Genomic DNA, 72,089 nt, shown 5'->3' with positions numbered 1-72,089 from the left:
TCTTTGCAGATAACGAAAAATCGTGTAAAAAAAAAGAAAAGGAATCGAGCAAAATCAGTAGGCCACTAATGGGATCTCTTTTTGACCTCGCTAAAATAGAAACATTAGGAACAACCCCTCATGACAAATACAAAACTAGTGAGATGAACTGAACTCCACACAATGATGGCTGCAAAACAGCTCGGCTCTGCCACCCACCCCGCCCAAAATAACGATAAAGAACGGCTGCCATGATTGGTTGCGGAATGACCACGACGGAGCTACGAAATGGTGCTGCTCTCATGCTAACCCCAGCTTCAGTCTGAAACATCCAGAAACACTGTAGACTACCAATTCGATCAGTTCCGGTAGCGCCCCAATGTAACCCGGTAGAGAAGAACTAGCCCTCCCCTCTTTGACTGATGGTTCTTGTTGCCTGTCCCTTCTGTTGTCATTTAACAGAACTATTTAGCCTGCTGAAAGGGGTTGTGTTCCGACCGCTGGTTGGTGGAGACATTTTGACTATATTCTGTACCTGCGTTGTCGCGTAATGCGTCATATGACGCGCCGCGTTAGCGCATCCGGAAGTCATGTGACTTGTTAATAAAACTTTTCATTGGTTCATTTTACTTTTCTTATTGTAATGATGAAAGGCTTGGTCATATGACCTAAAAATTACGCTTTTCATTACTTCCGAACATTATTTTTTCTTAAATATATGTTATAATGTTCCAGGCTAATGTACTTTCCCGGAAATTTTACAACTGTCCTGCAAGTAAAATATATTCTTTTTTCGAGAAAAAGAGCGTTTCTTCGTCCCATGACGGAGCCGTTGAGCAAAAGAGGGTCGACCTGCTGTCTTAGTCGCCGATACGCCTGAATATGAGATTCTTATCGATCACTTTATGTTGCAGGAATAGAAAACACAACAGCCCTTGACCATTTATCTTTACTGCGTTCCTTCGTATTATACCTTTTACCCTTCATGTAATTGGTCTGCTTTATTTCACTTGCCTTTTAATGATTCTAAAACAGTCACTATTATTAAAAACTTTACCAATGTATATACTACTACCATGTTTTCTTTTAAAAACCTTTATTGTGAAAATTTCATTATACAAATACGAGCCTATAACCACGTGGGCCTGCCACAGAGCAAACTGTAATCGTATATGATGAATAGACATTTACACTGTAGAGGAACGTAACGGGCGGGCCATTAGGTTGCAAGAACTAAGGTGTCTAACAGTTACGGAATCGGTGGACGTACATTTTATAATTAAAATACGACAGGGCCAGTTACAATAAAATTATCTAGATATACATTTGCGGGCAAGTACCATGGGTGACGTTAATTCGAACTTTCAACAGTACAGTAATCAATAACACATCAGAACTTAATATCAATAGGGATGTCGAAATATTCAATCAATTCTCGTCCCCGCCCGCCATGTGCTTCAAAACTGCATACGTATCTCGTGATTTCAAGGTTCTGCAACCAGTACACAACAAGGAGTTACGAGTCCCATTTATTCCAGCGCCATTTTGGGCGAGGACGGGCAGGTCCAGGATATAGTCAAAATGTCTCTACCAACCATCGACTATGATGATGTTCATATGCTGTATTTATTAGAGTAACACTCATCTGTCCACATGAAATTAATTTGCCACAATCTAAACATGTCATTTTAATCTTTCCAAAGTTCTTCTAAATATTTGGGACCGTTTCCCTTGCCTCTGAAGCTCTCAGTGCCACTTCTTTGATGAATGTACTAGCAGGTCAGGGGTTCTCCTCCAAATCTCTCTTTTATGCAGCACTATAATTAATTGGTGCCACCTCTCCATATGACGATGCATGGTATAGTTACCACAACTATATTTTTTTTCGGTTCCTCTGGAGAGTTCATCGTGGCAGATGAAGCGTGTAACGTACCGGGCATTTACCTTTTTTTGCATGTACAGGAAAGGAAAAAAAAATCGAGCGTCCGAGTTCTAAGGTGTCCCAGGGCCATTTTAGTGGACCAGGCCCAAATCCAAAGAACAGGCCGCCATTTTGAGAGTCCTCTTGCAGCCGCCTGTCGCTGTAGCATCAAGAGCAGCCGAAACTCAGCTGAATGGCAACTGAAACGGTAAAGGGGCGCCCCACTACAGCAGACGAGCCTCCACCTAGGAAGGCCCATTCACGCCGGCTCCCCCCCCCTTCGGGCACCCCACGCCGTTATTCGGAGCAGTATTGTAGGATGGCCACACCAGTGCGGCAACTTGCTAGACATCACCTCGGTGGTAACCGAATCTCAACGCCTTGTGGTGTCTCCTATTCAGAAAACATTGTTATGCTGCCTTCGACCTATTCGCCGCAAGTGCGCACACAACTCAACTGCATAGCTTGCTAGACACCACCTCGGTGCCATCCGGATCTTGGAATGTCAGCACCTTTTGGTGTCTTCTCTTCAGAAAATATTGTTGCGCTGCCTTTGGCCCCATTCGCACATCGGTCCGCTACTGACGCCATCTCACAGGCTAATGGGGCGCCCCACGCTGAGTTTCAGCATTGTAGAATAACCACACCAGTACAGCAACTTGCTAGACATCACCTCGGTGCCATCCGGATCTCGGCGCCCCACTGCAGATGAAGTGCCTCTCAACTATGAAACCACCACGGTGACATCCGGATCTTGGCGCGTTGTGCTGCCTTCGGCCTATTCGCACATCGGTCCGCTACTGACGCCATCTCACAGGCTAATGGGGCGACCCACGCCGAGTTTCAGCATTGTAGGATGACCACACCAGTACAGCAACTTGCTAGACATCACCTCAGTGCCATCCGGATCTCGGCGCCCCACTGCAGATGAAGTGCCTCTCAACTATGAAACCACCACGGTGACATCCGGATCTTGGCGCGTTGTGCTGCCTTCGGCCTATTCGCACATCGGTCCGCTACTGACGCCATCTCACAGGCTAATGGGGCGACCCACGTTGAGTTTCAGCATTGTAGGATGACCACACCAACTTGCTAGACATCACCTCAGTGCCATCCGAATCTTGGCATCTCAACGCCTAGTGATATCTTCCATACAAAAAATATTGTTACGCTGCCTTTGGCCCCATTCGCACATCAGTCCGCAACTTAGACATCACCTCGGTGCCATCCGGATCTTGGCATCTCAGCGCCTTGTGGTGTCAGTCAGAAAATATTGTTGCGCTGCCTTTGGCCCCATTCGCACATCGGTCCGCTACTGACGCCATCTCACAGGCCAACGGGGCGCCCCACGCCGACTTTCAACATTGTAGGATGGCCACAGAAGTGCGACAACTTACTAGACACCACCTCGGTGCCATCCGGATCTTGGCGCGTTGTGCTGCCTTCGGCCTATTCGCACATCGGTCCGCTACTGACGCAAACTCACAGGCCAACGGGGCGCCCCACGCCGACTTTCAGCATTGTAGGATGGCCACACCAGTGCTGCAACTTGCTGGACACCACCTCGGTGCCATCCGGATCTTGGCGCGTTGTATTGCCTTCGGCCTATTCGCACATCGGTCCGCTACTGACGCCGCCTCACGTGCCAACGTATTTTCTCCGCATTTTATACCCTATGCCGCATAACAGGTCATGTGACTTGTTTATAAAACTTTTCATTGGTTCATTTTACTTTTGGTTTCCTAATGATGGAAGGCTTGATCATATGACCTAAAAACAACACTTTTCATTGGATGAAAACTTTTTTTCCCCCCAAACGATGAAAGCCCCACCTTGTTTCTGGATGTTTCAGACTAAACTGGCGTCAGCATGAGAGCACCACCATCTCGTAGCTCCGTCGTGGTCATTCCGCGAGCAATCATGGCAGCCGCTCCCCACCAGAAGCCTGCAGGAGTCGGGGCCCCCAAAACTTTTGATGAATTCTCAAGGCGGAGGGGACGCTTTCGAGAATGGGGTCCAAGACCTAGCAGACAAGCGTCCGATTTCCAAGGTGTCCCAGGGCCATTTCAGTGGACCACGCCCAAAAAGGAAAGAGCCTGCCGCCATTTTGAGAGTCCTGTGGCAGCCGCCTATCGCTGCACCGCAAGAGTGGGCGCAACTCAGCTGAATGGCGGATTTTGACACAGTGGACCAAAAGCGGACGGAATGGCAACTGAAACGGTAAAGGGGCGCCCCACTAAAACAGATGAGACTCCACCTGGAGAGGCCCGTTCACGCCGCCTCCCCCGGGGCGCCCCACGCCGTTATTCGGAGCAGCATTGTAGGATACCAAAACCAGTGCGGCAACTTACTGGACATCACCTTGGTGCCATCGTTCTGCTGCCTTGGAACTATTCGCACAACAGTTTGCTACTGATGACCCACCCCCCGCGACGCCCCACGCCGTTATTTGCTGGGTGGCAACTTACTAGACATCACTTTCGTGTCATCTAGATTTCGGCGCGTTCTGCTGCCTTGGAACTATTCGCACAACAGTTTGCTACTGATGACCCATCCCCGCGACGCCCCACGCCGGAAATCTGGACGTTGTGCTGCGTTGGGACTATTCGCACAGCCGACCGCTACTTCGTTGTTTTTCCCTAAAAATGTTTATATGTTATTACTATTTTTGTTTTCTTGTATATATTTATACATTATTAAAGTTTTATAATCTTACTACTTTGTCGGAGTGCTATATATTTTTAATGTGACACATAATTGTAAAAACTTTGATGTACAAAGAGTCATCCCTGGAATCTTCCGCTTCACGCTCGGTCCCCTCCCCAATCACAATACAGGATGGTTTTCAGATAATAGCAACGCTTCTGCTGTGACGGATCTCATCGAGTGTGGGCCTTGATCTACTATAACTCCTTTGAAGAGGGGTGATTCTTTACAGCTGTGGCCATAAACTACATCTGCAGGGCTAGCTGATAGCCTAGGACCGGCCTGGACAATCGGACACAGAGGAAAAGGAGTGTCAGAGGGTGCGGTAGTGAATAGGGCGAAAGGGAGGTGTCGGGCGGGCACAGGGTGTGATTCTCAGGGAAGAGCAGCGCAGATGGGGGGAGGTTTATTACCCATGCATAAGACAGAGAGCGGGGGTGACCACTGCCTGGGTGAGATGCTTGCGAGGGTGGGGAGCCATGCTAAGGATCGACAGCGTGCACAGAGTGGGTCTGGTCAAGGCATCTAAAATGGCTGCCGTGCACGACAAAAGTGTGGCATTTGAAAAAAGACAAGATGGCGCACACAATGTTTTTCAACAATTCCTGATTTCCTTCGAATCGAACGTTAACAGACGTTGGGGCATATTACCAAAGTTAAGCGATATTTATCCCTAACGATGCATTGCAAAGATTTTTTTACCGTCAGAAATTATCGCAGATAAACCTTGCTATTATCAAGGTTTATCGCAAATACGATAAAAAACGACCGCAATGCATTAATATCGCTGAAAACTCAGCGATATTCATGCATTACCGAGCTAATGCTCTTAGCCATGTTATCCACCTCCCATTGGATAACATGGCTAAGAACTGCTCAGGGCAGCTGTTACTTTTTGGAGATATTCGCGCTTATCTCGAATATTTCCAAAAGTTGATAATAGGAGATAGCGATGTTAGCGACTGTTTCCAGTCGCTAACATCTTGGCATGCCCACTTTGCATGTCATTAGTGATAAATATCACTCACATGCAAAGTGGGACCCAAGATGGTCGCTATCTCCTACTAGCCGTCGCTAACTGGTGTTAGCAACAGCTAGGTAATACAGATATAATTTTATCTCCGCGAAGCGGAGCGCTGTTACAGATATATATCTTGTTTTTGAACGTTAATTTCTCAAAATGCACTGAAGCACATATATTGAGACATAGCAAAGGCACATCGGGCTACCAGTCCCTAGGAGATAGCGATGTTAGCGACTGTTTCCAGTCGCTAACATCTTGGCATGCCCACTTTGCATGTCATTAGTGATAAATATCACTCACATGCAAAGTGGGACCCAAGATGGTCGCTATCTCCTACTAGCCGTCGCTAACTGGTGTTAGCAACAGCTAGGTAATACAGATATAATTTTATCTCCGCGAAGCGGAGCGCTGTTACAGATATATATCTTGTTTTTGAACGTTAATTTCTCAAAATGCACTGAAGCACATATATTGAGACATAGCAAAGGCACATCGGGCTACCAGTCCCTAATATTTTACCAAGTTTCGTGCAAATCCATTCAGCCGTTCGATTATTATTATTATTTATTTTTTTTGCCCCGCGGGGCCCTTTTAAAACCTCCACATCAAACCTAGGGGGTCAGCGAGGATCTACTATGCCCCCTTATGGTCATTTGCCCCTTCGCTTTGGCCTCCTCTTGTCTCTCGATCCTACCGAGAGACAAGATGGCGGCCGCTACGTACTGTTTGGAATGTTTACAGACACCGGAGAGCCAATCAGCTTCGCTTCGCAAAGCTCCGTAACGCGAAAAGTACGCGAAGCGGTGCGCTGTTACAGATATATATCTTTTTTTGAACGTTAATTTCTCAAAATCCACTGAAGCACATATATTGAGACCTAGCAAAGGCACATCGGGCTACCAGTCCCTAATATTTTGCCAAGTTTCGTGCAAATCCATTCAGCCGTTCGATTATTATTATTATTTTTTTTTTTGCCCCGCGGGGCCCTTTTAAAACCTCCACATCAAACGTAGGGGGTCACCGAGGATCTACTATTCCCCCTTATGGTCATTTGCCCCTTCGCTTTGGCCTCCTCTTGTCTCTCGATCCTACCGAGAGACAAGATGGCGGCCGCTATGGACTGTTTGGAATGTTGACAGACGCCGGAGAACCAATCAGCTTCGCTTCACAAAGCTCCGTTGCGCGAAAAGTACGCGTCCTGGGCCGCTGCCAGGTCCGCTGTTACAGATATATATCTTTTTTTAAACGTTAATTTCTCAAAATCCACTGGAGCACATATATTGAGACCTACAAAAGGCACATCGGGCTACCAGTCCCTACAATTTTGCCAAGTTTCGTGCAAATCCATTCAGCCGTTCGGGCTAAAAGTGAGGCCAACCGCCCTATGGAAATTAACATGGGAAAAACGCGTTTTGGGACCCCCCTTTTTTCTCGGCCCCCCCTTGACGAACCCCCCCAAAATTTTCAGGGGCTGCTCAGAAACAAAATGTGCCATTTTCCTGAAAATTTCAGCCAATTCCGTCCACAAACGCCAAAGTTATTAGACATAGAATTTTCAAAAAACCCATAGAGAAAAAATCCTAACTATATATACCTACTGGCGACCGCCAGTAGGTAATATATATATATATATATATATATATATATATATATATATATATATATATATATATATGTATGTATATACAATCCGGTGGCACCCGGTCAACCTGCAACTCCACTATTCCACTATTCCAAGGTGAGTTTTTTTCACAAAATTCATGTTTATTTGGCTTTCACATTGCGAAAAATGAACAGTCCCTTATCTCAACAATCTCAGACCGTATATATATATATATATATATATATATATACATATATATATATATATATATATATATATATATATATATATATATACATACATATATATATATGTACAAACACACCAACTCCAAAAGAAAATCCAATGAAGAAGGTCACGGACATCAGGTAGTCGGTATGAGGCTTCCTTTTATTAAAACAGGTCACCCTCGACCTTAAGACACAAGAGAGACGCGTTTTGGCCTCGACGAGGCCTTTGTCAATCTAATTACTGTTGTTACACATGTGCAATAAATAGTCCCTCCCACTCTAGGCATGAATGAACATGGAAGACATACTGTTAAAAACATATGCATTGGAATTAAGCTTCAACAGTTTTAAACTTGAGTAGTTCAAATGAAATGTTTAAAATACAGGGAGTAATTAAAGATGTATAAAACTCATACTACAGTACTCAAAATATAAAATAGCTTATATATGCATGGACTCCATAAACACGCCTGGATGAGGGATTTACAAAAAATAAAAACATACCACACCAACCGTTCATGAATGTGTCACCTGCTTGACTAACAATACATAACTGAACATTTTGGGGTCGATTAGGATCGCGGACGGACTTGAGTCCGTCCGCGACCCCTGAGGAGGAGGGAACGTCCGCATGGGCTGCGGCGTTCCCTCCGATCTGATTAGGATGTGACCGCCAGGGTGGCGGTCACATCCTCTATCTCTAACATTGCGGCGGGTGCAGCTTCAAGCTGCACCCGCCCCAATGTAAAAAATGCATGCACAGCATTTGCGTGCACAAAGCGGCAGGCACCGCGCGGTGCCTGCTGCATTGTGCATGCAAATGCAGGGGGGTACCATGGGTACCCCCCATGTGCACCCCCCACCACCCCTTCACCCAGGGGGCCCGCAACGGGCCCCCGAAGTGAAGGTCTGTATGCTTTTTCACGGCGGAAAAGCCGCCGTGGAAAAGCATAGAATTGCAGACATCCTAATATGCCTGGCGGTGTCTGATAGACACCACCAGACATGTTAGTGCTTTTCTGCCGCGGTCGCATTCCGACCGCGGCGGAAAAGCTGCGGACAGATTATCAGACCCACCAGCCATCCTAATTTGGCGGTGGGTCTGTGGAGGCTCCGCTGCGGTTTTCCCGCATCCTCCGGGCCGGCGGTGGCTTCCGCCGGCCCGGAGGATGCGGGAATTCCGCAATCATAATGACCCCCTTAGTTAAAACACGCTGCTGGTGACAAGGAGAATAGTTAAATGCACCCCCAAAACACCATCAACCCTATTTATCTAAAATGTTGTAGTTGTCAATCATGTATAAATTCACACCCAACTCCTGTTATTAAAAATATCTATGTAAATTCTGCTAGAATTACTACAAACTCAATTGCAGCCCCGGGAAACAGAAGGACAGAGTATTCAGACAAGAATATATATATATATATACACACATACATACATATTTTGTAAAAATTTGTAATTTCCCATTTAACAGAGGGGGAGATGTAGAGTCTTGCAGGTTAGCAATGATGGAACTCTTTTGGCTCTCGATGGACTCCATAGAACTGTGACGTAAGTGTTAGAGCAGAATGCAATGAAGGCTGATTTAAATGTTGAGTTTGCAGTTACACGCAGACAAATAAAAATGTGTAGTACTAAACTCTGTGTACGGTGTAGTCATTGGCATGCACCCCTTCTGTGGAGGATATTACAAATGGGAACCTGTTTACCAGTTTACGAGCTACGTCAGTCAATCGAAACAGCACAGATTTCAATCAACTAATAGAAATTCTCAGCACTGCGCTATAGAGCATTATTTCAGAAATCAGTGGGTCCAAATATCTCTCAGGATCTTTCACGAACAGCATTACATCATCTTCATGTAGGGAAAGTATTATGCACTTATGTGGAAATGTAATCCCTCTATGCTAATGTTCACGGTGCAGGCAACTTGTGAGGGACGCACAGTATGCTGATAGTGAGGCCCTGCATCTAAGGTCTTGTGGGTTCAGAGTATATATCATTGCACTCAGTCTAAGAGTGGCTCTCTTCCTCAGTTTGTCAATCATTCAATGAGTTATTTGAAATTCTCTCAGAGTCTGGCCCACCCGCCTTTTTTGGAAATTTGAGGACTGCTTTAGGGTTAGCGTAGTTATGCACTCAGAACCTGATTCACATTTGTGAAATGACATTTTTGTGTACGTTTACATTTGTATGCTAATCACAAAGGGATTTACAAGTAGTATCTTTAAAAGTGCTCAGTCTCCACACGTGAAAAGATAGACTCCACACTCGTAAATATACTACCAGAAAATATCTTTGTGAATAGCATACCAACGTAAACTGACATGAAAGGGTAAGTTTACTTTTGTGAATCAGGCTCCCAGTCACTGTGTTGGACATGTAGCTGAGCCATGTAAAGCATAGCATGTTTGATATTCTTTGATTGCAAAATCTTCTTTGTCTCTGTGAATGCCCTCCTGCCCTCTTGCAGTTAAACGGCCTTTCTTTCTAGCTAGTCTCTTTACCATATCCCGGTTGCAGTAATTTAACAACCAGGCAGAGGTCAGTCGAGTGGGAGCCTTGGTATCAGCACATGGTGCTAGCCCTCACCTTTTGGTCTGTCATTGCTACTGCACAGTGCTCGTGGCTGGGATTTGCAGCTGATGGTCATTCCATCTGCATTTGTGAACTTTTCTGTTCTGGTGTCAGGCCGAATAGTGTAGCTCAGAGGGAGTTCCAGAACTCAAAGCCAAATACATTTTATTCGATAATACATACAATCATAAAAGTTACATTTATAAACATCTTTGAATAACATCATATGATTGTGAGTACGCACGCCAGATTTTAAATATGCTTCAACAGTAAAGCACACATCAAAGCCTCAAGGACTTATCACCGAGTTATCAGCACTTTAGCGCAGCAGAAGTGTCGAAAGAAATATCGCCCCATTCTCAAGCTGGTGCAAACTGCCAATATTACCAGTTTTCCAGCAATAGCTTCTGCAAAAAACATCGCCACGAATGAGAGCAACAACTAACGCTTATGATATGAAGAGTAGGCGTTCCCGTGCAAAACAACACGAAAACACCACTGCGCGATATTCTCAACGACCAGCCAGATCTGCGATGCAATCCAAAGACAGACAAAAAGGCACATTAACAGCAGGGATTTAACACCTGCCTTTTACTGGTGTTAAGCAGGACGACTATCTGCATTGTGAAAAGGAGCCCAGCACAGAGCCGCATCTGAAGACCAACATATTCCATGGAGCCAATGATCATGCAGCACGGAGAGCATAGATGGCCACAACACCCACCGCCACCACTCCCAGGACCACCACCACCACCCCCGGACTACCACCAAGGCACAGAACAAGACAGAGGACCTTCAGAAATTGGACCTGCCTCAGAGACTAAACGCCAGAGGATGTCATTGCCCACTACATGCTCAAAAAGGACAACCATCCTCTGCATCCTGACCCATATTGCCCACAGGCTGACGGTACCAACACAGAGGACAACCAACATCCCTCCGCAGACAAAGCTGCTGGCTGTACCGCACCTCCATTGTGCTTCGTAGTTGTTTTTGGTTTTGCTTATGTTTTTTTTCTACTTTTAAATTGATTTTTCCCACCTGACGTGTGTGAATTGCAGGCCTGGCGAAGGTTATCGCGGATTTTTTTTATCGCAGTTGGGCCCATCGCAACTTTTTTTTACATTGGGGTTTAGATTTTTATCACCGTCCCTGTGTCTTTATCGCGGACATTTGACGCGTTATCGGGAAACTATCACATGTTACCGCCGTGTTGTGAATGGGACGTTAACACAGAGTTCTTTTCCCACCATATAGGGCGATATGAAACACTGCGTTAACCGATTTTGGGGATGATTATCGCACGTTCTTGAGAATATACCCCTATATCTTTTTAAGCACAGGAATTAAAACATTATTTAGTAAAAGAATAGTAATGTTTACACAACAACAATCTATAACTCTGCACTCTGTGCCATAAGAGAAAATTGGGAAATGTTGTAACATCATATAAATCTCCAATAAATGGGCTAAAGGGTTTACTTCCTATATTATTAGAGAGATTACAGACAGCACCAATGGACTTAGAAAGTATGTATTATGCCTAACAGCGATCAAGGGTCCAAGAGTTAACAGAGTCAAATCTGACCCAGAGGTAAGAACATTTCTGTCCTTTCTCCAGAACTTTGCCTTTAACAAAAAAGTGGCCCAGATCTCAAACTATTAGGACCACATGACATTACATGAGATTTCATTAGAGTTGTATCCAGATTGAGTTTCAGTCCATTCTGTGTGCAGGCTAATAATACAACATCATTCACATATAGATGAGCAGGAATTGTACTGGTGCCAACTACGGGCATATCCTGGCTAGACTTAATCAAATAAGAACTAAGGCTGTTAATGTAAAAAATAAATCAAATCTGGGACAGAACACAACCCTGATTTACCCCTCATTCACGTTTAAAGGGTTGCATGAACTCCCCATTATTCCCATGCCTGACCTTAATAGATAGGTCAGAGCGTATGGTAAGGATCTATTAAAGTCAAGGGCAGTAGTTAAGTCCATAAAAGCCAGGTACAAAGGGCAGCCTTTGGCAATGGTATATTATTCCAATAATTGGATGTAAATGTAAGCATTTTTCCGTTGTATCTAAACCTTCATGGTAGCAATATTATGTTTCACAAAAAATGTGAGTATCTGCGGGCCAGTCAAGAATTCTATTATGCGCAGCTCCGTCAATTACTTTGACCATAGAATCTAGCAAAGATACGAGCCGGTTACAGTGAGCATCCTCCCTATTACCTTTTTTAAATACAGGAACAATAATGGACATGGCTCAGGAACTAGGCATCTATGTTTAACAGGTGTTATTGAATACATAGTAATCAGAGGTGTCCAGAGATCAATATTTGTTTAATAAAGATCATTGGCACACTGCCCCCCAAAAAGTCTTTGCCAGTGAGGCTGTTTTGTTATGCAAGAGCAACTTCACGATTATCAAACGTGGTAAGGTCTAAACTTGGTTGGTAACTAGTCTTGTTATCTTTAATCTATGACAAAAGCTGGTTTAAAATTTGTTTGCAGAATATGTGCTGAGCTATTGGTCAATAATATAATGGGTCGGATTTAATGTCCTTCTTAAATATAGGAATTATCTCGGCTCCTTTCCAGGTGACAGGTATTTGGGTTCTGCCCATGATAGCATTGGCAATGCAATTTAGATAAGGAGCCCAAATATCGGGTTCTGATTTTAAAAGATTTGCAGGGATCTTATCCGGTCCAGGAGCCTTAGCCACTTTCTGGTAACAGATACCACCATTTGTTTTAACCAAGGAAAAAAAACCTGCATCATCGTCTGACTCTCTCACAGTTGGGTAGTTTATGGCTAAAGGGTCAGTGTATAACTCTCCAGGATTTAAGTTGGTATGAATATTATTCTCTGGTCTCATTAAAATAATTTTTGTTCCATGACTAATCATGTGCAAAAAGACTGCCTGATTCCTGGACCAAACGGCATTCAAAATATCATCATCCCAAAATATTTTAGCCTCTTTTTGGGCTACTTTATAGTTAGCTCTGGCAGTCTGGATTTTAAATAAAAAAACACTTTTGATATCTTTAGTTAGAAGATACTTGGCTGTCCTCCAAGTCTTGTTGTACCATGTGGAGTGAATGGGCGGAGGCATACTTGGCTTAAGGTGAGGTTTGGTAAAGAATACATTTTGCAATACCTCAAAGTACTCAGGCCCTAATTACAATGTTGAGCGTCCGCTCGACACTGTTGTGGTAAACAAACCGCCCGACCACTGGTTTGGCGGTTCCGCATTCACCATTAGGATGCAACCGCACACAGTGTGGTCGCAAACTTCTATTTTTTAATGGGAGCTTGTGCGGTGGGCTGGAACCGCCCGCAGCACAAGCTCCCATTAAAAAATGGACGTTTATACCCGTTTGTACACACCCCTGCACCATGCGGCAGGCACCTTACAGTACCGGCCACACAGTGCAGGGATGTTGAGGGCAGGCCCAAATGTGGAGGGGCAGAGGGGAAGGGGACCCTGCTAGGGGCTCCTAAAGACACTTTCCGACAGCCCTTTCATGTCAGAAAGCCCAACATGAAAAAGCTGTTGGAAAGTGCCAACATAACCCAGACAGCAGAAACGCTGTCCTTAAGATATTATGGTGCAGTTCTGATTGGCCAACGGGTCCTTAAGCCTGTTGGAACCGAGTTGGATTCCCCAACCGGTTGAAACTCTGACCGCCTCATCCTAATGCATCGGTCAGTTAAACCTACGATGTTGGTCGGAAAGCATCCGACCAGTGGTCGCAGGCTTTCCGACCGACATCCTAATTAGGACCTTAGAGTGCAAAGCCATAACAGTGTGTGGGGAGGAGTAGAGATCAGCAAAATCAGACAAAGTACAGCCCAGACAATGGACCAATATGGCACAGGTGCCCTCATTGGTGGTGACCTAATCCCATCTTGCTTTCCCCTGCTTGTTATTAGTAACAGATAGATCCGCAGTAGGCATTTGTGACTGCTAAACTGAAAGATCAGACCTTCCCCGGAGGGTGAGAAGCAAGGCAGTAAATACAAGAATGTATAATGTATGTTTCTCTGGTAGGTATTCCTTCTAATGGTAGAACGTCTAGCTAGATCAGAGGCAGTTTGGCCATTGCAGCTCGCAGATAGCAACATAGACAAAGGCCTATCATTTATAAAACCACCTTGGCCAGGGGTGGTATGCATGGGCCTAGAGGTTGCATAATGCCCTACATTTGCTTTTTCTCAGCACCAATGTCCTTTAAGAGAGCTCAGGGCTCAAAACGTATATTAATGTCCCCTCCCCCAATAGCAGTGGCCACTTTACCAGCCCGTTCCATGCAATCTCCCAGTACCGTTTAAACTGGATATTCGGACGACTTTGGTACACTTCTATTGTAAACATTGTACAGGAACAGTTTTTTCTCGTTCCAGGATGAAACTTCTACATCTAGTAATTCAGGGGAGTCAACAGGTAGTTTCACATGGCAACCCAGGGCAATACTAAACCATATAGCAAGTCCCCCCAATGGCCTGCCAGCCTGGGACCTTTGAATAGGCACAAACAATGCCTTAAATCCTTGCCTATGGGACTACTCTATTTCCCAGATTTCTTTGAACATAATAATATCACCATTATCAATAAAAAGACAAATCTTCTTGCGTCCTTTCACTCCTTATTCCCACTATATTCCAAGAGATAATAATAAAGTGCTAGTTTTATTCATGGGCACAGTCTGGGTTCTCTGCTGTGATTTATCATTCTCCCTATGGGTTAAACACAGCAAAATTTGCTTTTGCAATCATTTTAGAACGGGACAGGACAGGACATTTGGGTCTGGTCACGGAGTGTCAGTGGCTGAGTTACAGCAGTAGTGTTAGAGTCTTGAGCAGTCACCAATCTAAGTTTTACTTTTACTCTTTCAGGTCTGGTAGGACGAGAATTTCCTTATAGGCTCCAGTCAATCAACACGATACATGGGAGATAACATATTGGGTCGATTGATCATCTGCAGGGAGGGCATATGGGTTTTGAACTGACTCTTGGACTTAGGTAGTGGAAAGGTTTGGGCTTCTAATGTTAGTAGGCCAATTACCATAGAATGGTGGGTAAATATCAACTGAACAAAGTCTGAATTATTGCCTGGAGATGATAGTCCTGTAGCCCAAAGGTTGTCTAAGTGGATTACACTGTGGCACATCCAGAACTCTCTAATCCAATGGATAACTTTATTGGTTAGGGTATCCTTGTTTTCTCTAGAGCTCAGGGATGCCCATCATATAGAAGATCCTGGTATGAGGGGAAGTATCAGTGTATGGGCCCACCCTCAAGTGGCTTTGCAAGCAAGATATGGGTTGGGTAAAAGTAATGGGGTTATGATTCTTAGCTGTAGTGGATTTAGTACTGGGGTATAGACGTTCCATACCAGGTGGAAGATTTGTATTTCTTAATCTCTTTCACTGGTTGGAATCCAGGTGGGTAATCTTAGAGTCCACATTGGAAAATGAAGATTTTTGGGGGGTATTATTAGGAGGGTGCAGTGGAAATTGCGATTCTCCTATTAACATGACTAGAGAATCTGGATTTCAATAAAGACACGGAGGCTAACATTACGCATACAACTTTTAATACAGACCCAAGCAGTCGCATACATCACAAAGCAATAGTTCCATATTAGAATGTTATAAGGCAAACAAAAGGCATGAGCACTAGGCAATAAGCCTCTTTTAAATGTGGTGTAAAGAAAGAAAAGGAAAGGTCCAATAAACTTCAATGAAAGGTCCAATAAACTTCAATTAGAATTCCAAACTTCGAAGAATAAGAGATGAAAGATGAATACATTTATCCAAATATATATCCGAGAATGACATGATCCGTGGGTCAGGAACATGCAGTTACGAGAGATTATCTGAAAAGGAAAAAGATATAAAAAATTCCAGAAATGCAAAGAGTAAAATAAGAATTCTGTAAAGGAGTATAAACATTATAAACGCAAGTTAAGCATTCAAATAAACATATCACAGAAGCCAAAGTAAGATATGAAAAGTAAACAGTATGTTAAAATCAACCACCCAAGGGAAAAGGTGGGAGAGATAATGTTAGCCTCTGTGTCTTTAATGAAATCCAGATTCTCTAGTCATGTTAATAGAAGAATCGCAATTTCATTACAAGACCAGCCATCTAAGACAACATCAGACATATGAGTGATTGGTTTGCAATAGTGATGAGTAAAAGTTCTAGAATTAGACCAATCAGCAGCTTTAAGAATATCATCTAACTTCCCACCTGACCAAAATGACTTACTGGCCATTGCACCTCTGATAGAGTGTGGTTTAAAAACACTAGGATCAATACCTGCAAGGTTCATAACAATTTTAACCTATCTTGCAATAGAGGCAGAAGTAATACCCTTGTGAGGTTTAACAAAGGATATAAGTAACTGATTAATACCAGAGGGGCGAAGTGCATTCATTCTCAAATCACATTCTTTCATACAGTCAACAACACAAAGTTTATTACATAAGTCAAAGCGTGGGTAAAAAATAGAATCAGACATAGTCTTGGTTCTTCTATACAGTTCAATTGTGACTCCAAACATATCATAAGATCTATAGGAAATATCTAGAGCTTTAACATCAGAGACCCAACGACAAGAAATCAAGCAAAGAAGAGTAGCTAGTTTGATAGAAAGGTTCTTTCTGTTCAAAAGAGAGTTATCTGACCAACTACAGAAAAGGTCAAGAATTAATGTAACGTCCCACAGAGATTGATATCTAGGTTTTGGAGGTCTTCTATGCCTGATACTCTGAAGTATTCTCCAAATAATAGCATTTTTACCTACCGTTTTATGGTTGACCAGGGCATGACCAGCGGAAATAGCCAATCTATAACAATTGACAGATTTGTAACTTAGACCCCTATCGAATTGTTCCCCAAGGAATTTAACTATATCAACAATAGGTGCTTCCACGGGATCAAGGTCCTTTCCATGCACCAACGAAACAAAACTTTCCAAATGTTGTTATATCGGTAGTGTGTACCAGGAGCCCAAGATTCTCCGAGGAGAGTTGAAGCTGTCGACGAAAGTCCTGCGAGATAATTGGATCTCCTGACACTCTACAGGCGAGAAGGATCAAATTCCCTGTTTGAACAAGAGGGTGAATTTGACCGTCTACGTCTGTAAGAAGGTCGTTGAGGGAAGGAATTAGGAAAGGAAGATCGTAAGTCAGTTCTAGGGCAGTAGAAACCATGCTTGGGATGGCCAAAATGGGGTTATCAGGACAATTGAAGAGCGCTGATGTCTCACTTTCTGAAGCACTCTCTGAATCATGGCAAATGGAGGGAAGGCATAAGCGTTGATCCCTTCCCAGGAATGGAGAAATGCGTTTACCGCTAGAGCACCTGGGTCGGGCATCCAGCTGTAATAAGTGTCCAATTGGAATGTTAGTCCGCTCGCGAACAGATGTATTTGGAAAGGACCCCAGAAATTGTTGAGGGAATTGAAAACAGACGTGTTGAGTTTCCAGTCGCTGTAGTCTAAGAGGAATCTCGAGTTCCAATCTGCACAAAGGTTGGATTTCCCGGGGAGATATTCTACTCTGAGAGAGATTTTGTGTTCCAGGCAGAAAATCCAAAGTTTCTTGGCTAGGTTGGAAAGGTCTTCCGATGTGGTGCCACCGAAACGGTTTATGTAGGCTACAGTAGACATGTTGTCCATTTTCAGAATAACTGATCTGCCTTGAATATCGTGTTTGAAACTCATCAGAGCATAAAGCCCTGCAGTTAACTCCAGGTAATTGATGTGGTGAAAAGATTCCTCCTGAGACCAAGTTCCTCCAGTGTTCTGATCCAGGGGACAAGCACCCCAGCCATGAAGGCTCGCATCTGATTCCAAAATATAATCAGTCACTGAATCAAAGATCGCTCTGCCGTTCCATGCGCCCAGATTGTCTTACAACCATGTCAGTTCTGAGATGGCCTCCTGGTTCAAGGAAACACGATCTCCGTACCAGAGGCCTGATCTCAGAGCCCTTGCATTTATTCTTTGAAGGTCTCGATAATTTAGGGGGCCCGGAAAGATAGCCTGAATGGAAGAAGAGAGAAGGCCCAGGAGTCTGGCTAATTCTCTTAAAGAGAGATTTTGTTGCTTCAGGACATGTCACATTTCTTTCCTGATTTTGGAAATCTTCTTTCGAGGAAGAAGAAGAAGGCAATTGGTGGTGTCTACGGTGAAAACCAGGCATTCCATAGTTTTTGAGGGAGATAGTATAGATTTTTCCTTGTTTATGATAAATCCCAGGCTTTCTGAAAGGTCTACAACCGTTTTCAGATCTTGGATGATTTGATTGTGATTTTGAGACACGATAAGGATTTCATCTAGGTAGATGATGAGACGAATACCTTTCTCTCTTAAAGATGAGGCCCCTGCTCTCATCACCTTGGTGACACACCAAAGGGCTGAGGAGAAGCCGAAGGGAAGGGCTTGGAATTGAAAGAGACGTTTTTTCCGAATAAACTGAAGGTAAGGTTGATGTTCCTCTGCCATTGGAATGGTAAAGTAGGTATCTTTCAGATCTAATTTGACTAATCAGGCTCCTTCCAATAAGAGGTCCCTCAGAAGATGGATGCCTTCCATCTTGAAATGTCTGTAAACAAGGTATTTGTTGATTTCCCTCAGGTTTATGACGGGTCTCCAACCTTTGTCCTTTTTTTCCTCAAGGAAAAGAGTGCTTATACATCTCAGAAATTCCATAGGGACCTCTATGATTGCACCTTTCTGAAGCATTGAGGAGATCTCTTTCTCTATTATTTTTTCCTGATATAAGGAGAGGGGTATTATTTTGGGAAGTGAGTTTTGAATCGGAATTTGTGTGAAATCTATAGAAAATCCGACCACGGTATTTAAAATCCAAGGGTCTTGGGTAATAAGTTTCCAGTTGTGGTAAAAGGATTTCAGACTGCCTCCCACCTTTGGTTTCGAAGAAAGAGGTGGGGGATAAGGATAAGGGAGAGAAGTACTCACTCTGAGGGTTGGTGTCGGTAGAAGCACCTCTCGCTCTGAATCCTCTTGAACGGAAGCCCCTTCCTCTTGGGGGTAGAATTGAGCTTGATTGGAGGGTTGGTATCCTCTTCCACTATAACCCCGAGATCTGGAATAGGTCCTGCTGTTGAAGCGGCCGGAAGATTGGCCCCTTCTTCCGGCCCTTCCAAAAAGGTTGTTGGAATTGAAGACCCTTTTCATGTTCTGATGGGGTTTGTCCAAAGCAGTGAATGTAGAGACATATTTACCAAGGATTTTAATAAAATCTTCCCCAAAAAGTAAACCTTTAGGATTAAGAGAGGGTTCCTTGTCAGCCAAGTCATTTAGTTTTGGGCTAATCTTGGTTAAGACTACACTTCTCCTCTCTGAGTTAAGGCCTGCATTTTCATTGCCTAGTGGGACAAGAGCCCTTTGACTCCAACCCCGAATTGAATGGGTGTTGAGAGGGGAGTCATTAAGGTAGCTAGGTCCTGGAATGCCTAAGACTTTGTCTTGGCAGATTTTAAGGGACCTCTCTAAGCCCTTTCGAGGGTCTCTACCAAGTTTCAAAAGGTAAGTAATAAGTTCGGGGTTGAGATTTGGGGTCTGGCAAACTCTACCCTCGATTGAAGGTCTAGAGCATTCTGCTCTTAAAAGGTTGCTTGTCTCCCTCTCCAAAGGGTTCCTTAGCCATTTAGTGATACATTTGCATACATGTTCATGGGGTGTCCATTCCGAACTCCGAGGATGCTTAGTATTAAAAGGAGAAAACATCTCCTCCCCTAGGGGGTCAATGATAATATCTTTGAGGAAGAAGGTAGGTTGTTGTCAAAGAGATGGGAATCAACATCTTGTTCTTCCTCATCGAGGTCAAGGATATATTCATCCGGAAATTCCGAGGCAGAGGCATTATCATCATGGTCATCAATATGAAAGCTGTCAGCATGTATGAATTTGAGACCATCTTCATCAGTTTGAGCACCTTGATAGTTTGTGCCGCGAGGGACACCCATATACCCTGTGCCGCTAAGGACACCTTTCAATGTTGTGCCGCTAAGGACACCTGAAGTGTTCAAGGTGCGAGGACCTCCTGAAAAACTCAAGGTGCTAGGACCTCCTGTGCTCTTTGGGGTAAATTCAATATTTTTTTACTTTTTTGATTTCTTACCCCTTGTTTTGGGGAGACCGTTCTAGTCTGTCAGGTCAGGTTCGGGGGAGTCATCTTCTTCGGAAGGGAATGATCTTTTTGAAGCCATGCCCTGGGAAAGCGTAGAGAACATCAAGGATCTCATTTCCTTATGAATTAGATTTTTAATTGCCTCATTATTAAAGCCAGACTCCGCGGCGCTAGCCTGATCTAAGTCTGTATCAGACATAGTGAATAAAAATTATTTTTCTTTTGTTTTAGATCCTTTTTTAATATATCAAATATAACACCCCCTCTTTTTTTGTTTTTGTTTTGTAAAAAAAGCTTTAAAAAAGGTGGGGGGTGAATGGAGAGGGTCCAGTAGGACAAAGAGACTTAGTAATGTTAAACACTCAATAGAGTGATAAAAAGCAAATAATATAGAGGGTTAAACTTCTTTGGTTAAACCTCTTTGCAAAATAAGCTTTAAGATAAAACTTGCCAAAGGGTGTAAAACAGCCGATCTGCGCGATGAGCAACTGATAATGTGCTTGAGCGCGATCAGCTGTTACCAAGACGCTTGGAGATGTAGAGACAGGAGCCTTAGCAACGCGGGGACGGTACGCGAGCGTTACCAAGGTATATTCCTCTAACGTTGCTCGGAAGCGCCGAGAGGAAAGCTCTAGTCCGACTAAGTTTTTTTTTCTTTTTTGTTTTGAGGGCGCAATGGATACAAGTCCAAAAGTCCCAAACGGTTATTAAAACGGACCAGGCGGCAAGAAGTGAAGGAGGTGAGTGACGCGCTCACCGTGAGTGGAGCGCGATTTGAAAGACACGCTCCACTAAAGTCAATAGAAACGTGAAAGGTACACGCAAATGGAGAAACAAACATCGCGAGGAATCGGTACAAGCATTAGCAAGATCGGGAGCTGGCCTTCATAAATTGGAGGTCGGGTGACCGAGTACAGAGTCGAATAAAGCACAAAAACAGGCAATATATGAGCAATAAAGCACAAAGGCAGGCAATATATCAATACAGCAAGGAAATGAACAGGCAACAATGAAGAGAAAACAATTGAATTAATGTAAATCAATTATAAGACAATCATTGGGAGTAAAAGGAATAGAACTTATCTGCTTGGAGCCGCATTTAAAAGAGGCTTATTGCCTAGTGCTCATGCCTTTTGTTTGCCTTATAACGTTCTAATATGGAACTATTGCTTTGTGATGTATGCGGCTGCTTGGGTCTGCATTAAAAGTTGTATGCATAATGGTAGCCTCCGGTCTTGTAATGAAATTCCTATTACTCCTCACAGGGTACGGAGGATCATGAGTGACTTCTCTTCGAATTCAGGGAAGTAACATATTTGACAAAGGGTCAAGTGGGTAATTTCCCCCCTGTAAATTGTGAAAGACCTCATCCTAACTCACAACTTGCCTTTGTGGGCCCTGGTTGAAGAGACTCCATCAATGAACATACCTTGGTTCTTAAATCTGTAATTCCTGCCCTCCTGATACCAATAATTTCCCATAGGCTTTTTATTTGGTCTCTAGTATCATCCGCCACTACTGGTGGAATGTTGTTAGTTGGTGTCAACTTAGGTTTGATTATAGATTCTTCACTTGGAGCCAGAGATAAAAAAAATATTTGAACAGATTATCGTGGGTTCCAGTGGGATTTGAGATTTGGATTGGGGACAGACCTGGCTGACTAATCCAGTAGTGCCTTTGGGAACAAGTCCTGGATAGAGAAAACGGGGGGCTCAGTAGAACTCAAGGGTTTATTTTTAGTTCCCTTATGGACATAATAGTGGGATTACTTTGTTTTTTAGTTTTTTGATGTTGCATCTGGTATATTCAGGACATCAGAACACAGAATGTGTTCTACTTCTTAGATAAGGTCATTGATGTCATGTAAGGCGCAGTTCTTTGGGGACAAGACAGGGACTTTCTTTCTAATAGGTTCACCTGAATGTTTTTCATTATGCTTTCTTTTCCCTATTGCTGGTTCTTTTTTGGTCAACACCCCTTTATTACTAAGGTAAGGTTATGCAAAATTACACCTTGAATATATTAAAATATGTAAAAAAACATAAGATAAACCTTAAAAAACATTCTAATGAATGTGCATTATAACACATCGTGCAGTGTGTGCTACAATCACATTAGAACTCACTCAGACAATCGGTAGCCTGAATTTTTACATGATTTAATGAAATTTGATCTTATACTATGTATTTTTTAAGTCGCTCATATGAGTTGAGTATTCGGATTTTAATTATTTTTATGTTTTTGTTTATTGTGAAATATGTTTTGTACTTTTAATGGTTTTTATTAATGGAATAACGTGGTTTGACTGACTGACACTCAGACAATCAGTGTTGGTAGCATACATATAAAACTTGAGGGAAATCCAATGGGAGGGTGAAAGGCACAGAGGCGTTCTTCTATCAAAGTATCAAAGTTCAGGCGCACCCACACTGCAGCTCTGGAAAAAAGCTGCTCGGGCAATAGCAAAGGGCCTTATATTGCCCCCTTACTATGGGGACTAAGCACTGTTCAAGTTTATCGCTTGGACCACTTCAAGCACCAGAGGATGCCCCAGCAAACAGTCTTGGACAATGGTACATGCCAGCCCGCAGAACAAAACAGAGATATCACTCCACAGCTGCACACTGTGCCTGGTGGTTGCTCCAGTATATATCAAATCCCAACTGTAATAGTTTGGTCACCAAGCTTACACTTTACGGTCCTTCCTTTTAGGAAGGCAGTGAATAGGATGCAAAGAAGAAAATGGAATTTCAAGCGATAAGTAACTAATGCGCCTGCGCACACCCATCAATCCCTTGTTCAAGTTCAAACACAGCATAAAACAGGGACTCGCTCAAAGAGGAGCCTGAAAGAAGATGTAGACATACTAGTCAAGAAAAAGGGTTTTTAAGTGACCAGGGATTTTCTAGGCGCTCTGCTATAGTGGACGCAATGGTTCGATAGGAGAAGATGTCGCTAAATGGTGCAACTAGGTGAGGGGATAAGCCCTGTAACCCCCCAATTGAGTGCGGGGAACAACTCTCACAATAAAAAATGTGAGCATAAACCTAGGCACACATAAATTAGATGTAACAGTCTGTTAGTATAGACATATATAGTACATTATGCAAGCCAACAAATACAGAGATGATCTCTTGATGGGTTTAGAATTAGTTCAGTCTTTAATTTTCGAGAGAAAAACAGCCAATACGTGTTTCGTCGCATTTGGAACAATCTTTCCGTGACTTCCTCAGGGCTGTATTCAAGGATATTTTGTCGTTTAGCCGATGATAATTCCGACCGGGCCGGGCCCGAGACAAACTGGTCAGCTTCGACAATAAGCATCCTTCCTTTAAGAAAGGCAGTGAATAGAATACAGAGAAGAAAATGGAATTTCAAGCGATAAGTAACGAATGCGCCTGCGCACACCCATCAATCCCTCGTTCAAGTTCAAACACAGCATAAAACAGGGACTCGCCCAAAGAGGAGCCTGAAAGAAGATGTAGACATAGAAGGAATGTAAAAAGTAAGCTTCTGTAAATCAATGTTGCTTAACAGAGTGAAAGATAATGCTCAATTGGAGTGCCAGGGTGTGCCCCTGCCCTTTCTCACAATCGGCCGACCCTTAGCCGGGGCTTAGCTTGGGTGCGGCCCGCACACAGTCTACACCATGGGTTATATGATTGCGTTTTAAAGCACTTGCAGGTGATGTCGATCAGAGGGGCCTCCTCAGCCTTCAATGTGTCCTAGGATGCGTAATTTCCAGATGCTGCCCTTGGTGTGTCTTGCGCAGCAGGTTATTTGACTGCTTTATAACGCCTGCGGATGATGCCGAGCATGGGGCTTCCTCCTCAGCCCATGAGGTGTCCTGGAATGCGAAGTACCCTGATGCTGCCACTGGTGTTTCCCACACACTGGGTTATTTGATCGCAATTTATTTGCCTGCAGGTGATGCTGATCAGAGGGGCCTCCTTCTCAGTCCCCGAAGTGTTCTGGGGTGCATAGTCCCCGATGCCACCATTAGAGCCCTACAATCTAGGAGCCATGATGGCTTCAATATTACGATTCTAGTCGTACAATCCAATCCAATGAAATAATTTATGACATCGACATGAATAGCCTCAAGTGATAACCAAGAATCAAAATAGTTGATGGACTCTCACTAAATTAGTGAGGAAAAAAGCTTGCAGCAAGAAGTCTCCAAGCTCACCTAAACCCATTATCCTTCAATGGTAAGCAAACATTGTGAGTAGATGAAACACATGCATATGGCATAGGTATTACAAATAAAGCTGTTAACGGAGTAAGATCTCCATAGTCCTAATCTAACACCTCACCTGCAAGAAGGACATATCGGGCAACGAGTACACAACAGACCATATGGGGTAAAAGGTCGCTTTATTTGAACAGGCATGAAGCTTACGTCATTTGCAACAAATTTGATAAGGACTCACTCATACAAAATCAAGTCTAACACCCCCGCCGCCCCTAAATGATTCCCCATGAACACCTTCCCCATATTTTTCGACCAAACCTCCTCCCCAACCCCTTTGTTTCACCACCTGCCTACCTCCTGCCTCATTCCTCGGTCATCTGTTTTCCCTCTGTCCAAAGCTACTCTGACTGCCTCAACCCTTCCTGCCTGCCTTGATCTCGTCCAAATCTGCCACCTGTCCAAGCGACGATTACAAAAAACACAATAATGACAATTTTTTTTGTAAAACCCCACAAACACGTTTCCCCATATTGTTCCACCAGACCTTCTCCTCCCCAAACCCTTTGTTTCGCTACCTGCCTATCTCATGCCTCATTCCTTGGTCATCTTATTTCTCTCTGTCCTAAGCTACTCTGACTGCTCCAACCCTTGCTGCCTGCCCAGATCTCGTCCGAATCTGCCACCAGAAAAACACCCTGAACAGGCGTTTTTCCTTTCCCCCACCCCATGCTTGTTTCCTGTGTGATAATACTTATTTTTGAAAAAGATGAAAAAGCTCTGAGAGCCAAGTTAGGAATAAAACTTGGATTTATTGACATTTTTAAAAATACTTATGATTTTTTTTCCCCCACTGCAGCTGAAACAGTTAAATATTACCGCTAGCTATAAGCTAGTGGCTCCAAAAGAGGAAAAAAGCTGCAGTTTAACAGCTACCTTTCTAACACTTAGGGGCCCATTAGGATCTCGGGTGGATTGCCACCGCCCGCATGGCGGTGGCAATCCTCCCATGATCCGACCCTGCCCGCCACCCATTTCCCTCGCCATATTACTATGGCGGGGGGACCATGTCAGACGGAAAGACCGTCCGCCGCTTTTCCGCCCGGTCGACAAGTCGACTGGACGGAAAAGAGTTTAATATGGTGGCGGTGTCTGTTAGACACCACCAGCCATATTACTATGGGTGCGGAAACATGCAGGAATTGCTAGTGGGAGCCACTAGCGGGCCCCCAGGGACTCTGAAGGTGGGGGGTGCACATGGGGATACCTATGGTACCCCCTGCAGATCCATGCACAACATGGCAGGCACCGCGCGGTGCCTGCCATGTTGTGCATGGAAGTGTAAAACATGCCTTCCTGGCATTGTGGCTGGCTGTGCTGAGTGCACCACCCGCCACAATGTCAGGAATGCAGGATGTGCCCACCACTGTGGCGGGCGCATCCTAATGGCCCCCACGGGACCCCTGCCCTTATGGCGGGCGGTCCCATTTCACGATAGGATGGCGGGCGGACCTAATGACCCCCCAAGTCTTCAAACCCAGCATATCTGATAACTTCTCATTTATGTTTAGCAAATATAATTCATTCCCTATGAAGGAAATATGAACCCCATCTGGACGCAAACACTGGAAATTATCGTTCGTGATATCCATATGGGCCAGACAATTTTTACCCGTTAATACTGCAAAAACTGTGAAGTTCTCTGTTTACTTTCCGTCTGGCTCTGTCTACGGCTGTAAACTTCTCCCCTCCCCTCCAAACCCTTCCAGGCACTAAAACAGTCAGAATTAATTTTGTATTTGGCCAGGATGTGACTAATAATGTTAAATCTGTTTTCATTGCAATCAACAACCCAAGATGTGAAAGTTGAACAATATCGTTTTTGCCTCAATGAATAAGTAAAGGTTTTGGGCATCTTCTAGACAAACACAGCTCGCTGAAAAATGGCATCAATTCCTGGAAGAAAGATATGAATTGGTGTCAGGGTGCGGAGCGTGTGATATATCAGGCTGTCAACGTAAAGCCGAAAAGATATGGGGGGCGTGGGCTCAATATCGAGGTCCGTAGACAGTGTCACAGGGGGTGTGCTAGTAATTGTCAAAGAGACAAGAGGTTCCTATATTCATATATTGTATAGATAATACCAGTTAGTATGTGCCAAAGAAATTCGTCATGTTCTGGGATGCCTGTGATAATCTTCACCCTGTACTGCTACAATGTAATTGATGATAATCTGAAGCTTGTTTTTTTCTTTATGTTTAATAAAAAGATTCTTTTAAAGAAAATGGCATCAATTGACCCCATTTCATACCACTTTTGCTCCACCAACCGATTTTTATATCATCAAAACTAAAACCAAGGTTTTGTCCATAATGATTTCTCCCAGCTTATTTTGCTGCCCATTTTATACACGAATGTCCAACAATCCAGACATTTGCCATGGATGCTGATGGGCCCAATAAACTACCTAAAAAGAGAATTTTTTTGGGAAAATATAATAAAATTATAATTCTTCTAACTCTCTAACATATTTCAAACAACAATTAGAAGACCAGCAGCATAAACTTTTGAGAAACCCCTCCTTGCTGCCTCTGACACAGCGCCTATTCTGAAAGAATGAGTACCAAAATTATTAGGATTTATTACTTAAAAGGCTTAATACTTTTCTTAACACTGACAACATCTGTGATGCTTTAAAGGGAGAGCCATCTTTATGTCTGAAAATAAAATCGGATGGAGAGCCACTTACTGCTCTAAATTCAAACCAAGCTTTTACCGGGCAAAGCTGGCCGCCCAGCTTCCGCAATACCACTGTAGCTCCTTTTCCCTTTTGATCTGTCTTTGATTTTCCCAACAAAATCCATAAAGATAGGTTGGTTATTAAAACATTTGAAACTTTTAGCCTTTCAATCTCGGATCTTCCCAGTAAATCTGAGATCCTGAAGGCTCCAGAAAATAACCAAATCATACACAACTTGAACAATAAGAACTCAAAATTCGAATAGCAAATTTGCGGTGAAGCTTGAATGATATTGAGTACCTATGTGGGAAGGGTATGCCCAGACATGGGTCCCATGCTCACTAAGCCACTGGAGTCAAGCTATCCTGGCTGAAGACGGCTGACAGCCAGAAACTTGTCCTAGTATGCTTGATTCTGGTCCAGGAAAGACATGGCTTGGTAGTTCGGTCTGGACTGTTCCCATGAGGCACAGGGTCAAGACTGATTTGCATATGGCCATGTCTGAACTGGGGTGGCTTGGTGAGCAAAATAACGATGGATTAAACCCAGATCTGTGACTGGGGGTGAATGTTTTGCCATTGTGCAACATTCCGTTCATCATCTTGTGCGTTTTGCTGTTCACCCTATGTGGGAAGGGTATGCCCAGAAGTGGGTCCCGTGCTCACTACACCACTGGAGTCAAGCTATCCTGGCTGGTGAAGGCTAATAGCCAGAAACCGGTCCTAGGATGCTTGATTGCGGTCCAGGGAAGACATGGCTTGGCAGTTCGTTCTGAGTGTTAACATGAGGCACAGGGTCAACACTGATTTGCATATGGCCATGTCTGAACTGGGGTGGCTTGGTGATCAAAATAACAATGGATTGAACCCATATTTGTGACTGGGGGTGAATGTTTTGCCATTGTGCAACATTCTGTCCATCATCTTGTGTGTTTTGCTGTTCACCCTATGTGGGAAGGGCATGCCCAGACATGGGTCCCGTGCTCACTAAGCCACTGGAGTCAAGCTATCCTGGCTGAAGATGACTGATAGCCAGAAACCGGTCCTAGGATGCTTGATTTCGGTCCAGGGAAGACATGGCTTGGCAGTTCGGGCTGGACTGTTCCCATGAGGCACAGGGTCTAGACTGATTTGCATATGGCCATGCCTGAACTGGGGTGGCTTGGTGAGCAAAATTACAATGGATTAAACCCAGATCTGTGACTGGGGGTGAATGTTTTTCCATTGTGCAAAATTCCATCCATCATCTTGTGTATTTTGCTGTTCACCCTATGTGGGAAGGGTATGCCCAGATGTGGTTCCCGTGCTCACTAAGCCACTGGAGTCAAGCTATCCTGGCTGAAGACGGCTGATAGCCAGAAACCGGTCCTAGGATGCTTGATTCCGGTCCAGGGAAGACCTGGATTAGCAGTTCGGGCTGGACTGTTCCTATTCGAATAGCAAATTTGTGGTAAAGCTTGAATGATATAGAATACCTATGTGGGAAGGGTATGCCCAGACGTGGGTCCTATGCTCACTAAACCACTGGAGTCAAGCTATCCTGGCTGAAGATGGCTGCTAGCCAGAAACTGGTCCTAGGATGCTTGTTCCGGTCCAGGGAAGACCTGGCTTAGCAGTTCGGGCTGGACTGTTCCCATGAGGCACAGGGTCAAGACTGATTTGCATATGGCCATGTCTGAACTGGGGTGGCTTGGTGAGCAAAAAAATTATGGATTAAACCCAGATCTGTGACTGGGGGTAAATGTTTTGCCATTGTGCAACATTCCGTCCATCATCTTGTGTGTTTTGCTGTTCACCCTATGTGGGAAGGGTGTGCACAGACGTGGGTCCCGTGCTCACTATGCCACTGGAGTCAAGCTATCCTGGCTGATGAAGGCTGATAGCCAGAAACGGGTCCTAGGATGCTTGATTCCAGTCCAGGGAAGACATGGCTTGGCAGTTCGGTCTGGACTGTTCCCATGAGGCACAGGGTCAAGACTGATTTGCATATGGCCATGTCTGAACTGGGGTGGCTTGGTGAGAAAAATAACGATGGATTAAACTCAGATCTGTGACTGGGGGTGAATGTTTTGCAATTGTGCAACATTCCGTATATCATCTTGTGTGTTTTGATATTATTATCTGTCCCTGGTACGTGTTTATCCTTAAAAACTATATTGTACGTAAGACAACCTAACATGAATCTTTGTAAAAACTTCAGAAGAAGTCTGACTTTTGCCTTTTGCCCATTCACTAGATCGACAACAGTCTTATTAATGACATGAAAAATTACAGTTTTATTAGATAATGTCTTACCCCATACCGCTAATGCCACGAGCAGAGGAAAACATTTGAAAAAGGCTAGAAATCCACTTTGATGGCCATTTTTCAGCACACCATTTTCCTTCCCAAAAGAGCCCGAAACAATCGGCCCCTGATGCATCAGAAAAAATTTGAATAGACCATATAAAATCTTCATCAAGAGACCACATTGTAACACCTTTGAAAGCTCTCAAGAACATTAACCAAACTTCGAAATCTGCTCTCATGGCTGCTGAAACTCTAATCCTGTGATGAGGCAAGGTGACCCCTGACATGGCAAAACCTAATCTTCTACAAAAAGATCCTACTTTCCTTGCCAGCTCTAGCGCTACATCATTTGACGCAAACTGAACCATGGTGTTTAGCTATAAAATCATTAACCGATAAACCTTGAGGCCATGATAAATGCTGAATCTTATGAAATTCGCCTGGTGTTTTCTTTGGTACAACTCCTAATGGTGATATCATAGGAACTGGTAATGGCCATGTAGAAAATGGACCTGCCATCCTCCCTTCTGCAACTTACGACAAAAGCATTTGTTTAATAACTTGTGGGAATTATTTGGCAAATTTTTAATTTTCAGCAATCCTACGGCAACGGGGTCCTTGATATCCCAGCCTGAAGCCTTCTTTAAACCCCCATTTTAATCTGGCTGCCTTGTGCCTTAATGGATACAATTTCAACCAATAGCATAACCTCTGTATATTAATAATGGTAAACGCCCTAGTAATTAGGTTAGAATTAATTTTTCCTTCCTCTGCCTTCCCTAAAATGTTCCCAGTTTGACTGTTCCTTGAAAGACTGTAATATAGCATGTTTGCCTCCATATTTGGAGCATTCGTGCTTGTATCTGCAGGGATCTTCTGGAAGTACCCCATGTTAAAATTCCACTATGCTCCTGAATATGCTGATTGTGGTTTGACGCTATTGCCCACCCCTCCCGAGGTGGGTCTGCCAAGAAAAGGCCGATGGGAATCAGCAAGACCGCTCGCTGTATGCATAGTAGGAGCGGGGTCGCTGGAGATGCATCCATTGTACCCATAGTTCATTATCTACTTCCTGCCAGGGTTTTTCAGGAATAAGGACCACCCTATCTCCAAATTCTACATCGTAATGAAGCCAGGCAAAAACCCCAAATTCAGTATGGGCCTTCCTAATAGTGTCTAAATATTTTAAAATAGACACCGATCTGACTGGAAATTTTTCACAGTAAACACTTGCAAAAATTAGAAAAGCTGACGTTCATTAATCTATAGATGTGGGTACCCTTGGCCTCTTAGCTAGCTCCCAAGCTTCTTCCCTAGATCCCTCCTTTGATTGAATTTCTCTGTGGAGAAGTTTAGAAACGTCTATGAATTCCCCTTTCCAGATTTTCTCTTTTGTGTTTCTACTCAGATGGGAAGCCTTCTGATTTAGACTTTTCTTCCTTTTCACTAACACTCGCTTCACGATTACTTTTAGCTTAATTTGATTCTGATAACTCACCCTTCGTCTTGTTTTTCTCGGTTGACACTTCTTTCTCAGACAAAACATCTGTTTTTTCACAGCTATAACAGCCTACAGTCCCCACTCCATTATCTTCAGCCATTACATCAGATGTTTTCCGTTTTTTATAATTGATTTTCTATAACAATCACCAAATATCCTCTCACCTGTCCCTAAAGACTTGTCCCACTCTGACGTTTTCCTCCTCCTGTCCCTTTATTTGCATCTTTTGTGCCCCGCAACAACAAACCAGGAATCCTCTGTGTCTTTTTCCTAAAAAATATGAGCTTTTGACAGCATTTTTAGAGCCCCTTCTCCGGTATGGTTTGAAAGTCCCGGGCAAGGATCCAATTTTATTATCATCCCCAATATTCCCCTCTTCCAACTCAAATGCACAGTCATCACCTAACACCCCTTTAAATTGAACATTCTTAAGAACCCCACTACTGACTGGATGTTCCCCGTGCCTCAATCCGCCATCATAAACCCTCCAATTTACAGCCCTATTAGGTTTTTTGTTTTTTTTAACATTTCTTTATTGTTCAATATAATCCGTGCAATATACATATTACATCAGTTTTACAGTTTATCTCAACTGAGTGCTACTGATAGAACGTTCAAAGGATGTATGTGAGAAAGACCTTTTAAGTTGTGAATTTTGATGTTCTTCCTACGACGCAGGAAAGACCGCATCAAAATCTTCCCTTTCATCGTCCAATACCACGCAGGACGTTTTTGACCTACTCATATTTTTAGGTCTCGCATAGCGTTACAGTGATACGCACTGTTTGCTTTGCCAGGAATGCAGTATACAGTATAGTGGGGGGAAGCTCCGCCCACTTTCTGTCCATGTTTTTCAGTGGAGAAGTGTGGCTCAGGAGTTAGAGTGGAGAAGTGTGGCTCAGGGGTTAGAGGCAGCAGACCCGGAAGCTGAGATCGGTCCTGGACCAGGGTTCAATTCCCCGCCTCGGCGGGTCTTGGGCTAAAAATTCCACGGACTCGATAATTCTCGCCCCGGTGCCTCCTCGACTCACGGGTTCACACTCTGCGACTCTGGGCAATAGCTTGCTTAATCTCCACAACGGCCCCCTCGCGGCGGGATGCCTGACTTTCACCTTGTGGATACCCTGCTATCTCACAGGGGAATACCAGGACGGGTTCCCTAAGCAAGCGCCGGGAAACCCACTGCGGGTAGCTCAACTACATTTACATTTACATTTACATTGGCTTAAATCGGGAATGCTACATTCTGATTTGTTTTCGGCTTGTTTGTCCCTCCTCCTCACGGCCATGTCGTCATTTTTCTCCTTCTTTTGCTATTGGCCCCTTTACTTCACAAACTCTTTTGTTCCTCTGCCCCCCTTCCCTCCCGCTGTCCGTAACTTCTCTGCTCACCACCACCCTCCCCCCCACTCCCGATCATGCCTTCTTGGACGCCCGCAGGTTTATTTATAATGCAATAGGTCTCTCGCAATATGAGTCCTTTTGCATTTATAAATGCTTATTTTCTTCTGGGATTGGCTGGCTGAGTCTCGCACTTGATTTTGCCTGACCTGTCCAGACAGCTATGTTACGCATGCGTCGTCCAGCAGCCGCTATACAGATGGTCCTGCATGAAGAGGAAGGTGTTTACCAGGACCCAGGCAGCCGTCCAGCAGAGCAGGAAGAGAAGCACACTGCGCCTGAACACCCACAGCTGAAGCTTCTTCAGCAGGTCAGAAAGTGACACGGGGGAGGTACCAATGACCCGTCTTGCTTTTTGCCTCAGTCTCCTTAGAACAGCAGGCCTTCCAACCCCAAGAAATCACGTTTCTTTGTCTGTCTGCCTGCCTTTGCGTGTGTTTCCTTTTGCAAGCTCTCAGCTGCTTCTGGTTGTAATTTGAGGCATGTTAAGCAGTGCTTCCTTAATAATTCCTTGTGTTTCAAGATGTTGCACATCCAAGACATCTTCAGGTATGCGTCATGAAAGGGGGCAGGCGCTTCCTGCCCCTGGGGACCCCCTCCCCCAGCCGCAGAGAAGACTCACTGCCTGTGTCCCCCCCATCATCAGACTGGAGAGGTGACGTCACCGAGAGGAAGCCCGCTGCTCAGACATCAACATATTAAAAGGGAAGAGGCAGGCTGTGGTTCTCCCCCCCCCCCCCCCACAGCAGCAACCCCTGCCACCTCCCGCCAACATCGATCAATAATCGATACTGCCTTCCTGTTCTGTATGCTCGACTTGACTCTGGGAAGACACTGGACAAGTGTGCCCACTCTGTGGGTAGTGGTCATGTTGGGTTTATTAAGAAGAGATTTAGGACAATTCTTTCTATTTTTACAGAGATCTGAAGCCCAAGGAACTGGCATTAATCCAGATTGCCTGTTCTGCCTGCAACGCATACTGAGCTCTAGGCACTTTACATGCGTTACTGTAAATATGAGGTATGCAGTACTTAACATATATCTGTCTTTGTATTGTGCCGTTCAGCACGAGCCACCAGCTCTCATCTATGCACCCATTTTGGCTCCGTGGGTGGACTATAGCGATGTGTTACAACTATGTTCAGTGCTTGCAAAGCAATGCTAATATATTTTAAACAAATTGCTTTATTTAGCGCTTGCTACCACAGTTTTTTCTCATTTTGCAGCGCTACGTCAAACAAATGATGGTATAAAGCCTGGAGTGATGCAAGTCTGAGATAGCCCGGCAGGTGCACTCTTGTTGTGCTGTTCATAAACCAATTTTAGCTCACAAATGCATCTGACTAGTTAACTGTACTAGTCGCTGTGTCAATAGCCTCTAATGTGTAAGAGGCGTCTCTGACCTGACAGAAATGTATATCAGCGGGGGACACCCACACCTCTGAAGTGAGTATATTTATCCCCTCAGCTGTGTTTCAGGATTTAATCATGTAAGCTGCAGGTTGCATGCAGCTCTCCATTTTGGTGATGTTTTTAGGTCTCGCATACAGACAGCTTTAGGTGTTGTGTAGGACCTCATGTGTACCATGCCAGTACTTACAGTGGGCTCTGAGTCAGCCCATTGCTTATTCATTGACCACACAGAATGCCATTCCACATCATTACACTCTGACACACACTCCTACTACACATAATTCCAGTACACTCAATAACACATTATTACTATCCACAAATTTCCATTATACACCATGCTACATAATTTCACTACATAAATCCACCACACAAAATTCCATAACTAACAATTCCAAACCACAAAATTCTCCTCCACACCACATATATCCACTCCAATCCAAAACACATGGGTAAAAGGCATTCCCATTTATAGCGCCAATACCTCTAACTCTCACTAATGCGAGACCAATTTGCATTGCAAATGCTTGTTTTTACTGCACTTTCCGTCCTTCTGCAGCATTATCCCAGCTTTGGCCTGCAAGGTGCTATAACTTGCTGGCTCTGGAACACCTGTATCAGCTGACAACGACAGGCTAACCCCATTGACTTCATCTTGAACCCACACCCTTTATATGGGTAGCAGAGAAGATATGTTGAGTAAAATTCAGATTTTGTAACAAATCAGCTAATTCTGCAACATGAGGCCCCCCTGAAACGTCATTAAACCAGTAATTCAGATCCCCTATGAGTAGGATGTTGGAAAAGTTTGTAGCCAAATTGGCCAGTTGTTTGCTTAGGGAGATGGGAAAGTTAGGCATGGGCTGGGGGGGACGGTAGAGCAGGACAAAGATAAGAGCACCAGAGCCAGAATCAAGTTGAATAGCAATGTTTTCTACCGCTGGAAGCACCAGTGGGGATATGGAAGTAAACTTGTGGGTTTTGTGTATAATGGGGGCAACTCCGCCTCCAATTTTGCCTGAAGGTCGATTGGCCTGCAGGATATAGTAGTCCTGTGGCAGGGCGGCCAATATGTCCGGGGTAGAGTCCTGGCTCAGCCACGTTTCTGTGAGCAACAGGACATCAGGTTTCTCTAGAGAGAGCAGTAAAAAAATATCAAGCTGGTGTTTAACCAAAGATCGAGTGTTGAGGTAAAGAATAAGCAGAGTAGGGTGTTTAATGGTAAGTGAATCAAGACTAAGAGAGCAGTGGGAGGGGCAAATAGAGGCAAGAGGGGGGCTGTGAGTTTGAAAGATGCCTTGCGTCCTTATGCAGTTGCGGGTGACTGAATCCAGTGGCACGCACTGCTGGGACAAGGATCTGAGTTCCTCTGATGAATATTTGATGAAATGACTATGGTGTCTGGCCCCTGGGCCCGTAAGGGCGCGGACGGGCCAGACGGGCTAGCCTTCGGCGCGCCGCCGGCGCGCCCGCTGCGCGCGTCCGCTGCGCTCCCTAACTGATCCGTGCATCTGAGCCTAAGCCCCGCCTCTGACTCCTCCGACCTCGCGGCCGATTGGCTGAGGCCTCGGGTGGTGTCTGGGGCGTCAGGGAAGCAGCGAAGAATGCGCTACAGAGCGTTTTCACTACGTGATAAAACCTTTTAAAAGTACAGATTTCAAAACAATTGCAAATTTTAAAAGAGGTGAGTGAATTCGCGCTAACACACCAACTAACGTGACCTCCAAGCCTAAAAATCAATGGAAAGAACAAGTGTGGATCACTGGAAGTGTTAACTTAAGACAATGGGCTCACAAAACATTTTTGAGTGGTGGTAATTCATGTCTTTGACGGTAAAAAGAACAGTGCTTGGTGCACTCCCCTTTTACCCCTGTATTTTGAAGTTAGATTTTGGGAGGTGGCAATGTGTGACTAAAATCTTTGTGCATATTTGTTATGTTGTGTTTTGTTGTAAGGATTATTGCATTGAGCTACTGTTGTATTGTAGTATGGCTATTGTGCTAATTTCTCTTTTGACTGTTTTGTTGTGTTGTGCCCTATTAGGTTTATGTTGCTTTCTTATTTCGTCATTGTACTGCGTTGTTTTATTTTTTTATTTTTAAGCAATTAAGATATGTGCCACATTACTTTGAAGTTCTAGGGACAAACAACCATTTACCATTGCCTAAGCTGGTAAAATACCACTGCTAAAGCTCGGGGATCTCAAAACTGTGGCAGAAGCCTATCTTAAACTCGCATGACATAGGTGGGGCCTCCGTGGCTCTTCACTGACAATTTAGAATCTTCAGAGCTGCAGTTTTGAGTCTCATAGAAGAAAGACCACCTTGGTGTCTATTCTACTCACCTGCAAGGATCCAATGCACACAGAAAAACAATGCCTCTGGAATTAGCATGGGTTCACTTTGAAGGCTCTCAAGCCAATGCGCTATCCTGCAAGTTTCTTCACGGAAAAGCCACTCAATACAAAGTCAGTATTTTTGTAGCATAAACCACCCTGGTCAACTAACGAGGCCTACAATTAATTAAAACCTAACAATCATTGTCACATTTTGATAAACAGGATGGTCAAAAGAAAAAAAAATATTATAAAACTTGCAATGACATGCAGCCGTGTAACATGCAATGACAGCAGCCGTGTAATTGTCTGTGTGCACACATGCCTCATTTTGCAGGCGAGTCTACAAAATGACATGGGACATTTTTTTGCCTACCCATCTGAGTTGGTTGAATCAGTAAATTGAAAAAAATGTAAAAGAAGTAGAGCTATTGTTTTTTTTTTTATGGAACACAAGTCGGAGGAAATTTGCTGTGGTTCTCCCCCATCCAAGCAAAATGCTTCTGGGCGTGGAAGCAATGGAGGAGTGAGTGAATGAAATGACAGCGAGTTGGCAGATGGAAGGGAAAAGCAGCCCAGCAGAAAGAGCAAAAACAGGATGGGTGAAACGGACACAAGCGAGAAAGCAATACGGAGCATAGGGGTGAAAAGAAGTTTGGCATGGGATTAAGACATGAGAGAGAGCTTGCAACATGAGGGAGACAGCAACAGAGACGGCAGGGGAAAAACACATTAGGGAGAAAGCTGAAAACCCATGCACTCTCATATAGAAAGCTTTTTTGATGTTTAAAAAGCTTTATTTGTATAATAACAGGAAAAAACATAAGGCCAGCAATATAAAAAGAGCATGTTGAAAGAGATACAATGAAAGAATAAGATGGCTAGCACAAAAGCAAAGAAGAAAGCTGTTTATATTTTCTAGGGGAATAAGGGTAGGGTAAGGGAGAGGGAAAAAGTAGGGGGGAATAGGGGAACTCTACAATTGAAGACTATGAGATAGCGTATCTACAAATATATGTGAACAGTAATCATATTATATTAAAAAGTACAATAAGCCAACAAAGGTTAGAAGAAAAGGAACAGAGAAGCTAAACAATTACGGAGGTTTGACATTTTCTGAATTTAAACGAGAATTATTTGTCAAAACCGATTTGTCTAAATAGGCAGTAAGTGGCAACCAAAAAAGATGTCTATTAACCATTGGATTGCAAGAGGAGGCAAAAGCAATATCAAGTCGGTTAATATGGCAGAGAGTATTTCACCAGTGTTGACAGGAGAGTTGTTGTTGAAAGGAGCGACCTTTGACCCTGTCACCAGGTAGGTCGCCCCCTCAGCCGCCGCTGCCCTCTGTGCCGCCTGTAACCGCTGCAGTCCTCTCTTCTGCCTCATACTGTTTCCTTCCTCGTATTCCTTTCCTGTGCAATTTACTGCCTTCCTTTAAACTTTCATTGTTCTTCTCAGTCCTTTACTTCGTCACCCCTAGTGCCCGTGCCCTCCCCCCCTCCCGCTCCCCTCCCTCACGCTTCCCGCCACTGCCACCCTGCAGCCCCGCCCCCCTGGTGCCCCATTTGCCACCCCGCTCCCGGCTCCCAGCTGCCCCTCCCTCCCACAGCCCTTCTCATGGAGGCCACGCGCAGCGGCCGCGCCGCTGTTGCGCTGCAGGCACGCCAAAGGCAAGCCTGTCTGCGCCCGTCCACACCTGGACCATGCCCATGCCAGAACCCCTTGCCCCCGCCAAAACCAAGAAACCCAACTGAGATACGAAACCACCACCCTCCTCGCACTCAACACCGGCCGACCAGCCGCCTGCTACCAAGCCACTCCAAAGCGCACCCACGTACCCTTCTTCTGCCAAACCTGCAAATTCACCTGCGTCTGAACCTACATCCCACCACCCAGACCAGGCAACAACAGCAACCAACTCAAGTTTATCCTGCTCAACACCCGCTACGTCCACAAGCACGCCGTCGAAATCTGGGACCTCCTCGACACAACAGCACCAGACGTTGCCTTCCTCACAGAAACCTGGATGAATGCCTCCTCAGCCCCCGGCATCGCCATAGCCATTCCGGACGGCTACAAGATCACCCTAAAGGACCGTGTCAACCAAACTGGAGGAGGAATCACCATCATCCACAGGAACACCATCAACGTCACGACCAACTCCGAAGATGCCCTCACCACCGCCGAACACCTACACTTCCAGATCCACACCGACCCCAAGACCACCCTCAGAGAAACCCTCGTCTACAGACCCCCGGGCCCACGTACACAATTCAGTGAAGCCATCGCCGACTTCATCAGCCCACATTCCCTGGCCTCATCAGACTACATCCTCCTAGGGGACCTGAACTTCCACCTGGAGAACAACAATGACAACAACACCACCACCCTGATCGACAACCTCGCCAACCTCAGACTCAAGCAATTGGTAAACACCCCCACCCACTACGCCGGCCACACGCTCGACCCCATCTTCTCTGCCAGCAGCCATGTCGCCTTCAGCCACTCCACCGGACTACACTGGACCGACCACAGCCGCATCCACTTCACCTTTAAGAAGAGCACATCCCAGCACTCGCCCACAACAGATCCCCCGTAGATGCTGGAGCAAAGTCACCGCAGACCAGCTAACCACATCACTGAGCCAGAACCCACCTATCACCACCACTGACACCAACGACGCAGCCAGCAACCTCACACAGTGGATCGTCAACTGTGCCGACGCCCTTGCACCACTGAAGAACCCTCCAGGCAAGCCCGGCAACAGGAAAACAACATGGTTCATCGACAACCTCAAAGAATCGAAGAAATCCTGCCGAACCCTCGAGAAAACCTTGCGCCGCGAAAAGACGACAGAAAACATGACAGCCCTCAAGAACGCCACCCGCAAACACCACCAGCTGATCCACACCACCAAAAAGACATTGTTCAAAGAACAACTGGACAACAACACACACAACAGCAAGGAACTCTTCAGCATCATAAAAGAGCTCTTCAATCCCAACGCCAACAGCAACGACATCACACCGGCGCAAGACCTCTGCAACTCCCTCGCCACGTTCTTCCACCACAAGATCGCCGATATCCACAACAGCTTCAGTGCCCAGACTCCGCCCCCAGCAACCAAACCCATGCCCCCTGCAACCACCCTCAGCGCCTGGACTCCCATCAGCACCGAAGACACCACCCAAGCTATGAACACCATCCACTCCAGCTCTCCTTCCGACCCATGCCCTCACCACATCTTCAACAAAGCCGACACCATCATCGCTCCCCACCTACGGAACGTCATAAACAATTCCCTCGCATCCACCACCTTCCCAGAGAGCTGGAAGCACGCAGAGATCAACGCCCTACTGAAGAAACCCACAGCGGACCCTAGAGACCTCAAAAACGTCCCCCCCATCTCTGTTCTTCCCTTCCCGGCGAAAGAGATCGAGAAGATCGTCAATAAACAGCAGACCGCATTCCTCGAGGCCAATGGATCCCTCGACCCATCCCAGTCTGGATTTCAAGCCAACCACAGCACCGAGACCGCCCTCATCGCAGCCACCGACGACATCAGGACCCTACTCGACAACAGGGAAACTACCGCCCTCATCCTCCTAGTCCTCTCAGCCGCCTTTGATACAGTCTGCTATCGCACCCTAATAACCCGCCTCCACACGCCGGGATCCAAGGTAAAGCCCTGGACTGGATCACCTTGTTTCTCTCCGACAGAACGCAGAGAGTCCGCCTCCCTCCCTTTCGCTCCGCGGCCACCGAGATCATCTGCGGCATGCCCCAAGGCTCGTCGCTCAGCCCAACCCTCTTCAATATCTACATGAGCCCCCTCACCACATTCACACACAAACACAACCTCAACATCATCTCATATGCCGACGACACCCAGCTGATACTCTCCCTCACCAAAGACCCAGCCACCGCCAAAGTCCACCTCCAGAAACGAATGAAAAACGTCCCTGAATGGATGAAACTCAGCCGTCTGAAACTGAACTCAGACAAGACGGAGGTCCTCATTCTCGGACAATCCCCATCCGCCTGTGACGACTCCTGGTGGCCCACAGAACTAGGCACCGCACCCACACCCACTGACCACGCACGCAACCTGGGATTCATCCTGGACTCCTCTCTCATGATGACCAAGCAAGTCAACGCCATCTCATCTTCATGCTTAAACACCCTGCACATGCTCCGTAAGATCTTCCGGTGGATCCCTACCGGAACTAGAAAGACGGTCACCCAGGCCCTCGTCACCAGCAGACTAGACTACGGGAATGTCCTATACGCAGGAACCACAGTCAAACTTCAGAAAAGACTTCAACGCATACAGAACGCATCCGCACAACTCATCCTCGACATCTCCCGCCGCAGCCACATATTATCCCACCAGAGAGACCTGCACTGGCTCCACGTCAACAAAATTATCACGTTCAGGTTCCTCACCCATGCACACAAAGGGATCCACGACATAGGTCCCGAATACCTCCAACAACCACCTCACATTCTACACTCCAACACAGAAACTCTGCTCCACCAGCCTCGCCCTCACCACCGTCCCACGGATCCGCAGAACCACTGCCGGAGGAAGATCATTCTCCTACCTGGCGGCCAAGACGTGGAACTCCCTCCCCGCCCACCTACGACTGACACTGGACCACCTCACATTCAGGAAACACCTCAAGACCTGGCTCTTCGAGCAGTAGCGGCACTTCCCCCCCACCAGCGCCTTGAGACCCTCACCGGCGAGTAGCGCGCTCTACAAGTGTATTGATTGATAGATTGATTGAAAGGCTAAAGCTAGCATAAGGCCAAAAAGACCAAGGACCATGGTTATGAGAAGGGAGATCGAGAGAATCAAACAAACTTCCAAAGAAGAAAATGAGATTAGAAAGAGGAATAAGAAGATTAAACAGACAAGACATTAGGGACCACATTTTCTTCCATAAATGAGAAGCGGGAGGGCTAAGAAAAAGAAGGTGTATGAGATCGGCATCAGAAGAGCCACAAGTCCAGCAATTTGTGTCAGTAGAGAGGGAGAATTAGTCATAGAAATAGGTGTGAAATACAGTCTATGATAAAGGAAACACATAGATTGAGTGACAGAGGCAGATCTAGACATTATTAGAGAGTGGGACCAAAGTTTGTCCCAGAAAGTAATGGACCATTCATCCCAGATCTAACTCCCATGCACGTACAATTGTACTTTTAGGGCGATCTGTATCAGGGGATAAGTTATGCTTATATATTAGGGAGGCCTTATGGAGAGAAAGAAGAATCAAAAGAAGAGAGTTTTCTTCGGAGGAAGAAGGAATAGAGGGAAGAGAATAGAAAATATCAAGAATAACTGACATTAGGATGGGGAACTTCTGCAGAAAAGAGCGGAGACAATTAAAGGAGACCTGACATTGAGGAAAAGAACAAGGAGACACACCATCAAATAAGTCCTAGACCCAGGTTATTCCTTTTACTCACCAGGATTTCCAAAAAATGGTTCTATTGTTAATGGTAATAAGAGAATGATGTCAAATTGGAGAATTTAAAAAGGATTCCCTAGAAATAGATTTTTATTGAATCAAAGGTTTCAACAAAGAGCATGTATGTTTAAACAAGGGAAGAGAAGTATGAGGGGTTTTGACAGATAAAGCCAGAACTTCCTTTAAAGTGGAAGGAAGAAGCAAATAACTTTCAATAGAAAGCCACAGGGGGGTGAAAGGGGAAGGTTCAGAAAGGAGCCATTTTGAAGCTTGACCGAGGGAAAAAGAGTTATGGTAAGTACAAAAATCATGAAAATTAACATCCCTATTAGATGTTGCCTTACGAAGAAAAGATATGGATATTCTGGTTCTTTTGTTTTTCTAAAGGAACTTGGAGAGGTGAGAATCAATTTCTTTTAAATAAAGGCAGGAATAGAGATAGGAAGTATGGAAAGAGTGTAGATTAAAATGGGAGTGAACATCATTTCGATTGAATCCAATTGACCCCACCACAAGAGAAAAAGAGGGTTCCAGGATGAAAACAATTTGTCCCTCAGAGATAAAGCCTCAGACATATTTAGCTTAACAGAAGAGGTGATGGAGTTGGAAAACCACATACCTAAGTATTAATTTCAGAGCTATTCCATGAGAAACCTGTAGAAGAGAAGGAATGTTGAAAGCAAAATATTGTGAGAGGGAGAATCTCTGTTTTATCCAAATTGATTTTGTAACCTGAGTCAAGGAAGAATGAAGAGAATTAATTTAATAAATTAGGAATAGAAACTTCAGGATTGGAATTGAAGAGTAAAATGTCATCTGCATATGCAGGAAGTTTTAAGTGTAGCTCACCTTAAGAAAAAACAGAAATAGATCCATTATTACAAATGGATGTCAAGAAGGGTTCAAGAGCTAGAATAAAGAGAAGGGGGAGAGAGGATAGCCTTGACGGACACTACGGTGAAGAGGAAAATAGGAAGATATACAACCGTTGACTAAGCAGAATATGCTAAAGAAATAAGCAAGATCAGCTTGGGACCAAAACCGTGCCACTTCAAGGATTCAAATAAAAAAGTCCAATCAACTCTATCAAAATCTTTTTCAGCATCAACAGAAATTGCCGCCAAGGAAGTGGAGAGAGAGGGGATTTTGTTAAATACATAAAGAAAAAGACGAGAATTATCCAAAGTTAGCCTACCCTTGACAAAACCACATTGCTCGTTACCATTCAAATAAGGCATTAGAGGGTCTAGGCATAAAGCAAGCACTTTAGCAATAATCTTATAGTCAACATTAAGCAAGGAAATTGGGCGATAATTTTTACAAAACATGGGATCCCGACCTTTTATGAATCAAACAAATCATGGCTTCTTGAAATGTGCCAACTGTCTTACTGGAAAGAAGAAATGAATGAAAAAGTTGTAAGAATTTAGGCAATAATAAATTGGAAAAATGCAAATAAAATTCAACTGTAAAACCATACGGGCCGGGTGTGTAATTGTATTAAATGCTAATTTAGCACGAACAAGAGCCTGTAGAACAGCGTCTAACAGGGAAGTATATAATTTATGTTCTTAGGCCCTAATATATGCTAGAGTAGCTTTGTGTTTTTGAAGGAAACGTTTCTTCTTTTGTGAGGCGAAGTCTATGATAAAACCCCTCGTCATTGCCTTAATAGAGTCCCATAATATATGGGGGGAAGAATTGTGATCACTGTTTAGTTCACAAAAATTATTTGGCAAAGGTGGTAAAAGAAGAGGAAAAAAGAGTATCAAGAAGAAGAGAGTTGTTAAAACGCCAACGGGAGAATCTGGGATGTGAAGGGGGTAGATCAAAATCAGTCACAATCAGAGCATGGTCAGAAATAACAATGGGTTCAATAGAGGAGGATAAAAGATTTTGGGATAAAGAGTGAGAAAGAAAAATATAGTCTAGACGGGAAAGGGAATTGTAAGGTGGTGAGAAAAAAGAAAAATCATTAGAATCAGGGTGGGAGAGTCTCCTAACATCAACTAGGTGAATTTGTGAGATAGAGTTAAGAAATTGTTTGTGAGCTTTATGCGGAATAAAGCGTGCCTGAGATTGACGGTCAAGAAAGGGGTCAACAACTCTAGAGATCATCTCTCAATTGAATACATTTCTGTGTGATCAGCGGCCAAAAAGAATAATCTGTTTGAGTAGGGCCATAAATAATAACTATGGTCAAATAAATATTGTTAATCAGTAATTTAGCCAACAACCATCTTCCTTGAGTATCAGTCTCTTGTGAAAAAATTTTACATTTCAATTTTTTATGACACAAAATTATCAAATCCCTCCATTTTTCTTAGTAGAAGTAGGAGAGACCAAAACTGAACCAACCCAACCTTTTTTCAGTTTTAATGCCTCAGGTTCTGTAAGATGAGTCTCTTGCAGGAGAACTAGATCAGGGTTATAAGAGGCAAGATGTGATCACAAGATCCAGCTGCGGATGCACCACGAAGGCGCACACAAAGAGCACCGTGCAACAGGAAGCGCGCCCCGCAAACCAACGCAAACGCAAGGACGGCAGGGCTGGAGGGAGCCCACAGGGCGCCATGTGTTTGACTCCCCGGACTTGGAGCAAATCATTCGGAACCGTCGCAAGGCCCTCCAGGCTGTTACTGATTTAGGGGCTCCCCGCCTGAGGAGGACATTGAGGGGGTCCCCCACCTCTTCTCTTCGGGAGGCGAAGAAGACAGCAATGAGGCCCATTCCACGGCTGACTCCATCACTTTACCCCCGGTCACTCCGCAAATTAAGGATACCCTGCACCGAGGGACACAAAAGAAGAAGACTGGAAGCATCTCGCACCAATGGGCATATGGAAGCATGCGCCCCCATAAGGAAGAGCCCGCATCATGTGTCCCGACTTACATGGCGCATTACCATCTTCAACGACGAACATTGATCCTTCCAACGCCCTGGCGGGATCCAGCCTCGCAGGCACGTACTGCCGCCCCACACATTAACTGTTCGCTCTCTTATTTCATGAGCATTGGTTTGGACGGATCGGGCTTGCCCCAGGTATTTCCCCACCCAGTTACATGTTTTATTCACCCTATTTTTTCCTTAACCCTACACCCCATGGGGGACGCGAGCATCAGGGCAACCAGCACATCTGGGTGGGAATTGGTATGGGCCTTCTATGAGGACAGCGCGGCTAGGTCGCTATTGGCACCCATGACTCCAACACTTAGGATCGCGCTACAGGGCACAGGTAGTGTTCATCAGGCTCCACAACGCAGTGCGCAGATGTTAGTATTCTAACCCTAAACACACGGGGTCTCCATACATTGCGCAATAGATACGCAACCTACGCCTACATCAAACGCCAATGCACACAAATTGCATTCCTGTAAGAGACGCATCTCACAGCGCCAGAGATTGACAGACTGCGGTCCCGATGGCGGGGAACTATATGTGCCACGTCATACTCAGCCTTTGCACGGAGCGCGCTGATCTGGGTCCGCCCGGGCACCCCATTCCAGGAAACATGCAGAGTAGTGGACAGGGAGGGTAGGTATGCCCTGTTGGAGGGAATACTGGACGGCCAAACCGTTTTGCTAGGCAGCATATATGCGCCGAATGTTGAGCAGGATAAGTTCTGGGACTCCCTTACAGGCGTTTTGGCCCAATTCGCATCTCTTCCATGGATTTTAGGGGGTGACTACAACTGTGAGCTCGATGTTGCACTCGACAGATCACACCCACCACCACCACACTCCCCTGCCCTTACACAGTCAGAGCGTTTCCGCTGCTGGGTCAGTCAATGGGCGTTAGTGGACGCGTGGAGAGCTCATCACCCTCAGGCGAGGCTTTACTCGTTTCATTCCATCCCCCACAACTTGCTGATCCGGTTAGACAGGTTCTTATGCACCCCGTCACTGATTCCTAAAGTCCAACACACGGATTATCTAGGCCGGGTAATCTCAGACCACGATGCACACATACTGCGCGTACAATGGAGGACCCTGTGCCCACATGGCGCCTGCCACGGGACTGTCTGACAGACCAGGTATTCCAGCGCGATCATGCACAGAGTATACAAGATTATTTTACTTACAATACAGGGTCCGCCACCTCAAGACTAATGGAATGGGATGCTTTTAAAATAGTGGCTCGGGGGCATGCATCAAGCAGGTAGTGGGGGTGCACCGCACACTGGAGCAAGCACTCATGAACACGGAACGAAAGCTAGCAACACTCACGAAACAAGAAGATGCTAAAGCTGCCACGGTGGCCCAGGTGGCAGAGGCCAAAACACAATACTCTACCGCCCTGGCTGACATGTGCAAATACAACTATAGAGCCTATGCCGCCCGGATGCACAAGAGGCGGGACAAAACGGGCACACTTCTAGCGTGGCTAGCGAAACAGGACACGGACACCAAACCCATCACCGGGATCGTGACTCCCTCAGGTAATTTAGTGCGCTCCCAAATGTGATGTGATGTGATTTGGTACTTATAAAGCGCGCTACCACTCCGAGGAGCATCTTGGCGCTGGGACTCCCTATGTCAAGCAGAAGATCATAGCTAGACTGTCCGAGAGATGGAAGAGGATCATATTAGGGTTTTACATACTGAGTCTGGCAGTGAGTAGATCCATGTTTTTAGCTGTTTCCTAAAACTTGATTCTGTGTTGGCTGCACGGAGATGATGAGGCAGTTTGTTCCATGCTTTTGCGCCAATCACAGGTATGGATTTGCCTCCCTTGGTCGTAAGTCTAAACTTGGGGACGATAAGCAAATTTGCTGTGGATGATCTGAGTTCACGTGTCGGGTGGTATTGTTTGAAGTATTTCCGTAGGTAGACTGGGCCTTGATGATGGAAGGCCTTAAAAGAAATTGTCAAACCTTGAACAGAATACGTTTTTTGTATCGGGAGCCAGTGCAGCGCATCTAGAGCGGCAGAGACTGAGGATGTTCTTGCCCAACCTAAGATTAGCCTGGCCGCAGCATGCTGGACCATCTGAAGTCTGTGCAGGGCAGATCTATTTAGCCCTGCATACAGGCTGTTGCAGTAGTCCAATCTTGATGTTATCAGTGCTACTGCAACCGTCCGTCTGGCAGTCAGAGGGAGTAACTACGACTACGACAGCGTGCGGAGTGTGGTAAAAGCGTCCTGAGGCGAAAATCCGGGACTTGCCTGCAAATATTCTATGTTTTTAGCGCTTGTTTAACTACGGTGGCTTTTAACTTATTTTAATGTTTCTAACTTTGTGGACTGATTTACTAGTTGCACAATTTGTATTTTACCTGTGCTTCACCCCCGCCGCCTTTCTGAATCCCTGGTGTGCCGGTGGTGTGCAGCTTCCCCAGACCTTCCCCCTGCAGCCGAGTAGACGCTGCTGGGGCCCCCGCCATCTTGGTTGAGGGCAGGAGAAGGGCGGGCAGACCAGTGCTCGGCCCCTCCCACCCTCCCACCCTCGGCAATACAAAAGCCCCAAATTCACTCTCCCCTCTGACTACGACAGCGTGCGGAGTGTGGTAAAAGCGTCCTGAGGCGAAAAGCCGGGACTTGCCTGCAAATATCCTATGTTTTTAGCGCTTGTTTAACTACGGTGGCTTTTAACTTATTTTAATGTTTTCTAACTTTGTGGACTGATTTACTAGTTGCACAATTTGTATTTTACCTGTGCTTCACCCCCGCCGCCTTTCTGAATCCCTGGTGTGCCGGTGGTGTGCAGCTTCCCCAGACCTTCCCCTGCAGCCGAGTAGACGCTGCTGGGGCCCCCGCCATCTTGGTTGAGGGCAGGAGAAGGGCGGGCACACCAGTGCTCGGCCCCTCCCACCCTCCCACCCTCGGCAATACAAAATGGAGCCATCATCCCGGAGGCGCAGCGGACGGGCGCAGCGGGCGCGCCGTCAGCGCGCCAAAGGCAAGCCCGTCTGCGCCCGTCCGCGGCCGGCAGGGGCAAAGGGCACCTCACTCTGTCCGGCTGATCACCTATCCCCCACATCAGCTTTGCTCTCATTGGATTCCTGGCACCATCCCCTCCCCTGTAGCAACCCTGGTGTCTGCCCTTGGCCTGTCTGCCTCCCCTCCCCGCTCCCCTCCTATGATTGTGTCACAAATGATGCCCCCGCATGTCCCACCATCCTCGATCCCCGACCACCCTCTCACTCCCCAAACTCCGGCCTTTAACATCTCGGCCACGCTTCTTAATACCAGGTCAGCAGTTAGTCACCAGCATGAGCTATCTTACTACATCAACACGCATGCTCCCGACCTCCTGTTTTTAACAGAAACTTGGTTCAAGGAGGACTCCCTACCCAATATTCTAGCTATACTGCCCCCCTCACACTCTGCCATCCGAGTGGACCGGCCAGAGGGCAAGAAGGGTGGAGGAGTGGTCTTGATAGCTCGCACTGACCTCCATTTTCAGATCCTCCCCTCCCCCCCAATTCCAGAAGTGGACTACCTGGTAGCACGTTCTACCTCCTATCAGACGCCCCTGACATGTGTCCTCATTTATCGCCCCCCCCCCACCTCACCCCGTCTTTTAACTCTAGCTTTCAAGAACTCCTAGCCACCTTGGCGATCAATAACTCCTCAGTCTTAGTCCTAGGGGATCTCAATTTCTGGCCAAACGACCCAGCTGAAAGTCCCCACTCCAGGGATTTCACGGACCTCATGACCAGTCTCAACTTCACATCTTACATTCACAGTCCCACTCATATCCACGGTCACACGTTGGACCAGGTTTGGGCTTTGAATGTCCCCATCTCACCCCCCACTGTCTCCCCCTGCTCCTGGTCTGATCATTCCCTTATCTCATTTTCCCTTGCCCTGGCCCCCGACGCGAAGCCTCCACTCCGCAAGAACATCTGGGTCAGAAAATGGGGCAAAGCTGACATGCCTTCCTTTTGCTCGTCCCTGGCCAGGACCAGCCCCGATCTCTCAGGCCTCGCCGCCCCTGCCCAGCTGGCAGCCATCAATAACTGGCTAACTCAATCAGGCAACAAATTCGCTCCCCTGAGACGCATCACGTTTAAAAGGGCTCATGCAGCCAACAGATGGTTCAACTCAGACCTTAAGGCAAAGAAACTAGCTACGCGGAGAGCTGAGCGAGCTTGGAGGAGAGCCTATTGTCCTACACTAAAAACCGCTTACCTCTCTGCTCTCCAGATCTACAAAAAAGCCATACTTGAGGCCAAGACAGCTTTCTACTCTAACAGGGTTCTAATGGCCGAGTCCCAGTCCAAAGAAATCTTTGCCACGGTGCACGAATTAGCTGCATCCAACAGAGCCACGGCCACGATCCCCCCTTCCAACATCTATGCAACTCGCTAAATGCTTTCTTTCTTGAGAAGGTTGCTAAAATCAAAATTAACATTCCCCTTCCCTCACCAACCTTCGTTAATCCCTCTCCCCCTCCCACTGCCACCAAACTAACCACTATTCTCCTCTGACCATGGACTCTCTTCCCCCATTACTTCAACGGGTAAAATCTGGCTCTCCTCTAGACTTCGGCCCTGCCCACATTCTTAGAGCGATCTACCTTAACTGCCCTGCCCCCCCCCTCACTCTCCTCAACGACTCGCTCAGCAATGGCATTGTCCCCAACTTTCACAAAGCAGCGGTCGTTATTCCAATCCTGAAAAAACCTGGTGTCGACCCTTCATCCCCTTCTAACTACCGTCCCATCTCCCTACTACCCTACTTGGGAAAGGTTCTGGAAACTCACGTCACCACCACCCTGAGTGCTCACGTGGAAGCAAATCACTGTCTCTCCCCCCGTCAGGCTGGCTTTCGACCGCTACACTCCACGGAGAAGGTAGTGATTTCGGTAATGGATGGACTTCGCGAAGGCATTGACACCAATCTCTCGCAGGCCCTTATCCTTCTGGACTTGTCCGCCGCCTTTGACACGGTGGACCACTCCACCCTCCTCACCCGTGTCAAGGCGGCGGGCATAGAGGGCTCCGCCCTCTCATGGGTTGAGTCCTTCCTATGCGATAGGGCTCAAGCGGTCCACCTTGCTGATTTCACTGCCGTTCCCCGCAAGGTGGAGTGCGGCGTCCCCCAGGGCTCGTCCCTTTCCCCCCTTTTGTTTAATCTATACATCTACCCCCTCATTTTTATGTTGCAGCAGCTGGAGGTCACGGTGTTCAACTACGCCGACGACCTCCAGCTAATCTTCAATCTCTCCCATTCCCCTTCGTCCGCTCAGAACGTCCAAACTGTTATGTTATTCATTCAGGACTGGATGAACTGCAACCACCTCAAGCTCAATACAGACAAGACTGAGTTAGTCTTGACCGGAGGTGGCTGCAGTCCATGGTCCCCGTCTTTTTGGCCCCCCTCACTTGGTACCCCCCCACTCCCGGTCCCTAAAGTCAAGACCCTTGGGATCCTGCTAAATGCACAACTTTCTGTACATTCTCAAGTCAGCTCGGTAGTATCCTCCTGCTTCTTCTCCCTCAGGATAATCAGGAAAATATCCAGTTTCTTCTCTCTCCCGGCACTAAAGGTCATCATAATGGCTATGGTGCTCTCGCGCCTTGATTATGGAAACATAATCTACAATGGCGCACCGGCCTATGCCATACACCGCTTGCAGCTGGTGCAGAACCAGGCTGCCCGCCTGATCTATGGATTGCCCAAATACCATCGTGCCACCCTATTGCTGAAGGCCCTGCACTGGCTGCCTGTGAGAGAACGATCCCTATTCAAACTAGGCTGCCTCACTTACCAGGCCAGGATGGGCACTGCCCCCGAGTTTATCAACTCAGCTATCAGCCCCTACTTACCAGGCAGAGAACTTCGTTCAACCCACATGGCACTCCTGACCGTACCCCGCTTTAAGAAAAAGAAAGCTGGCGGGGCAAAATTTGCGGCCCTGGCACCAACGTTCTGGAACTCCCTCCCCTTAGGGCTCCGTACCTCTTCCTCTTACTTAGAGTTCCGAAAAAATCTTAAAACTTTTCTCTTTTCCAGCGCCTTTTCTACTTAAAATGTTTTTGCTGCTACCTGCTGGTCGTAACCCTTAAAGCGCCATGAAACTGCTTGTTATAAGTGCGCTCAATAAATGTTTTTAAATTCAAATTTAAATTCATAACTTGAAGAATTTTCTCAGACCTCTAATGATGTTAAAGCAGTTTCCGGCCACTTCTCTCGTTTGTTGGTTAAAAGACAGGGTGTTGTTGAATTTGACCCCCAGATTTCTAACTGCATTGATGGTATTAGGTGGGACCTCTGCCTCCTTAGGCCACCATAACTGGGGGGAAAAGCAGTTATTAGGACCAAAAGGTACGATTTCTGTTTTAGCAGAATTACATTTCAAATGGTTGCTGGTCATCCATGAAAATACTGCCGAAAGACATTCTTTCAGACTTGCTTCAGCATTCGAGGCATTTTTATCCATAGTCAATACCAACTGAGTGTCGTCGGCATATGCAATCGAGCCAATGCCAAACGAGGAGATTAGTTTGATCAGGGGAACCATATAAAGATTAAATAAAGTGGGGCTCAAACTTGAGCCCTGCGGGACCACTGTTGTCAGCATTTTCTCCTCGGAGCGGAATTGGCCCAGCATGGTGACCTGACGCCTATGTGCCAAGAAACTTCTGAACCATTCGAGAACAGTGCCTGCTATGCCCGCATTGGCTAGGCGATGTAAAAGGATAGCATGGGACACCGTATCAAATGCTGCAGAGAGATCTAATAGGATCAGGACAGCCTTCTTGCCCTGATCCAATGCAGCTCGTATGGTTTCATTAGTGAATAGTAGTGCTGATTCGGTAGAGTGGTGTGCCCTAAAACCAGCTTGGCACGGATGGAGGATTTCATTTTCCTCCAAAAAGGTCATCAGTTGTTTATTGACACAGGATTCGGTCAGTTTGCATAGAATAGGAAGAAGCGAGATTGGGCGTAGATTTGTTAGAGTAGCCGGATCCTTGACAGCTTTCTTTTGCAAGGGTCTAACTGCTGCCACTTTCCATCGTGACGGGATCTCTCCAGATGCGAGGGAGGCATTAATAATGGAATTTATTTCAGGGTTGACTACTCCTACTATTGCTTTCAGCAACGTTGGGGGACAGGAATCAAAAGGAGATCCTGATCTCGTTGCGGATATCGCCTTATGCGTGTCTTCCGGACTCATGTGGTCAAAGGTTTCCCAGCAGGGATTACGAATGCTTAAATCTGAATCCTCTGATTTAAACGATGGCAAGTCTTTCATGATAGTATCTATTTTCTGGGTAAAATAGTCAGCTATCTTGTCACATAAGTTCTGTGAGGGTGGAATCTCTTGTGTCAGTGCCTTGGGGTTTCTAAAACTATTCACAATTTTAAAAATTTCTTTTTGTTTGTTACCTGTCGCTTCAATTTGTGCCGTATAATACTTGGCTTTGGCATTTTTGATCGCAGCATGATATTGTCTCCGCCCCGTCTTATATGCTCTTTTTTTCTCATGCTCATAGTGGCGACGCCACTTTCGCTCCAGAACTTTAACATTGACCAGCATTTCTTTTAGAGAGCCTGATAACCAAGGAGCAGAGTACTTCTCTTTGTTAGCTTTAGATCTTGTCTCTGTGGTTGTAATCTTGTTTCCTATTTCAGTCATCCAATCCTCAAATTTCTGATTGTCAGTGTGGATATTTCCTGAGAGAATAGGTTTGCTATCCTTTGCTCAATTGTAAAGGTCGGGGTGTTCAATGATTTCACCCCAGCAGGGTACAGGTTTATCCTTTAGGTATTTATCCTTTTTCTTTTTCTCAGTTTCCTTAGAGCTAAAACTAAATTCAATAAATTTGTGGTCTGTCCATGTTTGTTGAACCAGGGATTTGACATTCATCGCCTCTATATTAGTGCTGATGCAGTCAAGTATATGGCCAGCCAAGTGAGTAGGTTCCGAGATATGCATCATCAGTCCCAGAACCTGCATGATTTCCTTAAAACTGGAGGCATGTTTATCGTTGAGATCGTCCATATGAAGGTTTAAATCTCCTAATATGGTGAAATTAGCGAACCTGAGGGTCTGGCCGCTAAGTACCTCTCCTATAGTTTCTAGGAATTGCTTGGCATGTCCTGGAGGGCGGTACAAATGGACATTTTAAATGATTTCCAGCAGTACTACACCGCGATTTACCGTGCCCCGGTACATTTCCGTCAGGAAGCAATCAGCCACTTCCTGGATCCGCTACCGATCCCACATATCACGGACGCGGACAAGGCCACGCTAGATGGCAAACTATCGGAGGCGGACATCTCCTGCGCGATAACCACGCTGGCATGAAACAAGGCACCGGGACTCGATGGTCTCCCCCTCGAGTACTACAGTACCTTCTCTACCCTTTTGGTCCCTCGGCTGACAGCAACATTTGCGGATGCATTTGAGAGGAGAGAACTTCCGGGCTCTCTTTGCGAGTCAGCCATAGAGACATTTCTTAAACCGCACCGAGACCCGCAACGACTGTCCTCTTACCGCCCCATCACACTCCTGTCCGCTGACTGCAAGATCTTGGGAAGAATCCTCGCAGCACGGTACAAACAAATATTGCGCCCCTTTGTCCATCCGGACCAATGTGGGTTCGTCCCCGGCAGAAACACGTCCCAGAACATAAGGCGACTGTTCCATGTCCAAGATCAGGTAGGGGACATGCTCCCCTTGCGGCCTGCATAATCCTCGACCTTGAAAAGGCCTTTGATACCTTAACATGGCCTTACCTCTTTGCTGTCCTGCGACGGGAAGGAATAGCTCCTACTCTTCTACGGTACACGCGGCTGCTATACACTAACCTTACATCTCGTGTCAGACTCAGTCGGTGCATCTCGTCTCCGCTTCGGGTCGAGAGGGGTAACGGACAGGGCTGCCCCCTGTCTCCCCTGATCTTCGCCCTGGCGGTGGAACCCCTGGCGATACGTTTGCGCCGGGAGGGAACCGCCTGGGGTATACCCATAGCGGACACTGTCCACTGCGTCTCCCTGTACGCAGATGACCTCCTTCTGTACATCTGGGATATCACTACAGACCTGATGCCCATTTGGAAAGCCTTGACTGAGTTCGTGGAGGCGTCTGGACTCCAGGTGAACTGGGATAAATCTACAATTTATCCACTACACCAGTCCCTTGAGCCACGGGAGATACGAGTGGGTGCGCAGAGTTTACCTTGGAACACGGGCGCCCCCCGCTATCTCGGTGTCCGCCTGTACCACTCCCCTGCTGACATCTATGAGGGCAATCACCGTAAGGTGTTGGTCAGCATTAGGTCACCGGTAGGCTTTTGGAGAAGCCTCCCGCTAGTCCCGATCGGTCGCGTGGCTATAGCTAAGATGATCATTGTTCCCCGACTATTATAGAACTTCACGAATCTGCCAGTTATTCCACCCAGGGCTTTCTTTCGTGAACTGGATGCGCTCCTTCGTGCACTTGTATGGGGGCTGGCCGCCACCGCATAGCTCTCGCCAAACTGCAACTTCCCACCATGCAGGGGCGTCTGGGCTCCCCGCCTTCGAGTCATATTTCCTGGCGCCGCAGCTCCAGTGGCTGTGGTACTGGACAGCAGGTAGGCACACAGGTGAAACATACACTGCGCAGGGCCCAGTCCCTACTCCCGAACTTCGCCGTCTGTTGCTTCTAGGCACCAAACCTCGTCGGACGTATCCACTGCAGGTGTCGGTGGCTCGCGGGTGTATGCAAAGGATCCACCGCATTGCGGCGGAGACCCCATGCTACTCCCCACGACTGCCGCTGGTCGGCTGGCCGAAGCGGGAAACCTATTTCACACAAGCCACGCTCCGCGCATGGACAGAACTCGAGATCACCGAAGCGGAGGGGTTATTCGCGGAAGGACAACTTCGCCCCTTCGAGCAGCTTATGGAGGACTATGACCTCCCCCCGGGACAGTTTTTAACGCACCGACAACTCATAGACAGCTTTCTCCCACACTGTGATCTTACTGTCAGCGAGCCGGCAACATACCCGGTCGTCCACACCATTCTCTACATGGGCATCGGCCAGCACCTGGTCACTTGGCTGTATAAGTCCATACGAGAACTTGCATACAGGCCACTACACAATCTGCGAGCCACTTGGGAGGACGAGTTTGGGCGTCAGTTACATGACAGGGAATGGGCTAGAGCACTGGAATTCCCCAAGAAGGTGTCCAGAAACGCGCGGTTTAAAAACATACAATTCTACAGCTTACACAGGGCGTATCAGACACCGGCGTGCCTCCAGCGGTTCTACACAGATACACAGTTCCTCTGCCCTAGGTGTCATTCATCAGACCTGCACTTCCAACACATGTTCTGGAGCTGCCCCGTTTTACAACAATATTGGTCTACCATTCGCGACTCTGTCCGCACACTAACAGGACTCACTGAGCTACACACATGGGAAGCGGTTGCTCTCGGAATATTTCGCAGGCCGAAAACACACAAAGTACAGGTCCATTTCGAGGCTCGTTCACTGCTGCGAGCCAAAAGAAATATCGCCATGCAATGGCGAGCAGCATCGGGACCCCCGTTGGAGGCATGGGTGGGTACGGTACAGAAATGGGCGAAAGCGGAGGAGGAAACCCTGAGGGAGGAGGAAGTAAAGGGACAGCACAAACACCCTATATCGTTGGAGTGGGCCATGTTGTCCCACCAGTTTAAGCAAACTCACACGCACACGACCCCCAACGCCTCACAATGTGATCCTGCAGTCCCGGCGGCGCAAACATTGCACCAGGGTTCATGAGTGGTAATACCCAAACCCCCCAAAGCGGCTGAAGTGGTATGGGCACACTGTTGTACGCTGCTCTTCCTGCTGTGCCTGATGGCGCTCTCTATCGGATAGCCGCTATGAACAATGTGAAACTCCCCTGACAGATTGTAGCTGATGTGGCCCGAACATCCTCCACGATCCTCATTCCCTGACTAGGTCTCCCCCCCTTTCCCGCACACGGTCCTTAGTTTATCTTCCCTAGTTCATCCTCGAACTCACATTGCAGCAACGACAGATGAACTAACATCCCCAATGTTCCTGCCATATGAAAACAGTATGCCTTCTAATTGCATACCTGTACCACTGTTGCGTAGTTATGCGTATCATAATGTATTGTGAGTACATTTGAAAAATATTAATAAAAATATATTTTTTTTAAATAAAAATAGGAGGCAAGATGTGATAATATTCTCTGTTGTTTAATTGGATTAATGAAACCTTTCACATTCTATGAAATAACTCTGAATGTAAAAACATCTATGCTAAATAGAGAACAATACGTGCAACAGTGAAGCAAGGAGGTAAGAGGAAAAGGATAAAGAAAGTAAAATAAAATAAAAACACACGGGATATCAAGGAGAGAGGAGAAAATGCACTGAAGAAGAAGGTCAAGATAACAATTGAAACAAAAAGCATATAAGGGAGGGGAAGCAATATCACAAAGAAGAAGAAAAGGAAGAGGAATATGCTAAGGAGGGATGAATAGAAGGGAAGAAAGGATACAAATGAGAGGAGACAGTACATGTCAGACATGAGGACTGTAGTACATACTTTACAAGGAACAAGAGGAAGGATGAGAAAACAGTACACCCAAAAGCGGGCAACACACCACACAGGACATCAATAAACATAAAACAGGAACGGGAACGTGACTGGGGAAACAGTGATTTCCAAAAAAACTGCAAAAGGAAGCAAAGTTATGCAAGTGAGAGCAAGAAGAGCAATGGAATCATATAACTCTATACTATAACATTATTCCAATGAGTAGCACCACAAGAGAAATGTCAAAGTCAAGATTCAGGAGGAGGCCTGGAATCTCCATTGAAGAAGCAGAATGAGACTGAATTAATCTTCTGAGTTCAGTCGGGTCTTCAAAAGTGGAAGTCTTGTTTAGGAAGGTGACCTTAAACAGGCATGGTTGAAAAGTCCGTACCGAGCACCCAAGGAGCAAAGAGCCGCAAAATGGTCAAGAAATTCTTTTTGCCGCTTGGCAGTGGCCGATGAGACATCTTGAGAGATAAATACTTTTGTGCCAAGCCATGTCAGCTGTTTTTTGGATCTATCTGCATTGAGGACTTGTAGAAGATCCGTAAATTATAAAAACAAGATGGTTACTACACAGTGTTTAGAAGGAGCAGCAGAGGAGGATAGATGAGCTCCCAGTCTATGTGCTCATTATATATTTCATTTGGTTGAAGAGGGGAGACTCATGATCTGTGGGAGAAAGGAAGTGAAGTACGCAACAGGCTCTTCCCCTCAGAGACCTTCAGGAAGTCCAAAAATGCATACGTTATTGCAACGATTTCAGTTTTTAAGGCCCATGGTTGATCTCCTCAGCTGTATGATTTCTTTCTCCAACGAAGAAATTCTGGAAGATGAGTCCTGCACCACATCAATCTGCTGTTCCACCACAGTAAGGCAGGACTCCATAGAGGACCATTTGTTATCCATGGTCTGCAGGTGAGAGTTGGTTTTCTCAATAAAGGTCTTAGGGCGTGACTTTCTTCCAACCCAATGTCCAGAGAGACCGGAGAAGCTTTAGGGGGGAGGGAGGGTCATGCTTGAGTTTCTTAACAGTATTTAAAGAAGACTGAGCTTTAGCTGCCATGGTCAATGAGTCTGTGCTGACAGGACAAGCTTCTTGCGCTAAGACTGCAGAAGATTGTGAGGAAGAACTAGAGACTGAAGAGTAAGCCGTGCAAGCTGTTGTGTTGTGGAAACGTTGTATCTTGGTGGAGTGAAGTAAATGTTTACGTCTACCCATAAATAGTATATGAAGAATCCAGGAAGAAAAAGGCTATTTAAATAGGCGCCATATAAGAGGGAGGTAAACTACCTCACAAGCTCAGCAAGGCCGCTAAGAAAAATAGACCTTCCAATCCTGAAAGAGATTCCAACGAAGGATAGATGGCGCAGAAATAGAAAATGTCAAAGAAAAAAACAGTAATAAAGCGCCAGAAAGAACAAATTGAGGAGAAAGGCCGAGGAGAAAAACTCAAAATGGCGGCCAGAAAACGGCTAGAAAGTCATCTGCGTCATAACTTTAGATGAACCCTGCGAAGAAGGCTAATGAATAAAGCTTCCTGTGGGGGGTGGGTTCCGATTCAAAAAGATGGCCACATAATGGCAATGGAGGTGCTGGAACCGCTGTAAAGCAACCGCGATGTTCATTGCGGTGCGGACCTCCTACGCTACGTGCCCATCTTCGGTTGCGGTACGCGCGACCTCCTAAATAGCTTGATCAAAGAGAAAAATATATTTTTCAAATGTGAGCAGTAGAAGAACAGTTACCAGACAATGGTGAAAGATCAAATCCCTGGACACAAGAGATCTCCAGGCGTTTCCGAGGATTTGCTTTATGCATCGGCAGTGCACCAAAGGAACCCAGGCATCCAGAGTTATGGTTTCAGCCATCCATGGAATGGTTATCCAAGTGATGAATGGGAAGTTACTCGGTAATTACAGCCTCTCACCACAGCCTTCCTCCCTTCAAAGCCTGTGTGCCAGAAAGATGCTACGAGACCACAATTGCAGTGAGGTTAAACAAAAGAAGACTCTTTCTTCAAATAATCGAAACAGTTGATGTTGTGAATTTGAAGGGAAGAAAAAAAAGCTACAGGGAAGACAAAGCATTAGAACGCTCAAAATTAAATGACGGAAAATAGGACTCAAGCAAAGTGAATTTAAAACGCATATCTAGGACAGGAAAACAGGTATGTTGCAATAAAGAAAAAAAGGGAACATCTGAATCAACGCAGAGAGAGCAATAGTAAAGGTCCTGCACACGACATGCCTTTCAGGGTGAATTAGAAACACATTTTTTATAACATTGTTTTGAAATATTCTTCTCTTCCCTCCCACTAGATCAAACCTAGCATCTCTCTGTGGGAGATATTTGATAAACCATCCTCGTACATTGAAGCTTTTCTTGCTTTAAATTACAGTGAACAGATTCGAGCTATCAGAGTGGCAGCTCACAGCTTTCTTGAAGTAGCAGTAGCTTGGCATAAGGCAATAGTAAAGGGCAAACGTGTTTCACTTCGTGTTGCCATCTGTTTTTTATATTTTCACTGAAATGTACCATGTTTGAGGAAACATCCTCAGAAGGTTGATGTTCAGTCAACTCTTATAGGATGTTTTGCTTTCCGTAAGTGTTGCTAATGGTCGTGTTTATGTTTGTGGTGTTTGGGTTATATAAATGTGTGTTGAGTATTAGGCGGTTATTATTTCATGTTGCTTCGGTATTTGATGCATTTATGCTATTTTGGTGATTATTGTTCAGGCTAGTGTTACTGACTTTTAAGGTTCGATCTTATGTTAATCTGTGTCCAGTTTCAAGCTGTGTTCTTTCACCCCATACACAGCTATCAATGCACCCACATGTAACATTCTTAAACTTATTGGACCCAAAGTTGGCGAACTGCACTCTGATATACACAAAAAAGAGCAAACATTATCAAACAGACAATCATCACACTAAAGACGAAAACCTTCACGCAATGCACTAAAGTATCCAAGTACTGGGGAGAGAATGTGGCTTAACAGCTAGAGCTGGGGAACCGGGTTGGAGTCTCGGCAGGGACGCTCAACATTCTGTGTTTCTGGGAAAATCCCTTAATCTCCCTGTGCCTAACAAAAATGAATGTGTCTGTCTGTAACGTAACTGGTGCTCATGTAAAGCGCTCTGATACCTTTGGGTCTAGTTCATGCTATATAAGACTCCACACACACACCATTGCTACCATAAACTTGTGTGTGTAATATCGCCAGCAAATGCGCACAGTCTACCTCTTATGCTGACATGACTATTGTACATTAGGAATGCACAGCTAACACTCTGGAAATATACCGCTAATGCCACAAGCAGAGGAAACCATTTGAAAAAGGCTAGAAATCCACTTTGATGGCCATTTTTCAGCACACCATTTTCCTTCCCGAAAGAGCCTGAAACCATTGGCCCCTGATGTATCAGAAAAAATTTGAATAGACCATATAAAATCTTCATCAAGATACCAAATTGTAACACCTTTGAAAGCTCTCAAGAACATTAACGAAACTTCGAAATCTGCTATCATAGCTGCTGAAACTCTAATCCGGTGACGAGGCAAGGTGACCCTCGATATGGTAAAACCTAATCTTCTACAAAAAGATCTACCAGCCTTCACCACTCTGCAAGCAAAGTTCAAATGTCCCAAAAGACATTGCATTTCTTAAAGTGTTAACTTAGGAAGATAACTTGGCATGTCCCAGAATTTCCACCATTTCCTTCAGTTTCTTAAAAGGTATTCTTGCCTCCATCTTGCCTGTGTCTATATCAAAACCTCGGAAGACCAAACAATTTGAAGGGCCTTCGGTCTTTTTGTCTGCCAGAGGTACGCCCAAATCTTTTGCCAATGACTTAAAAAACTGAAGAGCTCTGCAACATTGCTGAGTGCCAGCTGCACCAATAAAAAGGAAGTCATCTAGATAATGCGTTACTTGAACGTGACCTGACCTGAAAATGAAACACCATTGAATAAAAGACCTAAACCCTTCAAAAAGATTTAAAGAAACTGCACGTCCCATAGGTAGCACTTTGTCTACAAAAAATTGTTTCTCAAAATGAATACCTAACAACGAGAAATCTAGAGGTGTACAGGTAACATTCAAAAAGCAGACCTAGGGGGCGTGGTCTGGCCACGCAGGAAGATGGCTGCCTGAGGGGAGAGCTCCGCCGAGGGACGGACCCCTAACGAGCTCCCCTCTCTTACCTTGCAGCCGGGATCCTGCTTTTTGAGCTCCTGTACCAGCGGAGTTTATGTGGAGCGCAGCGGCGGTCTTTATGGAGGTGCAGCGCTGGTTTCCTTCGTTCTCTGGAGCCATGACGACGTGACTGCCTGCTCAGGTGCACGCATCGGGATCTGCCCATGGATGACGCCGCACTTCCTGTCAGGGTAAGCCGCGCCTCCTGCAACTTTAGGGCCGGGCTTTCTCTTGCCTAAGGCCGCACCCCCTCAGCAGACGAGGTCGCGCTCCTCTAATGATGCACACGAAGAGATTAACATTGTGTGTATTCTTAACACACGGCGTCCTTTCTAAAATGCATTTTTAAAGGATTTCTTCAAACTATTGTGAGGAAACACTATGTGGATTCATTTTTCACGACGCTTTTTCATACTCTGAAGAACTTTGAAGCATCTCACACAGGGGAATTTTTGCCTTTTACATTTCTCCAAATCAACTTTGTGTGCTTTGTTATACTGCCTCTAAATGACAGTTGGTGACATTAATTATCTTCTCTATTTGGATTCTGTCACCCCATTTTTGTTGTTCTCTCATATATTACCTTCAACTCAACAGAACCACTTCTTGTGTACGGACCAATTTATTACTGTGGTATAACTAGCCTACTGCCGTTCTCCTTTACTACAGTCACATGACCTCTTGCTGAGGCAGTTTTGGCGCACACCATTTGTTACTTCAGTTTTGCGCTAATTTTGGGAAACAATACTTGGTATTTTGTGGCACTGTTGTTCTGCTTTCTACTTTTAAGCACTAACTCCATGTTGTTTGCAGTGCTCATTTACTTGCCACATATGTTTCGTTACCTCTTTAATGCTTGATATGTCATTGGTTCCATCATTGCCTTTTACTCCAATTTTACGTCTATTCGCTATTGTAGACCGTCTCTACAGCGGGGCACTGAAATGTCCACTAACAGAAATGGTGGTCGTGGTCCTAAGCACCCACTTTTTACTGAAGTGGTAAAACAATCCTCCACTTCAACAACTAAAGGCAATGGCTCTGCGTCGCTTCCTCCACCGCAAAATACATCGCCTCAGAGTGACAAGTCCTTGTCTGATACTATGCAACGCATTTTACAAGAGCTTTCTGGAGTTAACCGTCGGCTGGAGGGTCTGGAGATTACCATGACATCATTGGCTATGGAGACTAAGTCAATTAGGGAAGAACTCACCACTTTTCATACAAGGATTGATGCCATCGACTCTAAAATAATGGATATGGAAAGTCGACTGGATTCTGTTCAAGGTCCGGATCAAGACCTACTTTTTCTACACAGTAAGATCATCGATTTGGAAGATCGCAGTCGTAGAGACAATATCCGTTTTTTTGGTTTTCCAGAAAATATTGAAAAGCAAGACATGAAGACCTTTCTATGTGACGCTCTTCCCACTTTGACTGGAATTTCCTTTGCTCCCCCTCTTGAGCTCCAACGTGCCCATAGATTGGGTCCACCTCGTTCTGGTGCCTCTGCAAGACCCCGACCAATTATTGCCTGTTTTCTTCGACATGAACAGACCAGACAAATCTTATCGTTGGCTCGCTCACATGGCTCCTTTATATTTCAAGGTCATACCATCCACATGGCTGCAGACTTCTCTAAAGAAACAAATGAACGAAGGAAGGCGTTTCTCTCCTTACGGCCCCAGCTGCGTCAAATGGACATCAAGTATGGATTATTTGAACCTGCGCGTTTTCGTATTACCAGGAATGGAGAGTCTAAAGACTTTTATGATCCTGCCCTTCTTCAGCAATTTCTGGATGATCTCAAGTCCGATGATATGGAAACTCAATCTTCTTCCCATGCTCAATCTTCTCAATCCAAGACTTCATCTACAAACCTGTCCACATCTCCTTTGAACGATTCTACTGATTCCAGGCACCGTGGCAGGGATCTCATCCGTCTGCCACGCTCTCAGGAGGACAGGGACTCAGCTCTACGTTCCGTCTCTTCTCTCACTAACACTCAGCAGAGAGACAAGTCTAGATCGCCTCTCAAGAAGCCTTCTGATAATGACTGAATTTCCCCCCTTTTCTCTTCCTTACTTCATAAGTTAGTAGCAATTCTTGTTGTTGGTCATGCTCTTGTTGCTTGATTTGTCAAACGAAAATCCAAACCACAATATAATGTGGTCACTTCTACTGCATATCTTACATAATGTTCTTTGCCTACTTGTTATTCTATATTTCCTGCTTGAGCGCTGTTTTCTGATTTGAAGTTTTTTATTCAATTTTTAGGATCTGCTTATTACATATTGCATGGTTATTGACTTCTCCGTGAGGGATTGTTCTTCTTATGCACTCCCCTTCTTTGGATGTTGTTTTGTTGTTATGTTCCTTATTTTATGTCTCACTCTTTAGTTGTTCCCAACCTACTTGTTGTCTATTTTGTTTCATTCTTCCCTCCTTAGAGTATTTTTGAATCTACAGGTCCCACTCATAGCTATTACCTTCCTTCTGGAGGTTCCTTTTTCCTGTTCCTCCCTCTCCCCATGGTATTTTTCTTGTTGCTAGGCTTGATAATATATATTGTTTTCATTGGATATCCCGCTCTTGTACGGTATATACTTACTTTGTTGTTTCATATATATTTTACACTAGGTTCTGCTCTTTCTTCACTTTCACCTCTCATGCTTTTTTCATATCTGCCTTCTTTCCCCTTTTTGAACTATGGGATCTATTCCCTCCTCTATTTTATTTCTTTAAATCTTTTTTTTTTTTTCTCACACCTCTTCTCTTATGTATCTTGTCTCTCTTTACTTCATCTTCCTTGCTTTTCTCTCATCTTCTCATGCTCTTTTCACATAATTTTCAGGTTACAGCAGGATTTTAATGTCTGTTATTTTCCTCATTATATTTCGCGACACTCTTTTATGGAGGGGGGGATTGGCAATGTTGATGATGTTATTTTATTCCATTGTGTTTTGTATACTCCATGTTACCGTTCATCCTCTAGATCCCCACTCTTCTTTACTCGAAGGGCGTCCAGAGCCTTCTGATGCTGACTGAATTTTCTTTTCTGTTCTAGTTTTCTAATCTTATAAGTTTATAAGCAGTATTTGTTGTTTATAATGCTTTTGCTGTTTGTTTAGTCTGCTGAGCTTTTCATGCATGGTATAACATGGCTCCTTATGCTTAGTGTTCTATATAATGCCATATGCCTTACTGTTATTCTATATTTATTATTGACTTGTGATTTTCAGTTTTACAGTCATTCAATCATTTTTCAGTTTTGGCTTCTTATATACTATAAGGCTGTTACCTTTCCACAGGTAGTTTTCTTTCTTCATATCCATTCTCCCTGTTATAGTGATGTTATTGTTGTCCGGGTAATCACTCAATATTCCATTTATTGATTATCTCGCTTTTGAATGTTGTCTATTTGTTTCACTGTTTTCCATCTTAAGACTGTTTCTGATCATTTTCTTTCTGTTTCCCTTATTTTTATTATGGTGGTCCTTTTTCCAATGTTTTTCTTCCCTATGCTATTGTATTCGTTACTTAACATAACATTATACATTTCCTTCAGTGCTCACTTTGGATACTTTCATATCTTTCTTTAAAAAGGTTCTGGTATTTTTCTATGCTTTTATTCTCATGCTTTATTGTATGTATTTTCTATTCCCTTTTTCCCCCCCTTTTTTATGATGGTGCAGGACTTTTCTATTTCCCTCATTTAACTTTCATATTTCTTTCATTCTATCTTTCGCACCTCCTTCACTATGTAATTCTTTCGATTTTACTGCCTATATTTCTTGATAATGGTATATGGTTTTCCATATTTTTCTTGTTGTACTCATGTTCTAACTGCGTTTTACATATTTTGTTCTATTACTGGTTCCCCGAATCCCCATTCTTCTTTGCTCGGAGGGGGTCCGGCCTCCCTCGGTGCTGCTGTAGGTGCACCCAGACCCGTAGTTAACAGTCTAGGTTTCTTTTTTTCTTCTCTTTCTTTTCTTTTTCATTTTCTTCTTTACATCTTTAATACTTTCTTTCTCTATTCATATTTGATTTGTTTGTTCCACTCTTCACTCTGCCTTTATAAACTACTTTCCCTTTTCTTTTTCTTCTCTCTTCTTCCTCCTTACCCAGAGTAACACACCTCTTCTCTTTCTTTATTTTCTCTTTCCTCTTTCATCTTCTTGTTCAATTTTACTATCATGTCTTCTACCCATCCGTTGTCAGTGATTTCTTGGAATGTTCATGGCCTCACCCACTATATTAAACGAAAGAAGGTTCTTTCTTACTTGCATTCCAAACATGTGGACATTGCCTTACTGCAGGAAACCCATTTGGACGATATCGAATCTAGTAAACTTAGCAGGGATTGGGTTGGTAAAGTCATTCATAGCAGTGTTTCTAAACCGGACCCCACTAATCCCAACCCCGTTCGTAAATGTGGCGTTGCCATTCTTTTTCGAAAGTCACTTCCTTTTACGATTATCAAGACATGGACTGACCCGGATGGTCGGTACGTATTTGTTAAGTTGAAACTTGGAAATTCTTTCATCTGTCTTGGTTCTGTCTACGCTCCATTAGGTTCCAAAAAGCAATTTTTCCTGAGACTCAATCGCCTCCTCACAGAAATAAATGCTACCCAATTTCTCATTGGAGGTGATTGGAACTTGGCTCCAGATCCTGCCCTTGACAGAACAGGTTGCTTTGATACCGTCAATGCATCCGATAGAGCCATTTTGCGTGACATTCTTACTGATACTGGTCTGGTTGATCACTGGAGACTCAGTCACCCTCAGGATAAAGAATACACATTCTTTTCTTCTACTCACGGTACATTCTCCCGTCTCGACTACTTTCTTCTTTCGCAACATACAGTCCGGCAAGTTACAGAATCGAAAATCCTAGAAGCAGCCATTTCTGATCACTCCCCTGTTTTCTTGTCTCTTGATTTGGGTCTTTCTAGTCCGGGGCGCAAATCATGGCGTTTAAACATTAATAAATATAAGACACCATCTGGTAAACTTCTCTTACAGTCGCACCTACGGGACTACCTTTTGAACAATGGAGACTCAATCCCCTCTAAAAGAACGATATGGGCAGCCGCTAAGGCAACTATCAGAGGTCAACTTATGCGGGACGCTGCTCTATATAACAAGAAGAATGCTGCCAAACAGGCTGATTTGGAAAAAGACATTGGCCGACTTTCCCAATTATATGTTTCAAAACCAACCCTTCAAACTCGTAAATTGTTGGAACAGGCACGCATGTCTCTCAACAGTCTTTTTACTTCTAAGGCCGAATATGCCTTACAAAGGATGAAAGGGCGTCATTACGAGCAGGGTGAAAAAGCTGGCCGGCTACTGGCTGCGCAATTGCGTCAGAGAGAGGCTGCTATGGCAATTCCCGCCATTACATCCAGTTCTGGCGATATGCTTACTCGACCGCAAGACATTGTTGATGAATTTGCTTCATTTTACAGATCTCTCTATTCACCAAACACTCACATTGACACGTCAGAGATGTCCAATTTTTTGGATACGGTACATCTTCCACTACTCTCTGATGATGGTAGAGCTCTACTTGACGGACCTATCACGAAGGAGGAAATTTCCTCAGCTATTGCTACTTTACCGTATCATAAAGCACCAGGTGAGGATGGTTTCCCCCCTGAATTTTTCAAGTGGACTGGTCAGAGTATGGTTGATACCCTACATGCCGCATTTGCAGAAGCCACAGAGGACTCCTCTCTTGGTTCTATTTCCAATAAGGCCATCATAGCTGTTTTACCGAAACCTGGTAAGGATCCTCTGCTTTGTGGTAGTTACCGCCCTATCTCTCTTTTAAACTCTGATGTTAAGATTCTTGCAAGTATCCTCGCATCACGTCTTCGTAAGGTTTTACCTCCTTTAATCCACAATTCTCAGGTAGGCTTTGTTCCTGGTCGTTCATCTCGAAATCATTTACGTACTCTCTCCCATGCCTTATGGTCAGCTAAAAATCTTGCTAGTGACACCATACTCCTTTCTTTAGATGCCGAAAAAGCATTCGATCGTATTGAATGGGAGTATCTTTTTACCATAATGCAACGATTTGGTTTAGGCGACCAATTTATAGCTAAAGTGCGTCTGCTATATGATAGTCCTTCAGCTCAAGTTAATTGTGGTGGTTTCCTTTCTACTCCATTTCCAATCAGACGGGGTACTCGTCAAGGTTGTCCTCTTTCCCCTCTTCTTTTCCTTCTCGCAATGGAACCTTTGGCTGCTGCAATACGTCAATCACCTGCAGTGGTTGGAGTTCCTCTTACAATTGGTCATTCAAAAATTTATTTATACGCGGATGATATTCTTCTCACACTTACCGATCTTCCCCGCTCTCTCCCTGCTCTTCTTCGCATCATAAATAATTTCTCTTCCTTTTCCGGTTATCAGATTAACTGGGATAAGAGTGAAGCATTACCTATGTCCATTGGTACTACAAAAGCTGCAATTTCCGGTTTTCCATTTCACTGGCAATCTTCCCGCCTTAAATATTTAGGAGTATTCATTAACCGCGGATTGGATAATATAGTCATGGACAATTTAACGCCGCTGATTGCACAAATGCAACGGGATTTCGATAAATGGAAAATCCTCGGCTTATCTCTTTGGGGACGGGTTCAGGCGGTTAAGATGGTCACCCTACCGCGATTTCTTTATGTTTTAGGTATGCTCCCTTTAAACATTCCCCTGACTATTCTAAGGTCCATTGACTCCAAAATAAAATCTTTCATCTGGGGTACGGCTAAGCCGCGTATTACCTTGGCCAAACTCAAATCCCACCAATTACATGGTGGCTTGGGTCTTCCCTCTATTGAGCATTACTCACTCGCCCTCCATCTTTCCCAACTTTCCTTCTTTTTGCCCAAGTCTAAAGACATCCCTCAATGGGTCCCACTTGAACGTCACTTATTATCTTCCAGTCCTGGCTTGTCCCTTTTATATGGTAAAGGTTCCAGTTCCTCCGACCCTAAAAATCCTATCTTATCTGCTATGCGTAAATCTTGGCAAAGAAGCCATCGCTTACTTAAAACTAACCCGCGGCTTCACGTTAAAGCTCCTTTATGGTCCAATTCGGCTATTCGTGTTCATGGTCGCATGATATCATGGCCTCTGTGGCAGGAGGCTGGTGTTCACTCTTTGGAACAATTGTTCCATGACAATAACTTTAAATCTTTTTCTCAAATCAGTGAGGAATTCCATTTACCATCCACTCAATCCCATCAATATACTCAACTTCAACAAGCCATCACAAAACATTTAGGTTCTCCACCCGATTTGTTGGCTGTATCTCCTATTTTATCTTATTTACATTTGTGGGGAAATCTTAAAGGTGTGACTTCTGGTCTTTACAAAACTTTCCTGCATCCTCTCTTTTCGCAACCCCTCTCGAACGCTCTTCAATCAAAGTGGCAATCTCGCTTATCAGTTACATATTCCATTACTCAATGGGATCACATTCTGCAAGGTTTACATAAAGGTGTCCGAGAGGCTCGCCTCAAATTTAGCATTTTCAAAATCATCCATGAATGGCACTGGTCTCCATCTAAACTACATCATGCTAAATTGATAACACACTCTTTGTGCTGGAGATGTTCTGCTTCTGGCTGTGATATTACACACATTATTTGCGAATGCCCCCGTACTAGATCATTTTGGCTTTTTATTAGGAAGACTTTGGCTTCTATCATGTCCTTACCTTTACCCTTTACTTCTGCAAATATTATTTTACATGATTTCCGAGGTCTTCCGTCATTGTCAAAACTACAGACTCGTCTTCTTCATACTGCTTTGGCTACGGCCAAAATCTGTATATTACGCCATTGGAAGTCTTCCTCATCTCCTTCTCAGGAGGAGTGGTTGGTGGCCATGATACAAACAGCCTCTTATGAACGTGTAATTTATAATTTGCAAGATCAGGCTTCTGTTTTCCTTCAAACATGGTCCCCATTCATAGAAGCCACGGTGGATAGTGACTCGGTTTCCATTCCTCCCTCCCAAACGTCTGCTATCCCTTCTTAACAAAAAATTTTTCATTCATATTTTACGTTTGTGTACCCCTCCTGGTTTTATCCTGCTCCTTAATCCTTTTTCATTTGTCTCGGTCTCCTCTTCTTTCTCTTGTTACTCTGGGATTCTTTGTTCTTTTTTCCTTTCTTTTCTTTTCTCTTTTCCTTTCATTCTTTCGTTTTCTTCCTTTCTGCTATTTTTTCGCTTTATTGCTTATAGAATAATTGCTATTTTTGCTTTTCCGCATTTAAAATATACTATGTATAATTATATTATTTTCATATTTTATTTTATTATCTATTTACATATGTATTTATTTATGTATCTTCATCTAAAAATCTTTTAATAAAAAAAAAATTGCAACACAAAAAAGCAGACCTAATGTCGCACTTCGCCCATTCAGCATTCGATCCTACCTTCCTTATCAATCAATCAATCAATCAATCAACCTTACCAGCTCTATCGCTACATCAATTGACGCAAACTGAACCATGGTGTTTAGCTATAAAATCATTAACCGATAAACCTTGAGGCCATGATAAATGCTGAATCATATGAAGTTCGCCTGGTGTTTTCTTTGATACAACTCCTAATGGTGATACCATCGGAACTGGTAGTGGCCATGTAGAAAATGGACCTGCCATCCTCCCTTCTGCAACTTCCGACAAAAGCTTTTGTTTGGTAAAATGTGGGAATTCTTTGGCAAATGTTAAATTTTCAGCAAACCTACGGCAACGGGGTCCTTGATATCCCAGCCTGAAGCCTTCTTTAAACCCCCATTCTAATCTGGCTACCTTGTGCCTTAATGGATACAATTTCAACCATTAGCATAACCTCTGTATATTAATAAGGATAAAAGCCCTTGTAATTAGGTTGGAATGCATTTTTCCTTCTTCTGCCTTCCCTAAAATTTTCCCAGTCTGACTGTTCCCTGAAAGACTGTAATATAGCATGTTTGCCTCCACATTTGGAGCATTCGTGCTATTATCTGCAGGGATCTTCTGGCAGTACCCCTTGTTAAAATTCCACTATGCTCCTGAATATGCTGATTGTGGTTTGACGCAATTAGCCACCCCTCCCGAGGTTGGTCTGCCAAGAAAAGGCCGATGCAAATCAGCAAGACCGCTCGCTGTATGCATAGTAGGAGGTGGGGTCACTGGAGATGCATCCATTGTACCCATAGTACATTGTCTACTTCCCCCCAGGGTTTTTCAGGAATAAGGACCAGCCTAGCTCCAAATTCTACATTGTAATGAAGCCAGGCAAAACCATCAAATTCAGTAGGAGCCTTCCTAATAGTGTCTAAATATTTTAAAATAGACACCGATCTGACAGTAAATTTTTCTTAGTAAACACTTGCAAAAATTACAAAAGCTGACGTCCATGAATCTATAGCTGTGGGTACCCTTGGCCTCTTAGCTAGCTCCCAAGCTTCTTCCCTAGATCTCTCCTTTGATTGAATTTCTCTATGGAGAAGTTTGGAAACGTCTATGAGTTCCCCTTTCCAGATTTTCTCTTTTGTGTTTTTACTCAGATGGGAATCCTCCTGATTTTGATTTTTCTTCCTTTTCACTACCACTCGCTTCATGATTACTTTTAGCTTAATTTGATTCTGATAACTCACCCTTGTCTTGTTTTTCTCGGTTGACACTTCTTTCTCAGAAAAAACATCTGTTTTTTCACAGCTATAACAGCCATCAGTCCCCACTCCATTATCTTCAACCATTACATCAGATGTTTTCCGTTTTTTTATAATTGATTTTCTATAACAATCACCAAATAGCTTCTCACCTGTCCCTAAAGACTTGTCCCACTCTGACGTTTTCCTCCTTCTGTCCCCTTATTTGTATCTTTTGTGCCCCGTAACAACAAACCAGGGATCCTCTGTGTCTTTTTCCTGAAAAATATGAGCTTTTGACAGCTTTTTAGAGCCCCCCCTCCTGTTTGGTTTGAAAGTCCCAGGCCAGGATCCAATTTTATTATCATCCCCAATATCCCCCTCTTCCAACTCAAATGCATAGTCATCACCTAACACCCCTTTAAATTGAACATTCTTAAGAACCCCACTACTGACTGGATGTTCCCCATGGCTCAATCCGCCATCATAACCCTCCAATTTACAGCTCTTTTACGTTTTTTTTTCACATTTCTTAATTGTTCAATATAATCCCTGCAATATACATGTTACATCAGTTATACAGTTTATCTCAACGGAGTGCTACTGATAGAACGTTCAAAGGATGTCTGTGAGAAAGACTTTTTAAGTTGTGAATTTAGATGTTCTTCCAACGACGCAGGAAAGACCGCATCAAAATCTTCCATTTCATCGTCCAATACCGCGCAGGACGTTTTTGACTTACATTGCAAATGCTTGTTTGCACTGCAATTTCCGTCCCTATGCAGCATTATCCCAGCTTTGGCCTGCAAGGTGCTATAACTTGCTGACTCTGGAACACCTGTATCAGCTGACGAGGACAGGCTAACCCCATTGACTTCATCTTGAACTCACACCCATTTACTAGGACCTTCAGTAACCTGCCCCACTTTAGATGGTGTAGCCATCCTGCTAACAACCTCAGACTTCATCAATAATATATCCTTATTCTGACTGACATTATGAGGCTGAGCGAAACTAACTGACTTCAGACTTTACTGTTTATCTTTGCCTTCTAAGGATTTTGCACCATGTTGTACTTTATTGTGCAATAAAACTATGTCCCCATGCTCACTAGAAATCATAGGGGACAAGGAACTCTCACATGGAGCACTTGATACACTTTGTGAAATGTTTTACTTTCTGCCAAAAATTGGTATATATTTCTTCAATTTACCTTCATTTAATGACAGACCCTGCTCCAAATTAATAGTTCCTGACAAAAAGGAACCACTAGGAGGAGCTAATGCAGTTTTTTATTAAAGGACTCATCGCATTTAATAAAGCTGGCTCCTTTAAGGAATTTTCCACTCCCTATGAGCCTGCCTCTCAACGCACGTGTGCGCGACCTGCCCCTCCCTCTCCTCACAACAGAAGAAGCAGGCTGTGGTATGGAGATAAGTGTAGCTGGTTCAGCAACATCTTCATTTACCGCTAGACTGTATGCAATAATATCGTTTGCCAAAGGGGAGTTGTCACTTGAGAAGCAGGCAATAACAGCAGCAGACACGCCGACGCCCTCGTTGTGCGCTCTAAGCCCGTCCATGCCTGTGACAGGACACCGGACATCAGCAAGCCCTCTCGCCCCGCTTCGCATATCAGCCTCAGGGCTTCCCTAACAGAAGTTGCTGTTTCAGCCATACCGAGAGCGAAACTGCTCTAAAATATAAATAATGTGTGACGAGACAACAAAAACAATCCTCCTACCTTGCACGCCACTCACCTAAGAACTCAACGTTCGAACTGCTACGTTCCAAGGCAGGTGCCTCACCCACCCAATCAGCTGCTGCCTGTGGACCGCACCAACAGCCCGAAGCTTCCCAGGGGTGGACATTCCTTCAATGCCACCCCCAAGAGCCCTCATTCCGAGACACAAATATATCAACTATAACCAAATTACTACGACACTCATGGTACATCGGAATTACCTAAACTGGGCAAATATCAGTCTCAAGAGCAATGAGCAAATCCCGCTCTTTTATACGTTTCAAAAGAGTCCATCCCCAGAAATCAGATGGCATTATGAATACGATACTGTCCAAGCTATCACAAAAGCTAGGATTTTCAGGAAATAGCAGTAAGTTTGGCATTAGAGACCTCAAATTAAATCAAATTTATAGCC

This window comes from Lissotriton helveticus, chromosome 1_1, assembly GCF_964261635.1.
Source record: "Lissotriton helveticus chromosome 1_1, aLisHel1.1, whole genome shotgun sequence".
Taxonomy (NCBI): Eukaryota; Metazoa; Chordata; class Amphibia; order Caudata; family Salamandridae; genus Lissotriton; species Lissotriton helveticus.
This window is presented reverse-complemented; position numbering follows the sequence as displayed.